The sequence below is a fragment of the Ixodes scapularis genome, unplaced genomic scaffold (genome assembly GCF_016920785.2).
Source record: "Ixodes scapularis isolate PalLabHiFi unplaced genomic scaffold, ASM1692078v2 PGA_scaffold4__175_contigs__length_147842914, whole genome shotgun sequence".
In the NCBI taxonomy this organism is placed as follows: domain Eukaryota; kingdom Metazoa; phylum Arthropoda; class Arachnida; order Ixodida; family Ixodidae; genus Ixodes; species Ixodes scapularis.
The window spans coordinates 32,133,181-32,205,269 of NW_024609879.1; the positions used below are offsets into that span (position 1 = coordinate 32,133,181).

The following is a 72,089-nucleotide window of genomic DNA, read 5'->3' on the forward strand; positions in this document are numbered from 1 at the left end:
GATGCTTCGTGTGGCAGCCCGTGACATCTGGCCGGTAGGATTGCTTTGATCGCAAAAGAAGCAGCCACAGAGGACCTTTTCATTTGGTCATCTAGCCAAAGAACTTCTTGAGCTAGCCATGCAAGCTTGATATTGATTATTTTCGGCCGAGTAACTAGAGTTCCGGCACAGCGGAAACAAATTAGAGCTAACTTTTACCTTATATCAGTCTTCTCAACGAATAGAAGGACTTTGCGTTCCAAGAATCTAGGAAATTATGTCTGGACTGGTTCTGGTGAAGCGTTATACAGGTTCTGTGCTTCGAAACCCTTGTAATCTATAAAGTGAATAGTAGTCGAATATCAGCAAGTCACAGCTCTTTTTATTATTAGAGAGTTTGGCCGGTGCTCAGAGATTTTAGCTCACTGGAGCAAATGGACTTTGCTATATTACAAGATGGATGTTTTTGCTTTTAGCATCTACACTCTTGATGCACTAATCCATTATCGCAACGAAGGGTTGATTCATGAAAAAATACACATAAAAACATTTCACGTACGCTTATAATTTGTTACGCCCGCGATTTATACCTGAATAAAAAACCCGGCTATTCCTTTCTTGAGTGACATAACTAAAGAATATAATTTTTTGTTTGTTTAAAAACTAAACTATGTTTTTTTTTTTTTTTAAGTAAAACAATTACGCAATGTCTTTTCTGAAAATATCTAGCGCCCCCACCGCCTTCTTCCAGCATTTAGACGCTCCGATGTACGGCACGCGAGATTATCTCGGATATAAGGCAAAGTTAACATTGTGCAACATTGTGTCTGTTTTTTTTTTTTTAAGAACGCATAGAAGACAAAGGAAGTCAGAGAAGGAGTTTGTGATTACCCTTTTTTATATTTGCTTTATTTTTGATTCCTTCTTTGTTTTTAACAATAACATAGGACGAATCGTGCCGCTTCCAGGATATGCAAAGCGTTTGAGTTGGAACGAGCCTACATGAAAACATTCCAAAAATGTCCCTCGACACCTCTTATAGTATTTTGAGGAAAAGTTTCTTGAACGAACGGGTTTGCAGTGCCTCTCCTTTCTTCCTAAGTTCAGCCCTAGCTGGACTACGGTACAAGCTACGCGTCCTCGATAAACCAGCCATAGGTAACTCTTTCGCCACGTGACCAGTCTCCCCCTCATACCGAAGCGGCCATGAATCGGAAAGCAGCGTCGGGTGGCAAATGGGAGGCGGTGATTGGTCTCGCTTGCGCGTAGATTCCTCCGCAGTATCTTCTTAGGGGTGAACAGAACAGCCACTTGTTAAGCATATTATTAGAAATATCAATAATTGAATGTTGTAACAAAAGAAATGAATATGATGGCTACATAATCTTAAGATTTTGAACGATTGAGCAGTTTATTGAGTGTACTACGCCAAATACGCTCACATTAATGGAATACGCTGTCACTGCTACGCCGCCTTACCGAGTTCTCTGTGTGCATAAGGGCCCGTGGGCACATTTGCGTTTCAACAGGATTGAGCGTGGACCGGCGCCCTTGCAACGGGAAACGGTTTATGAGAAACTCAGACACAATGCTTGTGAAGTATTTTTTCTTGATGTCTTAAGTTTATTAAGAGGAATCAACAAACCGGTACAGTTCCACCATCTTTTTAACTGTATAGGCACTTATGTAAGAGCTGTCTCATGATCCGCGAGATATCTGTCACTAAGAACTGGTGCAATGCATGATCCAATGCATACTTCTTTTTTTGCAGGTAGATGTCGCCACTTAACGCAACGTAAGAGATTTTATGTAAAAGGTAGGCAATTGAAAAAAAAACTGCTATGAGAAAGCTCTCCGGCATTTTGGAAGGCGATAGCACGGAAATGATCAAAGTAGCATTATATCCATTCTGAAGGCTCTTCTTGAAGCAATGCATTGTATAATTCTTCAATGTAAATTTAAAAGGCTTGAAAGTGGTAGGCGCAACGCTCTTTGAGGCCTGTGGCTTCGTCCGAGTTTTTGTAGCAAAAAAGGGACGTCCATTGTAAGACCAGTAGCTTTTTGTAAAAATAATGCTACTTGCTTGAACAAGGTAACCTTTTGCGATCGATTAGTCTTAGTAGACTGTCAAATTTGTCTGCCTTTGCGCTGAAAATTATATATAAACAAAGATATGGCTTTTCTAAATGCAGGGGAAAAGTGTTTCTTATTCTAGCGGTTTTCAAAACCTTTTTGCTTCGCGCTTTGTCTTTGCTAATAAAAGTTCGCTGTGGCGGTGTAAAACACGATTATTAGCTGTAAGAGCTTTACTTCTTAACGCATCTTTGGGTATCAATATCAAACCTCCTTTTTTTAGGGCATTGCATGTAAGGTTTTTTTTATCAAGTACATATTTACCTTCATAATAGGCAATAGTATTTGACTGTGTATATAAACAAATATGTCTACAGTTTCAGATATGCATCTATCACACTCTGCTTCGAAGGCTTGTCTTAACACTTGCCTTACGAGTAACAGTAACTCTGGCGCTGACTGTCTATCGCAAAGGAGCTGTCGAGACGAGCTCCTGGATCGGAATGGGACAGATTCACATCTAAACGTGTAGACATTCTACCGACATATAAACCTTCAAAAACGTCCTCTCCCTATTAAGAAGGTAGAGACCTACTTGACATAAAACGATTCTTATATCTAATGCAGAGCACACATAAAATAGAGTTCTCTGGTCAAACTCAAAGATTTGTTTAGAACGAAACCCTAGAAGCAGTGAACTCGTTTTTCACAGTAACAAGACATTTCATTAGCCAAGACAAATCGTGATGCAAAACGATTATGCCAAGCGCTGAACTTAAAGAGAATTTGCTCCTACATTGGAAAAAACAACCTTAGCTAAAAAAAATATTTTTTAGCTCTAAGACACACGCTGTTGACTGTGGCTTAAGATTGATCGTATCAGAACAGGGTACCTGGCAAGAGTCTGTAGCATTATTTTTACATGAAAGACTAAACTACATATCCATCTGCGGTTGATTTCTACAAAAAAGAAAAAGAAACTCAAATGAACTCACGCGTTTCTTTTAAAGAGCACTGTAACGACCAGGTTCAAGCCTTCACATTTTATATTGACGACATGCTATTCATCGCCTCAAGAAGGGCCTTTAGAATGTATCGAAGATGTAGTTATTCGTTAGGTGCTAACGCCTTCCGAAATTCCGCAAGACTTTCAAGCATTTTTCTTTTTTTGGTATTGCCTGGCGTTTACGTAAAATCTTCCTACGCCACGGGGGTTGATGACGACTGCCTTCAAAAATAGAGCATCAACTGCATCATGCACGCTGCCAGTTTTTGGTGACGCACATTATGGCAGAATCTTCAATATGTACCTAGACAGTTCAGATGTGGTGAAACTGTACCGCAACTTTGATGACTTTTATTACTCTTAGACATTAATGAAAACGACCTTTCAAACGTTCTAACGTGCTCAGCATTTTTAAAAGCTGTTCAGAGAAGTTAGAACTAACTCTCGAGTTTCCAGGGAGAGGATTTTCTAAGATTCCTTGACCAACGACTTCTGTTGGCCCACCATGTTTATTAATTATATGAGCCAAAAAGAAAGGCACCACCTCTTCAATTCAATTAGACAGATTGAAATTTATTAAAGAGGTGAAAAGTAAACCAATGCTTCAAAAACTCTCTTAAAAAGTCTTCCCTCATTTAGCCCAAGTAAGTTTTGAGGCACAAATGTCTAGCCTACAATAAGTAGGATACGCCACCCACCTATTATTTTTAATAACTAAAAACCTCCTAAGCAAAATCAAGAAGGGTGGAATTACAGCAGGCAAATAAAAAAAGACAATAGAGGCCTGCAGTTGTGGAGTACGTTCTCAACATTTCACACAGTCTCCAAAATATATAAAACTATAAACGCAAATGTAGTCTTCTCAGTCCCCAACAGACACTTTAGTTTACGAAAAAAAAAAAAACCTACTCTACCTCAATTCCCAGTGCAGGCTGCACTAAAACGCGTAACAATCCTCACATCCCACCCACAGAAAGGGTTTTGTTATATCTCCCTTTCCTGTGACAAAACAATATAAAGAAGAAATCAAAACATCTGTAGCTTAAGAGCCGCCATCAGCATCAAAAAAATCAAATTCTAGGTATTTAGGCATCTAACGCTGGGACCGCATATGCTCAGAGAACTTTAAAAAATGCAATGATTTAAGCAAGCATTTTCAACGGCTCAAGCGAAAAAGTATTGACGTTAAAACATTGTGAATTTAGACTAAAAGTGTGCTAACAAGCCTTCTCTAACCTTTTCTGAGGAAAAGTGTTTTCACCTAGTACAGAAAGAAAATATCGAAGTGCGATAGAAGTGCAAGGAGAGTAAAAGAATAACAAATACAACGCTGACTCGATAGTCAGCGATGAATGAGTGAGTTCGCTATACTGTTGTGCAGGCATCGATGTGAATTATGTTTTGTGCGCTGTAAATTATAATTCTCAATACCCTACTCGCCATATCCAGCATATTAAAAACGGTATTTTACGTCAGTAGTCCTTTAAGACAAAATTACGAGGCGCAGACATATCTACATGCTAATAAAAAAGGGCAAGTAGAGATTATGTTAAAAACAAAAACCAATTAAATTCATTTGAACATTAAAAACAAAAGAAATGTGTCAATTATTATATATCGTAACAACATCCACTAAGCAGCATTGACGGAAACTCTCTTCGATGTCTCCAGTTATAAAACTGCCTTAAAGTGTAACTGCAGAGAAAAAAAAAAGTTTTTTAAATAACCTTTTTTGGAGAAGCATATCACAAAACAAATTTTCCGCGAAAGAAACTATTCTTTAAATCAATCTTTATTAATCGGGACCGAATTTAGTTAGCGGTTATTTCGCCTGTTTTAAATCGCGCGCCACAACTTTGGTGTATACGTCACGGAGTGGCTATTATAGGTTACGGGGTGACGTGCGATAACAACTTTTCTTAATGGCTAAGAAATTGACAGCTTATATCTTGGTTGTTGAACCTTTGCGATACGTCGTAATTTCCTTTTGAGCAGCATATTTTTGCGTTTAAAGAATAACCCATGGAATGAGAGTTATTATTTGTTACAAAAGGTTTAAAAGGCGGGCACTTCCGTTAGGATTCGTACCATTACAAACGAAATCATGGCCGCCGCTGTCTCTGCTGCCACCTGTCTCGCCTACCTCGACTAGACGTTTTGCCTAAGTTATCATTGTTTCCTGTTTGCCCAAGTGCTTGCGTGAGACTTTCCGATGTGAGGTAATGTCTATTTTGTAGCTGGTCGCAGGCATTAGTGATTGGAAGCGACACGGGGTTTTGGCTTGAATCGCGCGGTTTATTACTTTTGTTTTCTTGAGTTGTTCTCTTCGCTTTCCTAGGGCATCTTGCTTTCTCAGCGTGCTATTTCTTTTCCTTTTTTGGTCGCGCATGCAACTTATGTTGTTTTTTTTTGTTGTTGTTTTTTTTTTTAGATGTGGGCTCTTCTAAAGCGGCGCAATTACTCTGTAACGTGCTGCTAGATTTGTGATTCCGACGTCGAGTCTTCCAGCAGCCAGCTTGCCCCGAAAGACGACAAGCTGAATGCTATTTTGTTGCAGGCAACCGGGCTTTCGCGTAGTGAAAAAAGTGAAAGCCGTTTACAACTTCCTGTAACGCCGAATTGGAGCGCAGCTCTTGAGGAGGAGGAGTGGAAGGTATATTCCCCCTCCTCCCTCGTGATCATGCCTGCTAGTCCTCCTCCCCTCCTGCTCCCCCTCCCTCTCCTTTACCCCTCCCCCCGAGGTCACGTGACCCCCCGGACCATACTAGACAATGAGGGGAGGAGGAGGAGGAGGGCAGAGGTCCGGGGGGTCACGTGACCTCGAGGGGACGGGATCACATCACCTTGGGCGGGCCGTCACGTGACTTCGGCGGGGGGAGGGGAGACCCCCCGGGGTCACGTGACCTTGACGGGGGAGGAGGGGGGAGGAGGAGGAGCGGAGGGGGAGGAGGAGGAGGGGGAGGGGCGACGCCAATGCCGACGCCGCACAGGCTGGAAACGGGTCATGTGACCCCTCCCCCCGAGGTCACATGACCCGCCCGACCATACTACACAATGAGGGGAGGAGGAGGAGAAGGAGGGGGAGGAGGAGGGGAAGGAGGAGGAGGGGAGGAGGAGGAGAGGGAGGGGCGCGGTTACGCCGACGGCGACGCTAACGGCGACGCCAACGGCGACGCCGACGCCGCTCAGGCTGGAAACGGGCCCCTAAGAGCTGCGCTCTAAAACGTGCCCAGGTATGTTCTCATCCTTTCGCTCCGGAGGCCTGCGAGATTCGCACCGGCCACACCAAACATCCGCAACGGAGACACGGGCGGTCCCGACGCTTTTACCACCGAGCGCGCCGAAGACTCGGGAAGCTCAAGTGGTGCGCCGTTTTTGTTCTTGGCAGCCGTCCTCCGCGGCGTATCTTAGTGCGGCCGAGGACCCAGTTTCTCTTCAATAGACCCCAAGCGCCCCGGTTCGCGCGCAAGAAATTGTGGGATAGACTGTCCCTCGCCTGGCCGCTCTGCCTTGAGATCGCATCTCCTTGTCGCTTGCCTCCTTTTAATCCTGTTTTTCGATTCCATTACCTTTTTTTATCTATTCCAGTGTATTTTCTATTGCTTCTAAGTGTTTCTATTCTCTTATGCGCGTGATATACTAGTATCTTGTATATATATAGTACTTGCGTCTTTATTTCGACTTTTTCGACGGGAGTGCCGACGGACAACACGCCGCTTCGGGCTTCGTTCCCCGGGTGAGAACTACCGTTGCTACCGATTGCTATCGCGCTGTTAACTGTTCATTCTGGTTCATTTGACCTGCGTGCAGTCGAGAGGAGCCGTTTATGAACACCCGCGCACATGTCATAGGGGTAGGCAGAGCTCTGAATCAACGATCGCGACGCGAGAGCCGAGTGCGCTGTGATTTGCCCGCACGCGCTCGCTCCGTTGACTCGTACTGTAGCGTGTGCCTTCGAGTGTCGTTTACTTGACCAAGATACAGCACGCCGTTTTGTCGCCGCTAACCATTTGTCGGAATGTTTGCGAAGCTGAGGCACACGCAACGCTGCGGCGCCTGACAACTGCGCGCTGCGGCGCGATCCTTTCGCAAACGCCGACGGCTCAATGTCGCGGCTTGAATGCGCCTCTGGCATGCCTTCGTAATCTATCTGTTATAATCGGTTGTCAGCTGCCAACGCCCTCTTTCAAGTGCAGAGATGTGTTGCCGCAAATCATTTGTCCGAATGCCGTAACCCCGTTCGTCCGGTGCCTGACAAACTGCGCGCAGCGGCGCGAGCCCTTCGCAAGCGCCGGTGGCTCAACGTCGCGCCTTGTATGCGCTTTTTGGTATGCCTTATTAATATATCTGCTACGTGGTTGTCAGTAGCAAACACCCTTTTTCAAGTTCAGAGATGTGCTGTCACTCAGGCACGCACCTTGAGACACGTAATTCCTTCGATAATTTTATATCTCAAGTCAAGATGTCAGCTGATGCTCGAGTCAAGATGTCAGAAACTGACCACCACCGAGGAGGCTGATCATGAATGCATGCCAAAGGCAGACACAAGCCGCGACGTTGAACCGCCTGCGCTTGCTAAGGGCTCGCGGTGCGTGCAGTTGTCAGGTGCCGCAGCGTTGGATATGCCGAACGGTGTTACGGTTTCGCAGGCATTCGGACAAATGATTCGCGACGGCAAAGCGGCGTGCTGTATCTTGGTCAAGTTAAGCGGCACTCGAAGGCATACGCTACAGTGCGAGCCAACGGAGCGAGCGCGGGAGGCCAAACCAAAGCGCACTCGGCTCTTGCGTCGCGATTGTTGATTCAGAGCTCTGCCTACCCCTATGACATGTGCGCGGGTGTCCACAATGGGCTCTTCTCGACTGCACAAGGGTCAAATAAACCAAAATAAACAGCTAACAGCGCGATAGGACTCGGTAACAAAGGTAGTACTCACCCGGGGAAGCGGCGTGTTGTCGTCGGTACTCCCGTCGGAAAAGCCGAAATAAAGACACAAATACTATATATATACAAGAAATATCGCGCGCAGAAGAGAATAGAAACACTTAGAAGCAATAATAAATACACTGAAATAGTTCATATAGGTAATGGAATCGAAAAACAGAGGATTAAGAGGAGGCAAGCGACAAGGCAATGCGATCCCAAGTCAGAGCGGCCAGGCGAGGGACAATCTCTCCACAATTCCTCGCGCGCGTGCCGGGGCGCTTGGGAAAATTGCAAATCGTCTATTCAGGGTTGATATTGCGCGCAGTTCGCACACAACCAGTTGCTCAAAACACTGAAGTTGCTAAGGGCTGTGGTACTCACAGAAGACGCACCGGGAGTCGAAACGCTGTGTACGTCGTTCAACTGCGCAGTCAAGTCAATCCAAGAGCAAATCCGAGAGCGATGGGCGGGGCGTACTTCTCCCCGCCGGTAGAAAAAACGGGAGTTTCAAATGGGGAGAGGTTGCGACTTTCACTAAATTACGCCCTGTGGCGTATGTATTGCTAAAACTAGTTTTTGTTTCGCGGGAAATTTGTTTTGTCGCATGCTTGCCCCAATTAGGCTCTTGATTTTCTTTTTTTTTTTTTTGCAGTTACTCGCTAACATTAACACTATTTCAACTTTTTATTTCCAGTAAAATATTTGCGTTTTTTAGAATTCGTCGCTGCTTTTTCTTTATATATATATATATATATATATATATATATATATATATATATATACCTTTGAATTACTTTCCTCTCCAATGTGCACGCGCCCTTGAGGATATTTGAAACAAATACATAAACTTGTTAAAGCAGCAGAAGAAATCGAGAAGAAACCATTTATATTAATGAAATTAGCAGGCAAGAAAAACAGGCCGAACACAATTAAGACGGCTTACGTGTAGGAATGCAAAAGCATTCCAATAGAAAGAACACGTGGCGCGCTGCTTGTTGGAATGCGCTACGTGTAGGAATGCAAAGGCATTCCTACACGTAGCGCATTCTAACAAGCAGCACGCCACGTGTTCTTTTTTTCACACGGCGCTCCGGTGGTGACATCGCGCCTCCCAATCGCGCAGGCGCGGCGCCTCCCGCGGCTCCAAAGCTTCCGCGACGAAGCATCTGCATTGCGACGCTTTTTTTGTACTTTATTTCTGAGGCGCGCCCACTATGAGCTTGAACGGCGCGTGCTTGGTGACGTATTTTTATGGCCACCTTCGGGCACACGCAGACGCCGCCTTTTCGCCTAATGGGATAATTTCGGCTTTCGCCTTTAAATTGATGAGTTCATATGCGTCGTCCCGAAAACTCCAATTAAGATACGCGATAATCATATGGCACAGGTGCAAAGCCGCCGGCGGTAATTGGATATCCTTGTCGCAGGTATCGAAAGGTTCTCCTAAATCTCCCCATTTTTTCCTTTAGAAATAATATCAGCTGTACTTGATTGATTGATTGATTGATTGGGGTTTCATAGCGCAAGGGCTACTAAGGCCAAAATGCGCCAAGAGTGGAAATATTGTATCAGCAAGGGTTTGGAGGAAGAAAGAGCTATAGTAGCTAATGATGCAATAAAACTATGTATATGAGATTGTATAAGTGTATACAGGACGAAGGTGAGTTCGGATTACTAACTAATATCATAGTCGGTGTATAAGGCCGATGTCCTTAAGAAAATTAAACACACAAGCATGCGGAATCAGTGGCTGTTCGCCAAGTAAGATAACTAAGTGCAGTGGTGTATGTTCTTGATATGTTTGCAAAAAACTTTTGAAACGATCTTGGTCATACTTCGGGCACTCAAGTAGGATGTGTGATATTCATAGAGGAATGTTGCAACGTTCACACTTCGGAGCATCCTCTCCACGCAAGAGATGCCGATGGATGAGATGCATATGACCAATCCGTAGCCGGCACAATACCACCTCACAAAAGTGTTCCCGATGCCGGGCTGTCTCCCACTCACTTAGAAAAGGTTTTACAGCATGCAGTTTGTAATGTGTTTCATTATTCCATTCGCGTGTCCACTTAGTTTGAATGCAACATTTCAATGGGATGTGGTAGTCTTTGTATGGTATATTTTGCAGGTCTGTTTGTTTCTCATTTGCGGAATTTGCAGCACTATCAGCCTTTTCATTACCTGGGATTCCGACGTGGCTTGAGACCCAGCAGAAAATTATATCAATCTGCTTGTACGAGGCAGTGATAACTTTATTTTGTAATTCTAGAGCAAGCGGATTTCTGATGCGTTTCAGTGATTTAAGTGCCCTTAATGAACTCAACGCATCCGTGTAAAAAATTGAGCGGCAAAGCCTTTTTTTCGTTGCATAATCAACATCTAACAGCAGGCCATAGAGCTCAGCTGTCAATATGGTGGCTGCATTTTGGATTCTCTTGATCTGTTTCACAGATGGCCCGATCATAGCACAGCCAACCACAGACCCTGTTTTAGTCCCTTCTCTATACAGACCTACGCACTGTTCATATTGATTTGTAGCTGAAAGAATTCCTGCCTCATGACTTCATTTGGTGTATCTTTTTTGGAATGCTTTGTCAGCGTAAGATCACAATTAACGGTATGATGATCCCACGGGGCTATAGTGGTTAAGCATTGAACTACTGGAGGCCTGGGATCTAGCTCTACAGACGCAGCATAATTCATATTCCTAATTGCAAAAGGAGGAACAATGGTTGGTTTATTTTCAAATGTTCTCTGGAACCTCATGTTTTCGAAATTGTCACGGGTAGGGTGCTGAGGGAAAGAGCGAACTCGAATGGAATACATAAACCTCAGAGCAAACGTCCTACTTTCAAGGGATGGCGCATTAGCTTCTGCGCACAGACTAAGTACTGGGGAGGTGCGAAATGCTCCAGTAGCCTATCGCAGTCCCTGGTGGTGAATGGGGTCCAACATCTTTAGGACTGATGCTCGGGCAGAGCCTTACACAATGCTCCCATAATCAAGCTTGGAGCGAACAACCGCCCGGTATATCCGTAACAGACATTGTCTATCGGAGCCCCATGATACATGTGATAAAACCTTAAGTAAATTTAGCGATTTGAGACATTTATGTTTTAAGTTCCTAATATGGGGAACAAAAGTCAATTTCGAAACAAATAAAAGACCCAAAAACTTATGTTCACTTTTTTCGCTATTGGTATTCCATACATTTGTAGAAAGGGCTCTTGCAGAACTCCACGCCGGTGAGAAAAAAACACACAGGCAGTTTTTTTCTAGCGAAAATTTAAAACCTTTTGAGTCAGCCCATTTTTCTAACTTGTTAGTCGCCAGCTGTACCCGGCGTTCACATATTGAAGGATTACAGGACGAGACAGAAATTTGAATACCATCTACATATATAGAAGATTGCATGGAAGGAGGTATAGCACGGGCAATAGATTTCATTTTTACAGTGAAAAGGGTTACGCTAAGGACACCTCCCTGGGGAACTCCATTTTCTTGAGAAAACTCCCTGGAAAGGGTTGTTCCCAATCTTACATAAAAAGTGCGACATTGCAAGTAACTTTGAATAGCACCTAGCATTCTACCTCGGACGCCAAGACCAAATAAATCTTGCAAAATTCCAAAAAGCCAGGCCGTATCATATGCCTTCCCTAAATCAAAAAAAAGACGAAAACACAGTTTTGGTTATTTACAAATGCCTCTCGCACAGTGGTCTCAAATCGAACCAGCTGGTTGAGCGTGGATCGAAACGAACGGAAGCCGCACTGATATCTGTATAGAAGGTTGCTTTTTCTAGGTAATACAAAAGTATTTTGTTTATCAGTCTCTCCAGTGTTTTTGAGAGACAACTCGTTAGTGCTATCGGTCTGTAACTGGAAGCACATGAAGCATCCTTGCCTGGCTTAAGCAAAGGAATGACAGTGGCCACCTTCCAAGACGACGGGAAATGACCCTCCGACCAAACACGGTTGAATAAGTACAAAATGAGTTCAAGCATTGAGGGATGTAGGTGGCATCGCATAGTGTAGTGAATACCATCAGGGCCAGGGGCAGTCTGCTTGGGACTATGCAGTACTGCCTTAAGTTCATGAAGTGTAAATGGTACAATATAAGGTTCTTGATTGCCTCCTAAGGTACTTATAGACATTTTCTCGGCATGGAGTTTATGCCGAAAGAAAGCTGAAGTATAATTATCAGAGCTTGAGACAGACTCAAAATGCTCTCCCAGTAGTTTAGCTTGCTCCTCAATACTTTCAGGGCAGTTTCCATGTCTAGTCGAAAGACATATAGAATATGCGCGGTAGCAGCCATTGATCTTATGTACTCGGCCCCAAACCTCTTTGCACGAAACGCTGCTGTTTATGGAAGATGTGTTTCCTTTGAACCTATCTCGCTTAGACTTCCTGCGAATAGACCGAGCGCGAGATTACATTATCCTAAAGGTGATGAGATTAGTTTGTGTAGGGTATCGGCGGAAAATTCCCCAAGCATTGTTCTGTTTCTTTTTTGCTATGCGCAGTCGTTATTCCACCATGGTTTCGGTTTCTTGGGAAGATGTGTTGATGTCATCGGTATGGCCATGATTGATGCTTCTATGATATGCTTGGTGATATGCTCAGTTATGCAATCAATGGAGAGCTCATGAAGAGAGGTAAACGCTAAAAGGGATGCTTGTTTAAAAACTGACCAGTTTGCTTCGTCAAACTTCCAAAGGGGGGTTCGCAATGAAAGTGTAACCGGTCGCCCAATGCGATTTAAAATTATAAGAAAATGGTCACTTCCAAATGGGTTAGGATTGACCCGCCATGAGAAGAGAAAGGACAATGTTAGGTCACAAAGCGACAGGTCCACGGAGGTGAATGAGCGGGTTGGAGCACTAAAATATGTAGCCTGCGAGTTGTTGAGCAGGCATAATCCCGTAGAAGATATGAATCGTTCAATCATTGATCGTCGCGTATCACATCTTCCACTACCCCATATAGGGTTATGAGCATTAAAATCTCCAAGGATTAAAACTGGTCGTGGGAGTTGGTCATACAAACACTGAAGTTCGTCCCGAGTTAGAGGATGATTAGGAGGTATGCAAATGGAGCAAACTCTCATCAAGCGGTCAGACAAAACACGAAACGCGACAGCCTCCAATGTAGTATTAAGGGGTACCTCAACACATGGAGTAGATCGCTGAACTGTTATTGCTACCCCACCTGAGGTGTGGGAAGAATGTAGACGGTCTTTTCGAAAAACATGTAGGTGCCTTAAAAATCCAGAATTGTTGTGATTCAAATGGGTTTCTTGAAGGCAAAAAATTAATGGGTGATGATGGTCTACCAAGTAGCACACATCATCATAGTTATGCCGCAATCCTCGACAGTTCCATTGGAGGAGGACTTCTTCCATCATATGTAAGGTGGTATTTTTCAGAAAGTGTCTAGCTAAACTTTCTAGTCAATTTTAATTCGAGGAGCATTTTTTTTTGAACGTATCTTTCGGCCTACATGTAGTATCACAGGTGGCCGAGCGTAAGGACTCTCAACTTGAGTGGGGCCTGTTCTCCTGGGACGGGAGCCCGCTCTCGTCCATTGGTTCATCCGGAGCCGCTGCTGGAGGACCCTTAGGGTTTTCCAGCCCAGGCGGCTGGCCAGGTATACGGGAGCCACCAGTGGCACGAGAGATACCACGGCCTTTAGGTGGCTGGGCTGCAGGGGGTGTACAAGGCACAGTCCCTTGTGATTGGGTTTTAGTGGATCCGGACGGACCGGCATCAACCTTTCGGTTCAAGGCCGGAGCTGCTAGCACCGCTCTTGCTGAGGTTGAGGGGGAAAAAAAACGGTCACACAAACCGTCCAAGGACGTCTGTGTTCCCATTGTAGCTGTTGGCCGTGCAGGTCCCCGGCGCACGGCATCAGCATAGGAGCCCAATGATTGAAACGAGTAGCGTTTCTTGGCCTCTGGGTAGCTGAGGTTTTCTTTTGTTTTGATAGTCAGGATCTCTTTCTCCTGCTTCCACAGAGGGCATGCACGTGAGTATGCTGGATGGGGTCCTTTGCAGTTTGCACAACACAGTGAGCTTTCGCACACATCAGCTACATGCTCCGTGCTCCCACCATTTTGCGCATGTGTCTCTTCCACGGCAGCATGGCGAGCCGTGCCCAAACCGCTGGTACCTGAAGCACCTTTGGGGGTTTGGGATATACGGCCGGACACGACAGTTTGTGTAGCCAGCCTTTACGGAAGCAGGGAGACAGTGACGCTCAAAGGTGACTATGATATGTTTAGTGGGAGTTTCTGATCCATCTTTCCGGAACATGACCCTCTTTACGGCAACTACTCCAGAAGAGAGGAGGCCCTCAAGGATCTCTTCTTCGCTGCTGTGCAGAAGATCGTCCTCAGAGATGACCCCACGAATGGTGTTTAGGGTGCGGTGAGGGAGACACTTTGACTTTTACATCTCCAACGGTGTTCGAGGTGAGCAAAGCAATGCTTTGTTTCTTCGAGTTTACTTCCACAAGCAGGTCTCCGGAATGCAGTTTTTTCGCATTATGATCGTCTCTAAGGCACGAGTCAAGGACTTTTGCAACAGCAGAAGGTGAGAGCTTGGACATTGGACGCTGATCATTTTCAGAATGAAGTACAAATAACTTCAAAGACATGTTTGAATTAGTCACTTTAGCTATAACAAGAGTTTCGGGGCGCAGGCGCTTGCCTAGTCTCCACGAACCGGGTTTTGGTTTGGGAGTGGCAGCCATAAAAAGGCAAAAAAAACTTCGGCACCTGTGGCGCACCACCCACCACGGAGTCCAGCAAGGGGACAGGCAACACCTCATAACAGTACGGGCTTGTCTGAGAATGCTGGCCTGCCAGTACTACCAAGACGCTATAACCAAGTGTGGTTTAGGCGAGAGTATCTATTGCCACCCAAGGTTAGCCCTTCCCGCCAAAAAAGGGAGAAAAAGGAGCAAGAGAAATGAGAAAGAAATGAAGGAAACAGGACAGGGAAAAGTGAAAGTTCGGAGGGGATAGTAGAAGAAAAGGCGACTATACTGAATCATCCTGGCCGGGCCTTACCAGGACTCCCATCTACGAGAAGCAGGGGCCCAAGTGCTGTATTGCCTCACCCGGGGGTCCCCGAAGGGTCCAAACCTACCCCGGGCTCGACTCAACCACCAGGATGCCCTTTTCCTCGGGCACGGGAAAACCACGCACAGCCAGACGTGGGCGGGCGAACCCGCATGGCTCGGGGCCCGTGGTGACGCCACTCACCAAACACCTGCTTTCACAGGTGCCCCCTGCAGGGTCAGCTGTACTTGCAGCATGCTTTAAGCAAATGTGGATGTATGATTTTACAAAAGGTAGCCATTGCAATACCCTACAAACACCGCGGATGTGCCCGTCGTGTTACGTTAAAAATATTTTCAAGCAGCCTAGAGCATAAAATTTACTTATTTTTTGCTACTGAGATTTGTTTATCCGCTTAAAGACGCTGATACACCTGGTAACAAAAAGGACAATTTAAAACTTTTTGCTGAGCGCGAATACCATGTGCATGCTCAACAATGGTACAACACAATTTATAGAGTACAGATAAAGTTAACAACGATTATATATCTCATATATTTATATGTATAATCACTTTTCAGATACACCTCCGTAATCGTTTCTGCATTCTGTCTGGGCATCAACAGTTAACCGTCTGTTTTGCGAAAGGAAGTAAATTAGGAGACGTTCTGATGCAATTAAAGATGCACTTTTTAGGAATACGGCAAGCGAGATTGGATGTAATATTTATACAAAACAAAAATACGAGAAATTATTTAATGCAATAAACAGTGGAAGCGTGGCAGGCCTGACATCTAAAAAAAATATATACAAACGAAAAAAAAAGTACAGTGCTGAACAAAACGACATGGACCAGTGGAGCGTGTATAGACTCGCGAATATGCAGTTACCTCCGAGGTTCTTGGAGTATCTTGATAGCGGAGCCATATGATAACTTCAGAGTTAAGTTGCGGTTTATAGCAGTCAATACGTTAAAGTAGATGTATATGCTCCTAGAGTTGAGCATACGCAGTTACTCTAGCGAGGTACTCATTCAGCTGGTCCACTTCATTTCGTTGAGCACTGTACACTGTGATGTTGATGAGCACCAAAATGCTCGATTAGTTGAGAGCGTTCAGACCGGCAGATGACCGTTCAACTTGGTTCAATGCACAAGGACGCATCTCAAAGTGACGTATTATAAATTTCTAAGTCACCCATAGTGTGGGGAGATTGCACAAGAGGACCGTACTTTCCTTCCTGTAACTCCTTTAGAGCCTTTTCTGCTAAATTGAAAGAGTGCGAGTAGCACATATTTTCTTATTCTTGCAATAACATTTTTCGAAACATCCTTTTTTTTAATGTCGGTGACTGGGACGAATGAGGTTATAGGGCGAGTTACTATTATAAATTGCGAACAAACTTGCACTAAATAAAACAATTTAACTTTTCATTTTTTAAGACAAAAACAACTGCAACCAGATAGCAAGGTCTAGCAAACTATCGCGATACAAGCGATAAATCTTAAATTTATTTCACTACTAAGATACAAATACATTTATCAAATTTATCTATATCCAGAGATACAGATATTTGAAAATATCTCTAAGATACTATCGCGATTCATATGTATAGCATTACTGCCCTGCCGTTTTCGGAATCCTCTTTGCGGTGACGGTGACACCTTTGAACCCGCTGCCGACGAAAGTCGTCGTACAGTCGTGTTGTACATTATATGGTTGCACTATTTGGCGCTCAGCAAAACACACGTATCTTTGCGTAGGGCGTCCGATCAGCTCGTCCTTATGATGTTCGACGTAGCAGGGCACCCAAAAGACTCGCTATAAGGACACAAACGCACAAATAAAAGAAACACTCACTCAGCGCCAACTGACAACAGTTTGTTTGCTACTTCCCCTTAGCGACATATGTAGGCTTCTTTTGTATACTCATTTCAACTCTTAGGCGAGTAAGCCGTACCATAACCTCAACTTCGCTTTAGAATAAATCACGTCACAAAGCAGGCAGCTCGAAGGACGTTAGCAAAACACGCCGCGCCGCCGCAAGCGTACACTCACAGGTGGCGGAAGGCACAATATCTAGCCTTCAGCGCATGCGTACTTTACACCGCCACACTGGCAACTAAAGTTTGGCAAGATGGGCCCATTGTGTTTTTCGAGTTTGTGTCTTGACGGGCTGGGTGTTTGCGTGAGTCTTGGTTCTAAATTATGTGTCTCTGGTTTTGATCGAATGCTTATGATTACAGTTCAAACAGGAGTTACGTGTCTTTTCAGGAATTCAGCAAGTGTGGATTCGGTGAGTAGAGAAGGTCTCACCCGTCGAGCCATCGGCCAGGTAGGTCTATTTCTCGCTAGCTACTAAGAACCGACTCGAGGAGCGCTAGCTGCGTGAGCTTGTCAACATCGTAGTCGAGGGGTGAACCTTCGTAGCTGTCGCCGTTTTGGCGGTGGTAGCAGACGGTGTCCACACGTAGACCAGCTTGGCAAACGATTCCCGTCCTCGTTTACAGGGATCCTGCACTGTGCGGGGACTCTATTTAAATCGATGGTCGTATCCGAGGGACGCCGCTGTCCGGGTGGACGGTGGCGTGTCGTCAAACTTTGTAGGGGGCGAAGGGCCATGTGGAATCCGAGATTCGAAAAAATGGCTACGGGCGCCAGCGGAGTCGCCGCTAGCCCACGGAGCACAATCTCGCCGACGCAAGCTCCGTCTCGAGTGGACCTGGCGCAGCTAACCACGGTCGGCTCCGTCGGTTACGGACACCCGCTCCGTTCCATTCCGCAGAGCAGACGAAGTTCACCGAGTGCCTCACCTTCCGGGTGTCCTCTTCATGCGCGGAAAATCTGGGCTGATGTCCAGTACGTGGCTCGGAAGGGCGTGTCGTTTCTATCCCTGATTTTAAACAGCGCACAAAAAGTCGGCGGAAGAGAAAAGGACAGTAGAACGAAAGAGCGCTGACTCCCAACTGATTTATTTAGAAAGAAGTGAAAAGAAGGAAAAAGAAGCCACGAAAATTGAACCCCACGTAAAGTGAACACAAGATAAAAGAGTCAAAGAAAAAACGAAGCAGAAAAGAAAAAAATATATACCGGTTAAAAGAAACAAAGAAAACGAAGAAGAAGAAAAGGAAGAAATTAGAAAATTAGATAACGATGCTTTCACCCTTGGCCGGCCAGAGTTGCTGCGCTTAGGCGTTGGCCAAAAAAGACACCTCCTTAGCACTCAGCGACAGGGACGGTTGACTGACGCATTGCTGTACTAGTTTTTGAATTTCAAAAGCCTCGTAGATCTCTCGAGTAATCCGGACTTGAAATCTCCCAAAAACAGTTGTTTCACCAAAAGTCGGTGTGCACTGGCAGGAGCGACAGTGTGTAGGCAAGTGTCCGCCTACCGTGGCTTGAAGTGAATAAAATTGTTCTCTAAGGCTGTCGTTGACACATCGCTCAGTCTGTCCTATATAGCATCTACCACAGGTCAGAGGGATCTTGTATACCACACCGTCCGTGCGGGTAACGAACTTGTTCTTGTGCCTCTTGTGGCATACGGCTCGTAAACGGTTGTCAAGGTTGCCAAGGGTGAAAGTACCGTAATCTAATTTTCTAATTTCTTCCTTTTTCTTCTTCTTCATTTTCTTTGTTTCTTTTAAGCTTTGCATATTTTTTTTTCCTTTTCTTCTTCGTTTTTTTGTTTCTTTTATCTTGTCTTCACTTCGCGTGGGGGTTCAATTTTCGTTTCTTCTTTTTCCTTCTTTTCACTTCTTTCTAAATAAATCAGTTGGGAGTCAGCGCTCTTTCGTTCTACTGTCCTTTTCTCTTCCGCCAACTTTTTGTGCGCTGTTTAAAATCAGTGATGTACCAACTAGCTGAAATTACCACTTTACTACAGCTTATTTCTATCCCCTGCGCTGTTTGTTTCAAAAGCTGTGGAGTTCATGTAAGTTGTTCCAAAGGTTTTACTTAAGATTATGCTGTGTGATGCCTAGATCTCGAGTTCGCCGTAGCTTCAATCTAAATTCGCCTTCAAGTTTTACTACCCTGTCACGATTATGCGCGCGAAGCGTCTTCTAAACTGATGCGGTGTTGTTTTTTTTGTTTTTTTTTTAATTTTTTATTTAGTTGTTATGTATCCTGGTTGGGACCACTTCGAAATATATATTTTTTTTGACAACGAACTTGATAAATGAAAAAAACAGTTGGGGCGAACACGGGCTGGTGTAAGTTTACCTTTTTTTTTTTAGACCACCTGAGACTGGGTGGAGCTTTTGTGTAGCTTTTGCTAGTTCAAAGTGGTTCGTTATTATTTTTTAAGATTATCGTGGCTGCGAAGTCAAGAGGTGTCCCCTTGGTGCCTTTGTTTGGAGTGTTTTTCATGGTGACGATTTTGGGTTCAGGTTGTATAAAAGGAGGAAGAACTGAATAAAGTGGTTAGCTGTGTTTGAGACGTCGTCGTGTTTCTTCCATCCAGTCTCAGGTGGTCTCAAAAATGGTGAACTTGATTGTTTTTATTTAATCCTATCTTTTTTGGTTCTTATCGTAGTTTTGAGTTGCAACAAGCATGTCAAACGTAACCTCTAAAATAAACTTTCATTTACATTCTAAACTTCATTTTCATCTAGAATTAGCACTCATTCGTTTGTCTAAAGTGTTGAACGTCTGGGCGGTTTGACGGGTTGAAAGGATTTGAAGGACTGAAAGGGTCTCATAACACATCAGGGCTGAAGTGTAATATTCATTAGGGAAGGCATACTATATCTAAGTTCAAGAAATATGTATCCAAGTAAAAAGAATTCGTAGAGGTGTCAATTATTTGAGATGATCGCTTAAGCAATCTCGCTAAATCGGGTGCAGTGCAGCGAACTCCCTTCAATAAGTGTGCTCACCACGCTTCGGCCTTTTCTACGCCCTATTTTTGCCCTTCAAAAATAATTGTTGTTCAATACCACAGCATTATATTTGTGGTGTTCAAAGCCCCAGCATCCCTGACGCGCGCGGTGTCAAGCCGCGCGCGTCTGCCACTTTGCGGAGTACGCAAATCGAGCTTCGGCGTGTTTGCCGCTTGTGACGGGACTCCACTAATGATGACGTCATGCGCAGGCCTTGTGTTCTAGTGATACTGACTTACATGGACCTCAAAAGAGACAATAATTTCTAGCCGACACTTTGGCGTACGTGAAACGTTCTAGCGTGACACACTTTAGCGTTACTCTGATTTTCTGGACGCCAGATGCCTGTGTTCACTGCGCTCTTCATCAGACAGTTCAAGGCGTACCATATGTACGCCTGATAGGTGTTCCTAAAATGAAGCGGTCCTACCACATATCGGGCAGAAAAACCTGGCGATTTCCCAGCGCCTTATATACTCGCGAGCTCTTCTGCCACAGTGAGGACAGGTGGTCGAGCTCCTCCTCGCCTACCCCTCTGGTCACATGGCCTCCCCACTAAAGCAATCAGCGTGGAGCACGTCATTCCTCCTCTGCCACCAGTTAACCAATCAGTGTCGAGCCTCCCGGCCACATTTTAGCTGGGCCTCTCAAAATTTTGAACACCTAGACAAAGAACGTCTCACGTTAACAGCACCTGAAATCGAGGCGATGTGTCGTGACGTGAGTAAAGAAAGAAAAAAAACAAAAAAAAAACGTATAACGACAAATATCATGACGGTGCGGTTTTGACGCTGCCTGGTTGACCCCATCAGCTCGCAACGTCGGCTGCAACCGGACTCAAGCCCCTTGATAAAGACGTTTGTTACAGGTACCGCCAACGATTTTTAAAAAACGAGCAAGACACGTGCCACGAACGGGTGCTGTTCCGCCATTCGCTTCTAAGGGCCGTTCACTTCAGTGGTGTAACGCCATTTGCTTCCAAGGACCGCTCGAGACGCAGACATCATGTACTGGCGCATTTGACGCTGCTTGCACGACAAACGGATACACTTCAGCGGGCTATAAATCTGGGAATATCCGGTGAGATGTTGACGTTCAGAAAACAATGACATTATATTTTCATTGCTTTTTGGAACATCATCCGCAGATTATCCGAATTTTAGTCCTCCGCCGCGCAAGCAATTCAATTTTAAAGAGATCACAACCACTCAGATTGCACTCGCAAAAAACACAGAATTTTCCTTTGCAACGGCAAAGAAGCTCTGACATGACATCATGCAAAGAGAACCACGACAGCTCTTGACGCTTGTATCGGTAAAATAACTTTGTTCTAAGAAAGACTAGATTTACTCTATTGATGGAAGCTCAATTTTTCGACGATAATGTTTGTACGCGTCGTCAAGCCAGTAAATCAAAACAGTAAATAAGTCATCTCTCACGTTTTTGACGTTACCATGCCTGATATGACGTCACGACAAGACCAGCCATGCATTCTCGCAAAATTTTGCGTGCAGTTTTGCATTAATGTTCATAATTCATTTAACAAATATTGGGCGTCCGTAAATGAAATAAATATTATATTTCAAGATATTTAGGACCTTTTTATGTGATCAGCGGAAAAACTTAGTAAGTTCCGTATGTCACCGGAAAATCCCTTAAACTGAAACGGAGCATAGAGACAAGGCCGGAACTCTCGAAGGCGTGACGTCACCAACATCCAAGGAGTAGGGAATTTCGAAACCTTAGGAATCTCTTAGGGCTTCTCTTTCTTCATGTTTCGGAGACTTCGCGATGCAGCGACGTACGCAAAATGTTTTAACAATGAATAAATAGATTTTATCTTTACCCATTTGTATAATTTTGCATTTTTATTATTCAAAAGTTTAATATATAAGCTATTTGAAATCTCGAGAGGTCCAAGGTTCAGTAACAAAGCAAACGAAACTGCCACCTATAGATCAAAGGCTGTGGCATCGGTAGGTAGTATTGCAACCGATGGCGCTGCGACGCAGCATGTTGTAAACAGTCACAAGTGGCATAAATAATAGTTTTAGTGCAAATGTGTCAGCCAACGTTTATAGGCCAGGTGCCGCGTTTTCGGGGTATAAATTTATTCAAGTTTTGAAAAGCTTTTTCTTATAGTGTTTATTTTTTTATTAGATTCATTGTTCTCCAGCGTAGATTTTCGCCGTCGAGGAAACGGTCGGTGCTTAAAGGGATTACGTTGAAGAAAGTGGAACTGGAGCATGGAATTTCCCAATCCCCAGGGAACATGCCCGTGATCTGAACACCGATAAGAGAAAAAAAAACGATATAAAGGGCATGATTCTGAACAAGCCTGATCCTTGATGTGCTTCCGAATACAGAAATCTCCTGATTGGACGTGAGACTGAAGCGCAAAATCCCAAACTTCGAGGGAAGAAAAGACTACTTACTGTTTCACTTTGTGTTAAAACGGAATTCAGCCCACATTGACGCGACTTTTTTTTTCGGAACCACACCCTTAACTTGATCCCCATTTTATCGGTTGCGGGACAGATTCGGGACAAAAGCATGTTCTCTAGATGCTAGGGAATCATATGCTCCAGTTCTTCAACACAATTTTTGATAAACGTTCACTATTAGCTTGGTACACACACAAAAAAGAGCAGAATTAGTTTGAGAAAACTAAACCCGAAGAAGCACCCCGCCCCTTTAAAGAAAAAGTAACGCCGTTGATTCGTAACCCTCATTTTAGCAAAACTCATTAGGCGCGCGAGAAATCGTATTCTTACCTGGAGGCCGCTAGTTGCATGGCCATCTGCGCGTAGCCATCGGGACTCATGTTGCAAGACTGGACGAACGTTTTGCTGTAGTCAGAAAATCGATAGAAGAGCCTTTCAGTACCGCCGGCATATCTGTGGTGTTAACCGCCATTATTATGAAATACAGCATCCGAAATCAGTAATCTCAGCCCTTTGCCGACCCCCCCCCCCCCCCACACACACACACGCACACAATTTTTTTTTTCTTTCTTTGAAGGTAGCACTTTACGCGAACTGCTGCTGAGGAACAATATGAATCTCCCTTCTGACAAAGTGAGAAAGGTCAGATCAGAACGAGTGAACATAGGAAACATAAAATTTCAATTTTAATACATCTTTACACAAACCAAATTCGATTCTTTCTGATGTCCAGAAGAGCATCGTTAATGCAGTGGAAACTCGTGTCCTTTCGATCATTATATGTTGCCGAGTGACGTCAGTGCAACATATGTGCATCTACGACCTAATGCAGACTACTGTATGGTCGCGATAAATATAGCAAGATAAATTAAATTTCGTAAGAACATTTCGGCTGAGAAATGAAATAGCCAGAGTAAAGCCAGTATCTCGTAGGTTGTAAAACAAACAAAACAAATGGCCGCCTGAATTTAGAGCACTCAACCTGTCACCAGATCTGCAGGAGGATAGTGAATTTTATCTTGTGAAGTTTTAAGACCTGGCTCTCTTTCTGTAAGAAATGGCACTAAAACACTTCCCCAAGTAAACGGCAGACGTGATCGCTAACTATAAATAACCATGATTGTAAATTATGGTGGCATCTCCTGAAAGCAGATCCTAGCAGACAACGAAGTGCGTTGTCTTTTTGATTCGCCTATCGAGAAATAACAAAAAACATTTATCAATTTGACTCAAATTTCTTAATCCCATTTCTAAAAAAAGAAGATAATTATTTTTAAAGTGTAAACACTGAAATCCACAATCCAGCCGCACATTTGGCGAAGGTTAGAGCGTTCAATGCCCAGTCGCCGATGCTTCCAGTTCACTTTACAGCTTAAGAAACATTATCGCCACTGCATAGACTATAGTGTATACATGTGTTGGGTAATCTTCTGGATCTTTAAGGATATAAAAAACCGTGTTAATGCCTCCAGTGTGCTGAGGTGTGCGATTCCATGGCCAACTTTGTTTTTGCGAGAACGGAGTTAAAGTGCTTAAAAAGTTGATGTATGTTTAAAATAATGTTTGTCTGATGCTTGATATTCCCATGAGTGTTCCTGCTTGATATATCGCAGGCCGAAAAGTGAACCGTCCGTAAATATCTTGCTCTCCACAATCTGACATTCAGTTGGTCTTGCAGCTTGTATACTGACCTTGCATGGAACGATTTTGCCTTCTCTATGTCGTGTAATGTATCGGGCCAAATAACAAACTCCAGTTTGTGAGGAGCAGCTTCCGCGCCGTCCTCAGATGCTTCAAAGCTCCCTGCCTTCTGGCTGCAATATTCGGCATTTATGTTAACGACACAATTTTAGTACATATGCATATAAAAAAATCAAACACCGAGCGCTTCATCTACAGCGGCCAGCCAACATCTCTATATATGTATATATAGATATTGATTAACAATATATTTGAAGAAATATTTTTAAAATCTCATCTTATTCAGCTATTTTATCGTAAAGACTGTGCTGGCAAAAGGTATTTTTATTTCTTTTTCTGGCCAAATACTCGCGAGTCGTAAAATAAAACCAAAACATGAGACGCGTCAGCCCAGCAAAGTCCCTGTAGCTTCTTTCACCCGCCAAACCCCCCCCCCCCCCCCCCCCCCCAAGATTGGCTCAGCAAAACGAACCAGCGAATGGAGAAAACCAAAAATGACGCGTCATGTTTGTTTTCCTTGTTAAAAACAGCAACAACAACAAAATTGTTTTCTTGCTAGTCGAAACACTTTTGGAGTCAGTATTTCGTCGAAAATCCGCGAATGAAAGGGTGCTTGACTATTTCAGTTGTCGCGTCCGCGCAAGACGCGCGGATCGCAGGAATCGGTGACGTGTTGGTCCCGTGGTAATCAATCATCGAACGAAAATCGCTATTCGGTTCGACGTATCAATCTCCATTTAGCGGAGGGAATGCCGTAGTTATGCTTCCGCTCGCGAAGTGGACCAGCTCTACATTTTTGTGGCTTGATCAAGCTTGTTCATTTGTTTCTACACGAAAAAATGCAGTTACATAATTCAAAAAACGCACTTAAAAATATAGAACAATGGCGTTCAGCCATTCCTGGCCTCCCGAGGAGTTGGTTGAAGTTTAGAAGGAACTTCTCGTTTCATTGGGAGAAAATAACGTCAGATTATCGCGATGCTACAGAAGCAAGTGAACTTGTGTCCAGTTTTAGAGGTGGTCACTTCATGTGGCAGAAATCGTAAACTGCTGCAGCGGAAGAACTACAAAAAACCAATGCTCGACATACTGCAGTTTGTGTGCATGTGCCCTCGTATTTTCTTTTGAAGAGAACGCGCATTCGCAAGTCTGTAGAATAACTTGTAGTCGGGCTAGTTTGTGACCGTTGTGAACGTCTGTAGGTCGAACAAGACCTTTGGTAAGCGATATTTAATTACTTAATATATGTTTAGCTCTTGGGTTTTAATTTTTGATAAAACTCCGTGCAAAAGTGTGAAGCGGTGCGTTGCCGATTGAGAAAAAGAAAGGAGTGATAAAAAAAAATATGAAAGCCGTTTACAACTCCCTGTAACGCCGAATTAGAGCGCAGCTCTTGTGGAGGAGGAGGAGGGAAGGGTACTGGGGGCTGGGTCAAGTGACCTCGGGGGGCGGGGGGTCACGTGACCTTTTTGGAGTCACGTGACCTTGGTGTCACGTGACGTCACTGATGACGTCATCAGTGACGATCACGATGCGGATACCGATGACGTCATCAGTGACGTCGCTGATGACGTCATCAGTGATGATGTTGATAATGACGACTGCGAGGGTCTTGCCTCAGGCTAGGGTGTATGTTGAAAGCCCCTTCTACAGTCTGAACGCCCTGGCTAAGTGAATGAAGAACCCTTTATTTGATCTGATTCTGGGGAACCTCCCTAACGTGCGCGCTCCCGGTGATCCGGAGGCCGGCTGAAATAAACCGGAGAAGTCGGAAGACGGCTCCCTCTTTGATGAGAAACAAGGCTTGGGGACTATTGCCAAAGCAGTCGCGGAGCCAAGCTCCAAGAACCAGGCGGCAAAGAAGAACGTAACGCTGCTGAAAGTGCCCGTAAATGAAGGTGTACCTGAGAAGCCTGAGGAACATGCTACGCCAGAAAAAAAAAATACAGCAGTCTCAATGAGCTCTTCGACCGTGTCGGAACGATATCCAGCTGCAGAAACTCAGAGGGTCCACTAAAGAGTGAGCGAGATGTGAAAGTCAAGGGGATCAGGAAAGGCAAAGCTACGGATGAGGTGGTGATGAAAAAACCTGCTGGACTTGCAGCGATTAAAGATAAAATCAAAGAGGGCAAGGAGGTCCAGTATTCTTCGGATGAAACAGTTGCCATGTCGACAAGTGGAAGGACCAGTGATCGTTGCCGTTTAGTAGCCAGAGTGTCAAGAAACAGAACGGGGCCTTCTAGACAAAGGGTACGAGCTGGTGACGGTTGGGAAAGTAATGGAAAGGCTGAGTTGGGGGAGGGGGGTGGCCAGTCTTGATTTTCAAGAGATGACAAGTGATAAGAGCCCAAAAGGTAGCAGAGGCTCACAAGTTGTGGTAAAAATCAAGAAACGTAGAGGGAAGAAGGTCATTAGAAGCAAACCTGCAACGAAAGCAAGTATACCGAGAAACGTGTTGAACCACAAGGTGAAGAAAAAGCTTCGAGGAAAAGGTGACTCCCAGCGTAGCCGGGGTCTGTGTAAAAGCCGAGTCTCTCACAAAGCAGCTCTTGTGAAGCGGTTTTGGCACAGGCAGAATGTTCGGCCAGCAGAGAGAACAAATGATCATAACGCCCACATGGTCCACTCCTCAGCGTTGAGAAGTGACAGATTGGCTGCTCAACGCCACAGCGAAAAGCTTGTTTGCGTCAAGAAGAACAGCGTTCGAAGACGTAGGCTGTTGAAAAAGACGCACAGAGCTTCAAGGAGCAGCGCACACAGTTCAAGAAACGAAGTGCCTTTTGCTGTTGATCTGAGAAAGCATCAGCAGGACAAGTATGCACACGACCGTGAGCCACTTAATGTGGAAACGTCTTCGATGTGCCATGTGTGTCCAGTATACCGTACAACAATTGATGCAGGTTATTCTCATTTGTTTTCTTACTGGTTCAACACATGAAAAGAATATTGCCTTGGAAAGTGGATCAGCTTTTCGTAGTATTATATTGAACGATTGTATGTGTCTGCGTTTTTTTATGAACTCTGTGTTGCTGTTTTTTTGCGTCCTTAACTTTAGCTGTGCTGTTCTGTATTTTTGGGTGTTAAAAATACTCTAGAGATTCGATTGGAAAGGAAGTAACTGAAGTCTCCCGGGGCTTGTTTTTGAGAGAGTTTGCTATTAAACTGGTTAGGCCTATCAGTGGAATGATTGAGGTTCTATCTGCTAAGGCATTAAGCCGAGTTGGAAAGTGTTATAGTAGAATATTTTTGCAGCACTCCTAAATTATTTTGGAGCGCGAAGTAATTTCGATGTTTGTGTAATGTGATCAAAGGTATAGTTTGAATGTGCATGTTTTTGCAGTCAATATTGGTGTATCACAACGTTTCCAAATGTCGGGACTGACTACATCACTCGATAGTAGAGCTATACTATAAAGAAAATAATGTACGGTGAAACATGCTAATATGCAGTAAGCAAATTGGATCGAACTAGAAATATATTTAAATATTGTATGAATAGATATTACTAATTACCTGATTTCAGGACGTTTCTGAGAAATGTCGGACGTAAAACATGAAGGTATAGTGTGCGTTGAATTCTTAAGCGTTTTTTATTTTTATTTATGCAAGAATATTTATTTATTGATTTATTTTTTTGAAAAGCGGGTAGTGTCACAGAATCGACCGTGTTTTTGTTATGTATGTTTATTTTTTTTTTTTTCATCAGTCTTGAGTGGAGTGCGCGAGCGCTTAGGACAGGAGCTCGGAGGAGAAAAGAAAAAGGAGAAGCCGCGTGCGTGTGGTGGTGGTGGAACGCGGAGCTAAGCTTCGGCGAGGTTGTTGGTAGAGCGCAAAGCAAAGCTTTGGCGGCGGGGTGGTCGAACCCCGACCAAGGCTTTCTCGGGATGGTTGGTGTGCCCCGAGCAAGTCTTTAACGATGTGAGTGTGCTTGTGAGTGAGCGCTGTCTCGGCACCGTACGCACCCTGGCCACATCGACTTTTCGTCTTCGACAGGGGGTGCAAGGGACCGGACCCCCACCGACATCTTGGGAACCTCACTAAACTCCTTTTTCTTCTTCTCCGAACCGTATGGCGTCTTTGATTTGGCTCTGGTTCAGTTTGCTACGCTTTCAAAAACTTTGTATTTTTTTCGTGTCGCAGTTACGAAGAGCGGAAAGCTCGCAAGGTGTGACCTGTTCTTTTATTTATTTTTTCCCGATTATGTGCACCTATTCTTTACTTTCGATTTCCGTTGCTTTTAAAGAGTGTTCATAACGCCAGGCACAACTTGCTATCAATTCCTTTCGCCTCTCAGGAAGTCCATCGCCAAGGTGTGGCCCTATCACCTGGACAGCGTTGCAATTCAAATTACAAATGTGTTTGGTTATGGGATCTATTCCAGCCGAACCTGTGACATACACAAAACATTTATTGTGTCCGGAAAACAATTGCCAGCCGCCTTTGAAGTTAAGTATTGAATAAAGGAAAAAAAAGAAAAGGCACATATCGATTATCTGAAAATTTAACTATAATTTCCTCAGAAACGTTTTAAATTAGTAACTCTAAACTAATGGTTCCAAAGAGAAACTTGCTAAGCATCATCTAAAACACTAAATCAATTAATTGTACAAATATAAAAGGCAAGGGCACCACTGTAGAGGGTTCCAAAGAAACGCTCCATTTGGGAGCGTTTCTAGATTTTGGTGCATTATCGCAGCGCATTTGTGTGGCTGCAGTCCTGTTCCCGAGTGAGCGAGGCGCGAAGGCACCGTCTCGCCTCCCCCGTAGGCTGCCGGTAAGTATGAGGCACGTCTGTTCCACGTCTCGTAAACCGGGGAGCAGGACGGCTGGCGCGAAGGTGCGCTCCGAGAGGGAACAAAGCACAAAACGCGCGTGAAAATTGTCAGCCATGTCGTCTGTCTTTCCTTTGTCCTTGTGTTGTCCCGCTGTTTTAAACCAAGATTCTCATAAACCAACTAGCCCGAACATACCATTTCTAAACTCAAAAGTGTACGTTTTTTTTTTTTTTTTTTTTTGGAAGATGTACTTTTTTCTTCTATACTCATAAAATTAGTCGATTTCGTGGTTTTCGAAGATCGTTAGCAAGTTTCGAATTGGAATATGTTTATTTTCCTTATTTATACATTTGACTAGTAAATTATAGCTAATTATTTACCTAATTTTCTTTTTTGCTTTTTATTGCTATTAGTAATAACCGCCGTGGCTAGCAGTTTGTTTCAGGAAGGAGATTTTTTGTTGGACCGCAGCTCTTACGCGCCCGTTTCCGGGTTGAGCGGCGTCGGCATCGGCGTAACCACGTAACTTCACACGCGCCGTGATGTGTGAAGTCCCACGAAGGACGTCACGAGGGTTAAAAATGACGTCCAAGGGTCACCAGTGACGTCACGTGTGACGCCACGAGGGCCACGAGTGACGACACGAGACCCTTGTGTCGTCACGAGCGTGGGGAGTGGCGTCGCGAGGGCCACCCGCGATGTCACGAGGGTGACGAGTGACGTCACGGGGGTCAACACTGACGTCTCGAGGGTCACCAGTGACGTCACGAGGGTCCCCAGTGACATCACGAGCGCCGCAAACGACGTCAAGGGGGTCACGCGTGACGTCACAAGGGTCACCCGTGACGTCACAAAGGTCACCAGTGACGTCACAAATGTAACCAGTGACGTCACAAAGGTGACCAGTGGCGTCATGAGGGTCACGAGTGACGTCAAGTGCGACGTCATTGGGGTCAGGAGTCAAGCCACCCTCGTGAAATCACACGGGCATACCCTCCCCTCCTCCTCAAGGGCTGCGCTCTAAATCGGCCTGAAAGAGAACTCTAAACGCCTTTCATTTTTTTCTCAACCTTAACAGCTTGACAAAGGTCAGACACCAGGGCCCGTTTGCTCGAAGCACTAACCGCGGATAAAGTTAGCCGCAGTACCTAGGAGAGGGATTTTGAGATCACGTGACTGGCTCGGTAGGGATGCGGGGAAACATGGCGGTGCCCCAGTGAGTGAGCGCCGCTCGCTTTGGAGCTGTCCTTGTGGTTGCAATATCGGGCGCGTTAGTCAGCAACGAATGGTGCAGGAGGCTTTCGCTTTGCCTTACCTCACTTAAACCGCGTTTCGATTCTGGGCATTCCTAAGCCTAAATGAGCGCGATAATTGTCGGCATAGCAACGTCTTTGGAAAGCGGATTGTTGATAGCACACAAAAGCAGATAGCGTCCCAACAGACCTTTTTTTCTAAATTATCCAAGCACTGAGGTGCATGCTACTACTGTAGTTGCACGCGTCGCACGTGCTGGCGTCTGCAGTAGTAACCGTTCTAAAGCAAAAAGTATAAAACAAATTTTGCCTTGCACGCGCGTTCGTTAAAGCCTTATTATGATTTTTTACTTCAAATGTTTTATAAGAGGAAGGCCAGCGCGCGAGAACCGTAGAATTACACTTCCAGCATTCTCCTCGCGATGCTTGGATAATTTAGGAAAAAGTCTGTCGGGACGCTGTCTGCTTTTGTGTGCTATCAAGAATCCGCTTTCCAAAGACGTTGCCATGCCGACAATTATCGCGTTTATTTAGGCTTAGGAATGCCCAGAATCAAAACACTATCTAAAAAATGCAGCGATGTCATTGCCCATTCTTTGCGGTTTAAGTGAGGTAAGGCAAAGCGAAAGCCTCTTGAACCATTCGTTGCTGAATAACGCGCCCGATATTGCAGCTACAACGACATATTAGTTCCAAAGCGACCGGCGCTTACTCACTGGGGCACCGCCATGTTTCCCCGCATCCCTACCGAGCCAGTCACGTGATCTCAAAATCCCTCTCCTAGGTACTGCGGCTAACTTTAGCCGCGGTTAGCGCTTCGAGCAAACGGGCCCTGAAAGCCATCCCAAATAGTTTAGGACATTCTACTCTGCTCACTTGCAGCAAGCTTACAGCGCAAAAATCGTTCCCAAGGGGCGGGGAGAGCCAGTGTCGAGGAGACGCGCCGCGCGCTTCTTGCTGTTCCTACTGTCGCGCTGCGCCGTGCGGTAGGGCTGCCGTTGACGCACAGACACACCGAAAGACAGAAGAGGAGGATGATTGCGCTGTCTCGACGGTTTTTCGCGGCCCTAGATGGCCGGCATCCCCGTCTTTCGATTCAAACAGGGAAACAGCGAGGCCGCACGCGTCCAGCCGTTTGATCAACGCAAAATATATCGGGTCAAAGGCATAATATTTTTGTGCTGTTAAATGTATTACCCATATTTCGTTTCAGCTTGATTTCAGAGGCAGCGTAGGCTACGATCAATTCGGACCAATCAAGCAGCATCAAAAGCGCACATGAGGGGGGGCCTTCTTCGTTTATGATTGCTTTTAGCGATGATAAAACAGATACATATAGAAAGCGAACACCATGACGGTGTGGTTTTGACGCTGTCTGGTTAGTTCCATCAGCTCGTAGCGTGCTGTGCGATTACATTATTAAGTGGAGGCGAGGGTCTCAGAAGAATATTTCTTGCGGGGAATTCGGGTGGTCAATCGGCTGCTAGAAAGATTTAGGGCCACCGGCTACCAGAAACGCGCCGGCGGCACATCACGTGATTATAATGCAATTAAATGCAAAGGTGCAAGCGAGCTGGACAAAAATTACGACAATCCCTGGAGAGGGGGAACAAAGGGGAGAAGGGACTAACACAAGTCTTCAAACACAGCTGGGTGACTGGTGCCCGACGGAGTGACCCAGCTGTGTTTGGGGACTTGTGTGTGTCCCCTTTGTTCCCCTTTTCCAAGTATAATTATCGACATCACGTGACCTTCGGCACCCGACCCTGAAACGCCAGACGGTGGCAGTTTATTTTGCCGCTTTCCCGCAATATACCACTGAAGCTTTCAACGCCGTCCCGTCAAAGGTGTCCCCGTGCTCTCCATTTTTTTCGTGGTATTGCCCCACGCCTTAGATTGTGTCGAGTATTGGCTGCTGAAATGCCCTCCAATCAGTGGAATTCTTTCGCTCATCTTTTCTCACTGACCTCATCCCCCATTTCTAAGGTGACGACACAGTCTTGCGCCTCCTCAACCGGCCGTTCGGAGCTCGGGCGAAAATAGCGCCGGAAAGTTGTCGGTGCTTGACGGAGATTCACCACAAATCGTATGGCCGGAAACTGACCATACGAAACACTATTGCCGGTTGTTCGGCGAAAATCACTTGACGATTTACCAACGGACTTTTCCGTTATGTAACAACATTTCTGCAGCATCATTGATTTCATCATTTGGGCAGTGCTCGTATCAGTTACGAAATTTAACAATTGAACCCAATGTATACAATAACTATACATGTTTCGTGTCTTCCAAAATTCAAGCGCAGCGGATAGTTAAGGCCTGTTCACACACTTGCGAGCTCTTAGAACCGGGTGCCTTGGAACCTCTTAATATTTCTTACGACAAGAGGACACACTGGCGCCATCTATTGAGTAGCAGTGTAAACTTGGCGATTCGGAATATTTTCTTTTTTTCTCGCGCATTATAATTTCATTCTTGGCTCAAAAATCTTTTGTCAACGTTATAAACCAGCCTTTTTCACACGTATTATGCACAATTGACCTCGGAAATGCCGCTAAACCTTCGATCCTGTGAAATGCAGTTCCACGGTCACCGCATAGATGGCACCAGCGTGTCAGTGTGTTCCCTCATCCTAAGAAATAATTAAAATTTCTGAACAGATCTCGCCCCTCTCGGTCGTACTTGATTGCAAGCGTGTGAACTGCCCCTTATAAGACACAAACACCCGCCCAAAACTCGGAACCCAAAATTCAGAGTCACGGCACCTGCCTTGCGCTTGGTTGGCTCAGCTCCTTAAAACATGCGTATCGAAATACGACGAGTGTCCTGACAAAGCACTTTTGTCGATGATTGATTGATTGGCTGCTTTGAATCGGAGCGTTCGTTGAGGCTGGACTCGTTGCCAAAAAGAAGTATATGTCTAGAAACATCCGTTTCCAAATATTACGACACTCTCGGTGAATCTGTGTAGTTGCTCCATCGACAGGACGTTCAAACAAATTATCAGATATTTTTATTTTAGAAGAATACCTTCCTAGCAGACGTAACTGCTACGGCAAAAAAAAAAAAAAGTGAATAAGGAGAGCAAGTCGTCCGCTTCTTGCGCAGGAGTTTCGGTGGCGTCAGAACGACGCCGAGATCTGATTGGCTTCAATTGGAAGTATAGTGGGAAGACCTCCATGCTAAATGCCTTACTGTCTACCCCCTATTTTTTCAATCAGCCAATAAGAGCTCAATTGTTTTACATCACCGCAACCCCTGTACAAGAAGCAGAGGAACTTGTGCTCCGTAATAGAATCTTTAACGAAGCATTCGATTTCCGCAGAATTCAGACTCACGCGTAGTCGTAGCAGTGATTCGTGACTCCAGCCATTGCGGTGCCGTCGAAGGCTGCGTGGTCGTAGAGAAGCGCGGACCCTCCGTCTTCCCCGACAATCACCTGGATCGAAAAACGAAGAAGAAAAAAAAAACACTCTGAGCATTGTTTCACGGAGCATGAGGTTGCTATGTGCCGTGAGCTGCATTGGCAATTACAAATGTAAATATAACACTAGAAGTAGTGAGAAGGTATATTTTTGCGTTCACCTCAAGCTTAAAGTCTCAGCAGAACAGAGGGAGGGCTCAGATATTGAGGTATGCCCCTCGCGGTGTCTTCATTATTTCATGGTGTCTGGTATTTTTGGCCTCCGACCGAGTGTCAACGACAAGGCGCGTATTAACGACCCCGCCTCCAGGACGCGCCCATTGCCTTCCGTCGTGCTTCGACTTTGCGCGAGCTCGGTATGAACGAGATGCCAAAACTTTGTCGAAGGTAGGAGGTTCGCTCTGGGGCGTGACAACTCAAGCTCCATCCCGTCGTTTTTAACTTGTCAGAGACTTTAGTAAGTGCGAAGTGGCCGTAGCTAATGTGTAACTAGCTTGGGAAAGTGTTTCGGCAGATCGGTTAGGAAGTGTGCTATTTTTGTATGATAGAGCGATTTATTTATGCATTTAAACGTCACATTTCTAGATTTCTTCTCTAATTAACTACCGCTTCCTTGTTCACTGATAATGTATGATACATTTCTAAACGATGTTCGCTCTGTTGCTTATACAAACATGTCAAACTGCTTTTTTTTTTTCTTTGCTTTAAATGGGCCTACAGCAATTGATTTTAAGTTTAGGAAAAGGAATAAACAAAATAATTATTCAGCGTCCGAATCGCAGGAAACGCGGTTAAGGCAAACAGTTTGGTAGATTAGCGAGCGTCAACTCAAAAAGGGTTAATGTCGGTACTATCGAGGACACAGCTGGTTTTAACATCGAAAAGCGCTTCGGCATCAACCGCTTTCCTCTCACAGACTGCCACGTGGTGGCGTGGTCGCCAGCTGGAGGGCCGAGTCCACCTCTCTGCCCATGCACGGCGCACTCCCAGTTCCGCGCACGCAAGGCGCTGGAAATACACAACGGCCATCGGCCGGGTGCTATAATCTGTTTGTCCGCGATGGTGCTTCGTGCAGATGAATATTCCCATGCACTCCAGCGCAGTAGCGGGCTATTCTAGAGGATGGTTTCTGACTGAATACCACCCGTCGTGGTGCTTACCTGAACCGGCTTGTCCCACCATCGATTGGCTGCATATTCGGCGTTCGGGCCGCCCTTGTATACCTGCCGGGGCCAGGCCACCTCGTAGGGATCCAAGTCTGCCAATCCGCCGTCGAGGCACACCACGAGGGCAGCCTTCTGGATCGCTTCCAGACACGCCGCGTTCCGAGAATCTGCGTCTCAATGATCGGAAACCATTCGGTGTTGTATGTACTGAATTGCGCTTTGCGATTTACTGTTTTTTTTTTTTTTTTAATTAGGAGTCGTTTGTGTTATTTTTAGCTCTCAAAAACTACAGTTGTGAGATGTGCTGCACTCTCACTACTTGGCACTGCGTTTCCATGGGCAGCTGTTTTTAATGGCAAAGCTCCTTAGGGTTTAGCCTTGCCCCTCTGTCCGGCATCTGTGCTCACATCGATTGCACTGCCTCCGGGATCGGCCCACTTAAGAAAAAAAAAAAAAACGTACGCCCGCACGGGGGTTTGAACTCAGGACCGCTTACGAGGCAGACGTCTTAACCACTACGCTACACTCCAATTTTTTTTATTGCATGGGAAACAAAAACGGAGAGTCAGAACAAACAAAAATATCGCACTACAAAAATAGGTCCCTCATTTATCACTACAGTTCTTTCATCTGTAACAATTTGTTAAACAATCGTACCCAATCTGGCTTTGTGTCGCGACCTTCGTATACGCTGGTGACTTGTGCTACCAGTTGAATGAAATAACAGTGCACAGACTTCGGCGTCTGAACGGCATTTCGCACGTCCATTCGGGATTTCCATATGTTGTATAAACTAAGGAGCATAATGAGGTGGTACGGAAGGGTGTCCCCTGGCATTACGGGCAGAAAACGAATGGAATGCGGTGTTATATCTAGGCTTTTGCGCAAAGTTCTCTGTAACACATCCCCCCAAAAAATTGCGTCCCAGCAGTTGATAAAAATGTGCTCCACAGTTTCTGGCTCCTTACACAATAAGCAGTTTACAGTCCATGGAACAAAGATACCATTTTCCTGCAACCATACCTTGGTGGGTAAAATAGAACAATGTAATTTGAAAAAGAATGTTTTGATCCTAGGAGGGATTCCGATCTTTTTTACACGACACAGCACATCGTGCCCGGGGTGATTTCTCTACAAGACTCGGTATATTGGCTTTGGGAAGAGAATATCAACAAGGTCCCGCGTTAGTTTTTTCCTCGACACAGTTGCGAGGTACTCCCGAGAAAAACGGACTGCTAGAAAATTAAAGGCCTGAACAGCCTCTTTCAGGTATCCCACCAGTCTTGGTGGGTGATATTCAATGGTTGACACAACAAAAGTGGGGATAAAGGATGCCAGCTGGTTTTAGATGACTTCGCGAATAAAAGGGACTTCTTGTTGAAGTCCACATGAAAACCGCAAAAACACGGTGAAACTTTTGTATGTTGCTCGTTGCACAGTGTAGAACTTGTAGCACATACCAAAGCTTGGCAATTAAAAAAACGTTGCACATAGTTGCTCTCGTAAAAATCGACAGATCTCGGTGGATCCAGCGCTTGGAGCGCTTGTCGATATCTGCTGCCACAGTTGACCAATAGGTTGTGCTGTTTCTGTGGCTCTCCAGTTGCACACCGAGGTAGTTGCATGGAGTGCAGCTCCATTGGATGTCCTCAAAAACTTCGGGCGTGCTCGCCCACGTTCCGTGCCAGAAGCCCCTGCACTTTTGTAAATTCACCGAGGCACCCGTGGCCTTGCAGAAAGTGTGCGTCAACCGTAAGGCGTGGCTTACACTCGTTTTATCGGTGCAGAAAAACGCAACGTCATCCGCATAAGCCAAGACTTTGGTTTCAACGCTGTGCAGGATATATCCTCGGACATTTGAACTTTGGATTATGCTCTGACACAGTGGTTCGAGGTACAAAAAAAAAAAAGTAAGGGGGACAGCGGGCACCCTTTCCTCACAGAAGAATAGACTGGTATACTTTCCGTCACGTTATTGTTAGGTACCAAACTCGTATAGCAGTCGGTGTATGACATCTTAACACCTTGTAATATTATCTTTCCAACGCCTACATGCGCCAGTATTTTAAAAAGGACATCATACTGAACGCGGTCAAACGCTTTCTCTAAATCGATTTGCAACATTGCCACTTGGTCGCCTCTTCCAGACACACAGTCTAACACACTTCGGGCCATGTGAATATTGCTCTGCATTGCTCTACCCCTTATCCCACATGTTTGATGTTCCCCGACTACTTCACAAATAATAGATTGTATTCTGTTTGCCAGTACTTTTGCGAATATCTTGTAGTCCACATTACAAATGTTATCGGGCGGTACCCTTTCACGCAGCGTCGTTGGTTGTTGTCGATTTCTTTTGGAATAAACACCGTGTGTGCCCGTAGAAACGAAGGCCGAAGCGCGTTTGCCTTGTAGGCCTCTTGAAAAACTTCATGCAGCACGAGACAAATCTCGTTCTTGTGCACTTTATAAAACTCAGCGATTATCCCATCGGATCCCGGTGTTTTTCCTTGTGGGAGAGCGTCCACAGAATTCACAATTTCTTGCACACTAATCGGTTCTTCAACGGTTTGAACACAGTCTTCACTCAGCCGCGGTAGTAACGTTATCAATTTTGCAAGACCCTCGGTATCGTCTGCGAATACGGGACAGATCAGCAGTGCTCGCTAGTGATCAAGAAAGACGCGTTCGATCTCCTCCTTATCAGTGACGATTCTGTTTCTCTGCTCTATCTCTAGTATTTCCTTACTCTGTCCGTGTCTTTTTTCGTCTTCCAACGCCTTGTTTGTGGGTTGTTCTTCCAAGAGAAACTTTTCTGCCCTCGAACGCACGACCGCGCCCGCGTACCGCTCCTTATAAAGACTGTCAAACTGAGCTTTTATGTACTCTATGTCCTTGGTTCCGTAGCCAGGATTTTTGCATTGAAGCTCGTATAAAAGATGCAAGTCACGCTGGAGTTGCTTTTCTTTTAGAGCGCAGCTCTTAGGGGCCCGTTTCCAGCCTGAGCGGCGTCGGCGTCGGCGTAACCGGGGACCGAGGGAAGGAGGAGGAGGAGGGGTCTACCCTCCTCCTCCTCCTCCTTGCGGAATAGGAAAAACAGCCCTGTGTTTTTCCTATTCCGCATTCCAGTTCAGTACCCACAACGGAGCAGACAAAAACTAAAGAGAACTCTAGATACACAAGAAATAAACTGCAGAAGTGAAGTAAGCTGGGCGAGCAGGTATGATGACATACTGAACAGGACATCGCACAAAAAGACAAGGACATAGGAAAAACACACGCGCTACGCACAAGTGTGTGAGACGGTGTTGTGTCGTGTGTGACACGGTCAGGCACTGCGTGACTTTCCGCACCTTCTCTTCTTCTTCCTTTTTTAGAGCGCAGCTCTTAGGCGCCCGTTTTCGGCTTGAGAGGCGTCGTCGTCGCCGTCGGCGTAACCAAGGTCACCCCAAGGTCACGTGACCCCTCCCAAGCTCACGTGGTCACCCCAAGGTCACGTGACCCCTCCCAAGGTCACGTGACCCCCGAATCACGTGACCCCCCGAGATCACGTGACCCCTCCCCGAGGTCACGTGACCCCTCCCCGAGGTCACGTGACCCCCCCTCGCCCCGCCCCCCCCCCCCCCAAGTCATGCGACCCCCCCCACCCCGAGGTCACGTGACCCCCTCCCCCCGATGTCAGGTGACCCCCCCGGAGCATATTAAAGACCGAGGGAAGGAGGAGGAGGAGGAGGGGTCTACCCTCCCCTCAGTACCCTTCCCTCCTCCTCCTCAAGAGCTGCGCTCCAATTCGGCGTTACACGGAGTTGTAAACGGCTTTCACTTTTTTCGTGCTTGTAATAATTAAGCGTGCTTGCTCTTTCAATTGCCAACTGTTTTGCGTCCTGCTTAAAGGTTTTCCACCTCGCAAAAATGTGTTCCCCGTTTTGACTTCCCTGTCTAGGTAATTTTCGCGTTTCGGACACGAAAAACTCGCCTTTAAGCAGCTGAGAATCTAGCTTCCAAAGTTTCCAATCGATGTGCTTATGCTTCCTCCGTTTTTGTCCAATCGTTATCGGAACCATCCAGCGATCTGTGAATAAAACAGGTTCTACAGTATAACCCTTTAAAAGTTTTATTAGTTCAATAGAACAATACAACCTTTCTAGTCTTGCATGCGACGCCCGTTGAAAGTGCGTGAACTGTATGAGTCTGGTTCCTGTTCGAAAGTTGGCTACGTCTAGCAAGCCTCCCTCTTCGACTACTTCGAGCAATAATTGTTCACTTCTACCAAGATGGGGCCTGGTCGGCGTTCGGTCATTTAAATCGCAAACACAATTGAAGTCTCCAAGAACAACTAGTCTATCACACACCCTGTATGAGCGCAAGTGATTGAAAAACTGAACTCGAGAATTCAGGTCGTTTGGTGCATACACAAAATACACCCGCCACCTGCATTCCTGCATCCGGAAATCACACATTACAAAGCGGCCCTGCAAGTCAACCGTCAGAGCTAGTCCCCTTAACTGGACTGACTTTTTTATAAACAAGAAACAACCTCCCGAAAGACCGACAGCATGGCTGACACATACCTCGTATTTTCTCAAAAAAAGTGGTAAAGCGCGGTCAACCTCTTCCTCATTCTCTATCTTTGTCTCTTGTACTGCTAGAACGTCAATCTCCCTTCCTTCGAGTAGACGGTGTAGCTGATTCTCCTTTTTCCTTGAATGAAAACCCCGTATATTTAAGCTGGCGAAGCGGAAACCGCCCATCGCTGCTTAAGCGGGTGGCTTTTCCTGGGCTTTCCGCGCAAGCGACTTCGACGTGTTTAAGCACAAGGTGTTGGTTCTGCCCTTGCCATGTTTTACACCTTCTTTGCTACAGGCAGGCCTACAATCTTGCAACAACGTTATTCAAGTGAAAAAAATTAAAAATTAGGCCCCCTTTGACCTTTGTGGCCCATTCTGATGTTTCCCATTTTGGGAAACCGTTCATCATGTCAATCACAAACTGAAGTGCTGGACTCCTAAAAATCTTTTCATCTTTAGCCCTTGTTGGCTCGGAGGCGCCTGATTTTTTTGTCTCAGTATACAGACGTGCTCGAGGCTGTTTTTTGAAAAGTGTTCCTAAGGGTTCTGCTGTTTGTTGGAAGATGGTCGATCATTTGAATAATTTACAGTAAAGTTGGGGAAATATGGTAGCACTGATCATGTCGGCGATACATAAGAATGTTTCCTCAAGTTTGGCAGCTCTGGTGGAACCCACCCTGCTTTTTCTCGCTTTTGATTACAATAAAACGAAAAAGAAATTTTATATGAAGATATGAGCATAATCTGAGCTTTCATGTAGCGAGCGAATACCATGCCTTTTAGGTAAGGGGTTTACATGCGCAAGCAGTGAGGAGGTGTACGCCACCGTCCACGGCAGCCGTGGAAACGCAGACCTCATCTGGAAATCCTTGCTCTCAATGACTGAGTCACCGTACCGCGACTGTCCATGTTTATGATTTTTCTGATTCTGGCCTTATCAAATCCGCATGGTAAGATGGAGGTTAATGGCTATACCCTTTCTTACGGGCGGTAGTTTGCGCTTCCTAGCCTGAGTCTAAAAAGTCCAACATATGATTCTTTCCGCCCTTCTAAAAACATATTCCTACCCTAACTATACCCAGGCAGTGTGGGATATCACCAGGATGACCTTCGGGAGAGCGGCAAAAAAACAACGAAAAACGTCCCCCTGCCTCTTCCCCATGGGGGGGAGTCGCCAATTTTCCTCTCGTCAAACCTCGCCGGCATTACCGCAGCACCAGACCCACTGAAAGACAGGGTTGAGATTTTGGGCCGGAACCACGGGGAAGGGACTCCCAATTTTCTTCCGTTTTGCCTGTCCCCAGCTGTGCTAGTTAGTTGTGCATCATTGAATTTTTCCTTGATAATTTCCGCCAATCCTCTAATCGTCTCTTTGTAATTGTGAACCTTTTCTCTTCCATCCTTCCAACATCGTCATCAAAGCCCAGAGTACCGGCCAACTCCGTTACCCCTTCAAGGACAGCAAGGCGCAGCCGTGTACCCTTCAAAACTAAGTGTTCTAGTGTCTCACTCTCATTCTGGCAGGCTCTATACGTCCTCGTTCTAAAAACTCCCGTCTTCGCCTCGAACAGCAAAGAACTTCCAAATAAATTTTCAAACATATTTTCCTTTCTTGTGTCCCGTTTTTGTGGCCTGTATCTTGTTACAGCTGATTCTTCCTACATTCTTCCATCCCATATTTTTTTTCTGCCTCTTTCACTCCCTTCTTTACTGAAGCAGTCTCCTCAGCTCCATTACTAGTGTGAAGGTATTGAAATGTAAGCTTTCGGTTTCGGTTTGTCCATATTGTTCTTAAACGTCTCATGCATAAATACTTGAATACCTTCCGTGCCCACCGCGTATAATACATTTTGGTCAGCCCTTGTTCAAATTTGTCTCCCTGCTCTTAAACGACGACCAGCCCATATCTCCCATGTTCTCGCTCATTTGGCGTCTTTCCATATACTGCCAGTGCCAATCTCCCCGCAGGGGGCACCTGCGAAATCAGGTGTTTGGAGAGTGGCGTCTCCACGGACCCCGAGCCCCGCAGGGGGGGCCTGCACCTTAGGTGCTAGGTGCTTGGTGAGTAGCGTCCCCACGGACCCCAGCCGCGTGGGCCACCATACCCGCACGCGGGGGGAACCTACTTTAGAGTAGGTGCTTGGTGAGTGGCGTCACTACGAACTCCGAGCCATGTGGGTTCGCCCACCAACGTCTGACTGTGCGTGGCTTAACCCGTGTCCGAGGAAAAGGGGACCCTGGCGGTTGAGCTGAACCCGGGGTTTGCTTGGACCCTTCGGGGCTCCCCGGGCAAGGCAATACACCGCTTCGACCCCTGCTTCTCGTAGAGGGGTGTCCTGGCTTGGCCCGACCAGGATGATTCAGTCAGTCGCCTCTTCTACCCTCTTCTTCCTTCTTTCACTTTTCCTTCTACCTCTTTCTCTTTTCTTCTACCCTCTCTTCCTTCTTTTTTCACCTTCTTAGGCGGCAAGGGCTAACCTTGAGTGGAAACAGGTTCTGTCCCTGCAACCACACTAGGGTATAGTGACCGGGCAGCACTGGTAGAGTAATTGTGTCTGCCAAGCCCATCTTGCTATGGCACATTACCTACCCCCTTGTTGGGCTCCGTGGTGCGCGGTGCACCCGGGCACTGAATCTTTGTCCCATCTTTATGGGTTATAGAACTAAACCAACCTGTTATCGGGCCCGGAAAGGGTCCGCACCGAAGTCCTTAAAAAAAACACGACCTCATCTATTCCTACATTCCCCAAATTTTTGGTTATTCACTGAGAAGATGATACACTCCTTTCCAAAATGTCCCCCTTTCTTGTTTCGAAAGTGCTCGAAAGTGCGGTTGCAAAGAATTTCAAAGCTAAAAAGATGCCCTCGGGAGACCTACTCGTGGAAATCCAATCCAGACAGCAGAGTACTACACTTCTTGCTTTGAACTCTGTGTCTGATCACCAAGTGACCGTTTCACCCCATCGTACACTTAATACTATTCAGGGCGTTATCTCTAAAAATAACCTGATTGAGGCCTCTGACACTGAAATACTTGAAGGGCTCTCTGAGCAAGGGGTAGCAGCTGTGAGGCGCATCTCTCTTTGTCGGGATGGTCAAGAGCGGAAAACCAAACACATAGTTTTAACCTTTGAACCTACCACACTTCCCGAGGCTCTAGGGCTGGCTATCTCCACTGCAGTGTTAGGCCCTATATGCATAATCGTCGAAGGCGCTTCAAATGCCAGAGGTTCGGCCATGGTTCTCAGCATTGCCGTGGAAAGGCCAGGTGTGCAAAATGTGCCATATATGACCACCCCACAGAGTCCTGCACCAACGACCCACACTGTACAAACTGCGGCGATCCCCACCCTCCATACTTTCGATCCTGCAGAACGTGGAAGGAAGAAAAGGAACTACTTACTCTTAAAGTCAATGAAAATCTCTCCTACCCAAAGGCACGCCGTCGTTTCGCATTCTTGCGCAAGGGCAGCTATTCGCAGGTGGTGCAGCGGGGACCTGCACCACTGATGGTAGCAGTGGCCACCCAAACGTCCTTTCTGGACTATGGGAAGCCACGGCAGTCCCCTACGTCCCAGCTGATGATTCAGCTCCCGGGGCATACATTCTCGGCTGGGCGGTCTACGGACCCTCCCAGCCAGGGTGCGAACCCTCGCACTCCAACAGGGCAACAGCCTGTGTCCTCTCAGGCTGTTTGCCAAACCCAGGATGGGCCAGTGGCTGCCGCAACCGTCTCTCCTCCGCAGTCTCCTTCCGGGGAGAAGGGTGGATGGACACTCTCGCCCACATTTCCTGGAGGGAACATCATCGAAGGAGCGGCATGGCTCTCGTGCCGCTCCTGCAGCGCCTAAGGGGCAGGAACGGGTGCACTTGGGCGATTCCCCGCCCAGCACCTCCTCCGCTCATTTGGCTGGAGCTGGTCGTGGACGGGGCATGGCGCCCCATCCTCCGAGCCTGCCCAAACCAGCAGCAAAGGCCTCGCCTCAAGAAGTAGAGGCAATGGATGAGGGCACAGAAGTCTCCACTCAAGCGTGTGAGCAAGACGACATGGAGTGGTAGACTTCTAAAGATAAGCACAAAAACAAGAAACATCTAATCCCTCCAAAGTGACGTTGATTTTTTGTTGCCATATACGGCAGATTTACAACTTTTTACATATTCTTACTTAGTATTACTCTTTAGTTTAGCAACTTTTTAACTTCTTTTTAGAGGAATGACCGACTTTCACTTTATGCAGTGGAACTGCCGTGGTCTTTTACGCAATATTGACGATGTTAATTTTTTATGGAGGAGCTATATCCTATTGCTTTCTCCTTACAAGAGACTCATCTTAGCGATCATTATAAGTCAGTGTTGTGTCGCCATCAAGTTTTTAGAAAATATCGCCCCGCATCTAATTCATCTGGTGGAGAGGCGGTGGTTGTCCAAAATGGAGTAGCCTTCTTTCAGGTTCCTCTCACTACGATTCTTGAGGCTGTGGCTGTGCGCCTTCTTTTGGACCGCCTTATCACTGTTGTGTCTATTTATATTCCACCAAACATTCCGCTGCATCTTCATGATCTCCAAAGACTTATTGCACAGCTTCCTCATTCTTTTTTACTTTTAGGAGATTTTAATGCTCACCACACTTTGTGGGGTAGCGCCCGTCAAGACTCACGTGGTGGGGTTCTTGAGCGGTTTTTATTAACATCTGGGCTGTGCCTTATGAATAAGAGAGAGCCAGCCTTTTTTAGTGCAGCTCACTATTCATTTGCATCTATTGACCTTTCTTTCTCATCTCCCTCATTGCTTTCTTTATTTACGTGGAAAGTTTTAAATAATCCCTTCGGAAGTGACCACTTTCCAGTCGTCCTGGAGAGTTTGGTTTCTGTACCAAGCCTTATGAAACGTACCCCTCGTTGGAAACTGGAAAACGCAGATTGCAGTCTTTTTAGCCTAAACTTGGACCTAAAACCTCGCATGTTACAGTCCTTAACACATGATGGAGCCACAACATACATTACAGAACAGATATTTAATGCCGCTTTTCGTTCCATCCCTCAGACTTCCTGTAAAATAACCAAAAAATGTAAGCCATGGTGGAATGATGATTGTTTTATCACCAAGAAGAAACAGGATAAGGCTTGGGGCACATTTCGCACATATCCAACATTTGTGAACTTTATAGAGTTTCAGCGAAATAGGTCTCAAGCTCGTTGGACAAGAAAGCAGGCCAAGCGGAAGTCTTGGAGGGGATATTTGTCCTCTATTAGTAGCTATGTCCCACCAAAGGAAGTGTGGGACCGACTTCACAAGGTCGAAGGCAGATACCACTATTTTACAGTTCCCCTCTTTCCATCTGCATCCTCATTCCACGACCAGGCTAATCTGTTAGGTTCACATTTTGCAGCCGTTTCAAACTCCTCGCACTACTCTTCGGCATTTTTGAAGTTAAAATTTGATGTAGAGAGACCAAGAATCAGCTTGGCAGGAGGAGCCTCCGCACCCTACATTCAACCGTTCACAATGGTGGAGCTCCAAATGACTTTGAATATTCGGAAGCACTCTTCCCCAGGGCCTGATCGTATACATTACGAGATGATTCGACATTTATGGAATGAATCACTCTCAGCTCTTCTCATTTATTTTAATGGCCTGTTGAAAGATTCATACTTCCTTACCGAATGGAAACAGGCAGAAGTGATTCTGTTACTGAAGCCTGGTAAAGACCCTTTCCTCCCGTCAAGTTACAGGCCGATAGCATTTACAAGTTGCCTGGGAAAAACGTATGAAAGGTTGATCAACAAGCGTTTTGTTTACTTCCTTGAACAAAATATTATTTTGGACGTAAATCAGTGTGGCTGTCAACCTGGACGCTCCACTACCGACCACCTAATTCGGCTGGAGACTTTTGTACGGGAGGCATTTGTGAACAGGCAGCATTGCGTATCGGTATTTTTCGACTTTGAAAAGGCTTACGATACCACTTGGCGACATGGCATCCTGCGTGACCTTTTTAAATATGGAGTACGCGGCAGATTGCTTCACTGCATCAAAAACTTCTTATGTGATCGCTCTTTTCGTGTACGGCTAGGTACAACACTTTCCGACTTGTTTGTTCAGGAGAATGGGGTTCCTCAGAGTGGAGTCTTGAGTGTCACCCTCTTTGCTGTAAAAATTAATTCTCTATGCCGTGTTATAGCTCCCTCCGTATCATACTCCCTTTATGTAGATGATATTCAAATTTCTGTAGCATCGTGTAATATGTCTAGCTGTGAAAGGCAGCTGCAGCTGACTATAAATAAAATGACTAAATGGGCAAATGAAAATGGTTTTAAGTTTTCTTCAGTGAAAACAGTCTGTGTGCCCTTCTCTCTGCAGCGTGGCCTTTGGTTATATCCAAATCTTACTTTAAATAGAAATAACATTGCAGTTAAACCAGAGCATAAGTTCCTTGGTGTGGTTTTTGACCGCAAGCTGAACTTTTTATGTCACCTCAAGTGGCTGAAGCAAAAATGTATACAGGAAATGAACATCTTGAAAGTTCTTTCACACAAGTCTTGGGGTTCCGATAGGAGGTGTCTACTTCGTTTGTACTCTTCCCTTGTGCGATCGCGCCTTGATTATGGTGCTATCGTGTATGCGTCTGCCCGGCCATCTTCCTGAAAACGCTTCACCCTGTCCATCACCTTGGGTTGCGTCTTGCAACCGGTGCTTTTAGGACATCTCCTGTCTTAATTTTGTATGCTGACTCCAATGAAATGTCTCTTGAAAAAAGGCGGCAGTATCTGAGTCTAGTTTATGCCTACAAGGTGTTATCGGAACCCAGCCATCTAACCCACAGTAGTATTCGAGAGTCAAAGTTTTGTTCCACTTTTAACCATAAACCAACTGTTATTCAACCCTTGAGTCTTCGTTTTGAGAACCTCCGCCACTCCCTTAACCTACCACGGAGGATGTTCATTTTCTAGAAAGTGCATGTCATACCGCCCCATGGGATATTAAACCTATAGCTTCTGATTGGTATTTTACAAGATTTATTAAACATAACGTCTCTCCACTTATTCTACAAGAGGAATTCCTAGCTCTGCAAGAAAAAATACAGACATTACTGCCAGTTTTACACTGACGGTGCCAAGTCCTCAATTCATGTCGGCTTCGCTGTTTATTCAAATTCGTTTACTCATGTCACTCGCCTCAACAATGTTGCCAGCATTTTTACTGCGGAACTATATGGTGTTCTAACAGCCCTTGACTATATAATCAGGAGCAAAGTGATGAAAGCCATTCTTTTTGTAGACTCTCAAAGTGTTCTTAGTGCAGTATGTTCTGTTATATCAACTACGAATAAGTTGACTCAACTCGTACAGGCCAAAGTTCAACAGGGACTCGCTGGTGGGAATGACATCATGTTTTGGTGGATCCCGAGCCATGTGGGCATTGCAGGCAACGAAGCTGCAGATAGACTAGCCGCCTCCTCACGGAACCTTTTACCATCGAATATCCGGATACCTTACCAAGACCTTAAAATGTCTGTGAAATTTTCACTTTCACAGTTATGGCAATCTGAATGGAAGTTAGCCGATAATAATAAGCTTCATGCCATTAAACCAGAACTTGGCACATGGGAAACCTCCTATAATAAAAATCGTTTCCACCAAGTTCTCCTGTGCCACTTGAGAATTGGCCACTCGGTCATTACTCATCAATACCTGCTGATAGGTGAGGAACCGCCATTATCCAAATACTGTGGAAAAACTTTATCTGTTCTACAAGTTCTCTTTCTTTGCCGTGGCCTTCTACAACAATACAAGACATTCTTTCTGAGTTTTTCTCAATAACAGCATCCCGTTTCACCCTGTCTTGGTTCTAGGAGAACAGCCTCTCAAATCATTTGAACGTCTTGTAGCTTTTCTCAAAACTACAGATATTTTACACAAACTATAGCCAGCTTCTATTCTAGTCATAGTGTACTTTTAAGAATGTATTTTTAGCTTACCTAGTTTGGCGCAGTATGGCCGTCGGAGCTCTTGCGCCATCAAACCCGCAAACAACAAACATAATAAATTTTCGGAAAAAAATAAAACACTCTAAACCAATCGGGGTGTCAGTGTCGTTATAATGTTTCTGCAAATAGTAATCGACGTTTTGGAGACCCTCGACTTTGCTGTAATGCATATTTCCTAGCGTTATACAGGCTTCCAAATAATTTTCTTTTTACATATCGTAGATTATTAGTTGATAGTAGATTCCAGGCAATAGAAATGAGACTTGGGAATGGAAACAGAATATCTAGGCAATGTAAACAGTCTACCTTAGAAAATACAGTAGACAAGTACCGGATAGCACACTCCAGGCAATAAAAAAAGACTTAGCTAACAGGTTGTAGTCATAAAAGCGGTCACAGAAAATAATTACAAGTTATATAAGATTAAAACTGCGCTTGTCTCGCTCGATAAAGTCATTGAATAACAACAACAGAGTAATCTTGAAGACACAGGCAGGTGAAACAACGTGATTTTAGTAGGTATAGCAGAAACAATGAGACAACCGCAGATTTGCAACCGAAAGAATTAGAAAATATAACAAAAAACTGTGTAGCCGTGATGTCTGTTGAAATGATCCACCGTCCTGGTTCCAAAGTGCCCGACAAAGTCAGACCTGTCATTGTCAGGTTATATAAGTACAATGAAACAAACATAGTGTTCCAGAATTATAAAAAAATGTAAGAAAAAATACCCGAGTAAACGTATTTTGATGATTGTGCAAAATAAACTTCGTCGAAGGTACGACAATTTTTGCAGTCGGCACAGCACGAAAAGCAGACTGGAGCAGCGGGCGACTTGTGCATGATACACTTTTCCTAAACGATGTCGCTTATTTATGGGGTTCTGCAACGAACACTCTAAAGCAACCAACCAGACGCGTCGTACAAACAGTTTCTCGGCATAAATGAAGAAAAAAAATGCATAAACGCAATTACAACAAACGCAAAAAAAAAAAAATTTGCAAAGAGAGCACAGGAATTGGGGTACGTGCTCATTCAGCCTGATTAACACATGATTTTTATAACTGAAACCCAAATTCATGGTAATATTGCTGACTGAGAAATATTTCCAACGAATTATGCTGTGTTAAGAAAGGACAAAGGGTGATGGGGAGTAGCGCTGTTGATAAACGATCGCTTAAATACGAGGAGCTGCCTCGCAGAGACGATCATGAAAGCATATGGTGCGAGCTGTTTTGAGATGAATTCGTGTTTCTAATTGGTGGTGTATAGAGCACCGAGAGTTGGAATTAATTTTTTCGAAACACTAGGTGACTTCTTAGCAACTTCTATGAAAAACAAGACTAAAAGTGTTGCCGCCCGCTAAAAGTTAGCGGTCGGCTTCATCCTTCCATAACTTCTCGAACATATTCTCTACTCTAGCATAATGTATCATTTAGATTGCAATAATTCCTTTTACCAACACCAACATTGTTTTCGTCGAGGCTATTCATGTGAGACACAGCTGTTCGAAGTTACGCGTGACATCCATCTCCATTTTTTATCTCGCAATTAAACTGACGGAGAAAATTTAGACTCGTTAGCGGCATTTGACTGAGTTCCACATCCCCGTTTAATTTCAAAATTTTCTCGCCTTCATTAATATTCCCATGTTTTATTGTGGATATGCAGTTTCCTTTTTTCGCAAATACACGACAGTCTTAAATGGACATGAATGTAGTTTTCCTGATGTCACCTCCAGTTTCCTCAGAGAACAGTTCTTGGTCCTCTTCTTTTGTTAATATTTATTAATCAGCTACATAATAGTGTTTCGTGTCAAACACATATATTTGCTGACGACTAGGCGCCATATTACATAATCGCTTCACCCAATGACCGAACTCTCTTTAAAACAGTCTAGTACGAGTATCACAATGGTGAAACAACTGGCTGATATTAAATAAATCCAAGTTCCAACGAACCCGCTTTTCTCGAAACAGAGACCCTTCTTCCTTTCACTTCAAGTTAGATGACAGGAATATGGAGAAAGTCGCAGAGTACAAAAATGTCCGTGCAGTTCTAACTTGTGATCTGGCATGTGTTAACCACAGTCACACCATTTCTTCGGACGCAGCAAGGTCCCTTGGCTAAATATGGCGTGGCCTGAGTGCTGCTCCTCCAAAACTTGGAGAGCTTGCCTACAAAACTTTTATTCAACGAAAATTACAACACGCTACCGCAATCTGCAATCCTCACCAAAATTACTGAACATTCAACTTGAAGCCGCTCAAAGCCGACAGGCCCGCTAAAGTTCCTCTGACCATGTGTTTACAGCTAATGTCTCTTCAATGAAAATAAGCATTACTTTCTCTGCTGCTTGGATGGAACAGCGCGGGTGAACAGTCACACTCACAGGCACACAAGAAAAGGAAACAGGCTCGCTGCGCTGACTTACAACTCAGTCCTATATTTCTTCTTCCTTAAATCTTCAACTTCGCCTTCGCCGTTAATGAGAGCAATTTAAATTTTTACACACCAGAGACCAAATAGCCAATAGACATTAATAATTTAGTAATTAAATAAATAAAATAAACTAAAGAAATAATAGTAAAAAACCTAAAATTAAATTAAAAATTAAATAAAAATAAATTTAAATTAACATTTTTTTTATGAAAACTATTCACCATATTTCTCATGGTCTTAAAAAGATAGGCAACCGCGTAAACGTTAACGTAGTATTTTCTGCTCCATGCAAGCTTTCTTGTTTACGTAAAAAAAGACAACTCATCTTCCGATGGAATCTTAGGTTCTACCAAAAAGCACCACTCCCGTTTTGTTCTATGCTCTGAAAGGGTGGTTTATGCAATTCCCCTCTCATTCAAAAAATAGTATATCGGGCAGACCGGGAGGTGTCTCAATGACCGGTTACGAGAGCATCATTATATCATAAACAGAGTAACATCAGGGAATCTAGGAATCCATTGACGGGATTGCGGGTGTTCAGCGGACCTGAGTAACTGCACTGTTATTGCCAGAAGTGGTAATCAGCTGACACTAGAGATCATCGAAGCTTAAAAAATATCCATGTTGGAAAAAACAATGTGTTAGTATATCTTCCTTAGCTTTATCAAAGAAAGAGTTGGATTATCGAGAGATATCATCAAAGCACCAATAGTGATAAGTCATTGTTGGCTTAATTTTTATTTAAAAAGATTATTTTAAATTTTGTTAATTTAATTTTGAATTTAATTTTATTTTTTTAATATTATTTTGTTAGTTGTCTTATATTTATTTAATTATTAGTTATTTATTAATGGTTATTGGTTATTTGATCTCTGGTGTGTAAAAATTAAATTGTACTCATTGACGGCGAAGGCGAAGAAGTTGAAGATTTAAGGAAGAAGAAATATAGGACTGAGTTGTAAATCAGCGCTGCGAGCCTGTTTCCTTGTTGTGTGCCTGTGAGTGGGACTGTTCATCCGCGTAGTTCAATCCAAGCATAAATTGCCAACTAGCTCAAGCATTCACATTATCAAGCTTCATTTTTCTGCTGTTGAAGCTCACCGCTAGGTAGCACGCCTTGCCTGCTTAATAAAAGTTATCAGTCATCTCTTCGTTAGAATTCCTTTCCTGCTTAATTCCACATGGACATCTCCTCGCTTCAAAGCTCCTACTATTTTCAACGCAAATCTGGTTCGACTAACGCCTTTAACAAATCATTCCTACCACCAACAATTGTGGACTGGAACGGCCTTCCAGAATCTCTCGTGTTAATCATTGTCCAATGGTTTTCAAAGCTCCATCATCTTGCATGTTTGGTCTACTGACTCGCCTTCCTGGGCTGCTACTCTTCAGCTTTTCTTCAGCTTCCGTGTGTCCAGTCTCTGAAGTGTTGCGCGCGAAGCAGTCGCTGTACTCATCAATGAGGCGTTCGAGTACCTCTCGCTGCTCCAGAGTGGCAGAGGGCCCCGTTTCGATCTCCTCGCTTGGCACAGGGCGTCGTTCAGCCGTGTTGATGCTCAGCTCTTTCCTCGGAGAGGGCTCGTCGTCTGGATAGCTGACCACCGCTCGTGCTATCCGCTCGTTCTCTTCGATGTCGAGATTGTGATCCGACACGTTCATGATTGGCAGGCGAGTTTCGTTGTTCTCATTGACGTTCAAGACACAGCGTGGTATGCAGTGTTCGCGTCCTTCTTGGCCCCTAAAGTGTGCATAGACGAACACATCCGTGTGTGGTGCGCTGCCCATTACGTGGTTTGACGAATCCCACATACTTCAAGGGAACTACCGTCGATTCCTTTGCCCAAAGGCAGACAGAACGCCGCGGCAGATCAGGGATCTCAATAGAGCGCGATGTGTCGTCGTTCTCGTGAACGTTCTCGCGCTCCTCGAAAATCCTCACCGTGTTTCGACGTCTGACAACCGTTACGTGAGGTTGCTCCGTGAAAGGCTGTCCCACGAGAAGGGGTATAGACTGCGAGCTGCTGGGCACCACAAACAGCTGAACGTCCGCCGTCGCTTGATCGATCTCGATGGTAGCACTTGTCTCGCCGCACGGTGTAAAGCGTCCAGAATCCCTACCCTCAGATGGTAAACGGCACTGACGGCTCTGAGTAGGATATCTTTAGGCGGTCCGCATCTTCCTGCCGCAGAGTAACGCACTGGCTACCCAGGTCGACATATGCCCGCACTTCATGGGCATTTAGTTTCGCAGGCATAAAGTACTTTTCATTGGCAGCGTCGGCAGCGCGGAAGTTTGCATCGACCACATTCTGGGCGACCCGCGGCCCACTTTCTCGCTTTTCTCGACAGTCCTTTGCGTCATGACCCACGCGCTTGCAAACGCCGCACCGCGCCTTCCGCTGGGGCGAAAGGCAGTTCAAGGACACGTGACCATAGTCGTCGCAGTTAAAACAGAGCGTTTCTCCCCTTTCGTTGAAGAGCGGCTTCTTCCTCGGTCTGAGCGGAGGAAGATCCACCCTCTCAAGGCGCGCCTCGGACTTCGACCCCGTCGCTCGGTCGGCTCCGTTGTCGAAGCGGCGCCTCGAAGTCAAGGGCGAACTTGATGCCCCCTTCAACACCGGGGAACCGAGGACGCCATGTTGCCCAATCGCTCTTCAAGGCGTTTTAAGCAGTGAAGTAGCTCTTCTGGGGATTCGTACGTGCGTACGCTGACTGCCCTGATAGCGCATTCGTCGTTTAGTCCGCTTATGATGTACTCGATGCACGCCTCGTCACTAAGGTTGCACCGACGAGCCTTTGAGAGCTTGTCGTAGTAGTACGATTCAATCGGCTCACCTCGCTTGCGACGCCGATCCTCCATGTCGCGATGCAGCCGTTGCACTGATGTTGCCGACGCGAACGCGCGTCTGAGTTCTTCCTTCCATTCCGTCCACGTTTTATCTACCGACGACAGGGAATCGTACCAGCTCCTCGCCGGGCCCTCAAGCTTCGTAAGTGCGTTGCAGGACGTCATCCTGTCATTCTAATGATAGATGTCGGCAAGGTCGTCGATTCGTTGGATCCACCTGTCAACCGTCCGGCAGCTTAATAACACCGGGCTGAATGACGGTACCAGCCGGGCCGTCTCCCCCATGCCGGAGACAGGCGAAGCAACCGCTTGAGTCTGGAGAATCGCCATGCCGCTGACCACTTCTCTCACCGCCGTCTGGACTGCGGCCTGGACAATCGCCGTTACGTGCAGCGCTGAATCAGGTCCCGTTGCAGACGGAGTCGGAAGTTCGTTGCCGGTCTTCTCCCCTTGGTCCTGGTTCCCGCCATCTTCTTCGTTGTTCGGGACGGTTGAAGATGCTGCGTTGCGAGTTACAGGACACATCGTTGGGGTGCGCAGGCGATCGTTTTACGTTCGGGGCTTTCGTAGTTGATCCCACTTCTGAGTTGTTAACTCCGTAGACGTTTTGGGTAAAAAAACTGAGTTTATTGTTAATATAACGGCATGTTGCACGTCCGACCTTCGCCGCTGCCCCGAGCGAGTCTCTTTTTCTCTCCCGCTGGGTTTGCGCAACGAGCGCGCTTTCGTGAATCCCGGCACAAGTACCGCCATCTCATGTCTAAGTGGCGAACCGCGGGTTAATTAGTTATCAAAACAGTGATAAACACGTTAAACTCCACCGTAACTCAAGCACGTTTGATCGCTGCGTTGTTAGTGACTTTTATGCTTTGCTTCTACGTTTCGGACGCATCGGTCAAGTGCACAATCTTGAATATAAACTAAGGCACGTGAAATAATGGTTTCACAAATTTAGACATTTCTTAGATAAACTAAAAATTGATAAAAACAAGGTACCAATAATTTTGGTCACTTTCAGCAGCTCACACTAATAACCAACATTTTATGTTTTTTGTATATTTCAGTCTTTGATATAGTCGGGTATATTCTGAAGATCTTATGCTACCGAGATCTCACCGCCTGAAGTCAGACCGCCAAACAGGTCGTTGCTGGTCCCATGCAATGCACAAGGTGCACTTGTCGGTGAATACGACGATCTTTCAATGATCCAGTGTCAATGATTAATTCTTCCGAGCAAACTCAAGACGCCGTTGATTGTGTCTAAATGTCAAGAATGGTTTCTGGCGTGCCACGCGAAAACGAAGTCCAGCTTGTTGAAGTCTTCTTTTTATGGTCTCTTCGCTCACCCGAAGTCCGAGCTCCTGCTGTCTCTCCTTAATTCTAAGTGTCGGCTTGTCAACCACCGCTGCAATCATCCACAGATCCTCACTCGGAGTTGTAGATGATGGCCGACGTGCGGGTGGTGTATCGTGAATGCGGCCTTTATCGCCGAAAAAACGGACAATCCGAGTGACGGTTTTCACATCGCAACCAACTCTCCAAGCAATGTCTTGCCTGCTTTGTCCAATTTCAGCAAGCGCGATTATTTGATGTCTTGTCTCCTGCGGAACTCGTGACATAGCACTGGAACTTTGTGGCAGCCGGAATAATGCTTTCACCTTCTATACCGCAACACACGTCTAAAATAGGCTTCTCTCATGAAACGCGAATCATGAGGAACCAATATGGTTGCACCTCTTATTTAAATTCATTGTGATAATCAGAGCCATCCGTACTCATCTGTGACAATGGCGCCAAAATAGCATGACAATATTCTGATGCGCAGAGGTGTGTAAAGTCCACCCGAAGTGTCAAATGGTATTTTGTGATTATAACAAAAAATTCAAGAAACCAAATGTTTGTTCCTATAAGGGACAAGTTGCATGTTCTAAAAAAAAATGAAAACATTTGATGCCGTGTGCACGATAACATTTTTTTATGCACATCGTGGTTACCAAATTATTTCTTATCAAGCCCAATTATTGCCGCTTTCCCCCTCTTCCCTATCAATCAGGTTGATAGGACATTCTCTACACGATGACTTTGCAGATGGCTTCCTGATCGGCCACCTATCGCTGATGAGGGATCATTGTTGTTATGCCTGATATCATATGAAACATAGGGTTTTTTACATTTGTGAGCATCGATCGAACACTCTTGCTTTACCTACACCTAAAGCAAGCTCCAGTTTATGAGCAGTTGTAACATCATCTCCGAACATTGGAGCCAACACCCAAAGGCGGCAATTCTAAGCGGCCATGCTTTTGTGCTTCACACTTCTAAAGGCTGGAATCCCGATAAAAGCTATATGCGTCCACCCTCTGATAACAGAACCGTTTGGCCCCAATAGCCCGGCTCCAAAAATGCGGCAACGCTCGACGCGCCCCGTGCCTGATTGGAAAGCTCATATGGCCGGCGACTGTAGATTCAAAGCTTTGAACAAGTGGCTTTCACAGAACCGACAAAGCTTCTACGGAAACCTGACCAACACAAATTAGTAGTGGTTGGCGTTGTACACGGCGATATAACCTACAAGACCAGCAAATTCACCACAGATGTGTATATTGTGAAGAACCTCGAATCTCTGTAGTTGTCTAGACAAGACAACGAGATGTTAAGTGTTGTCAAGAGACCCAACTAAGTTGCCAGCTCAAACTCCAAGACAGTGAATGCTAAAGCTGAGTTCCACTCGCTCTTTACGGGTCTTGAATACGTGAACATTCCATACACGATAGGATTGCTCCAAGACGCTGTTCCATTTTTTTTAGCCTCCCCAAGAAGGATCCCAATAAATCCCATGCAAGAGGTGAAGAAAGAGCTCCAGAGTATGGTTTGGCTGGCGTTATAGAACCCATGGACGAACCTACCGACTGGTGTTCCGCTATGGTAAAGGCGCGGAAACCAAATAGAAGCTTTTGAATCTGCGTATATTTCAGATCGTTGAACAAGTACTTTAAAAGAAGACGTCATACTCTCCCTACCATGGCCCACATTCGCGCTAAGTTGGGGAATGCAAGGTTATGTCACGTTTGCTCCGGGATGCAGGCAGGACTTCCAACTTGCCCAGACCCAGAAGTGCCCCGTTTATTGCCACACCCACATATATAGACACATATCAGGTCACATGACAACAACAGTGCGCAGCACTCCTACGACGAGTCATCTCGAAGCAGACAGTAGAGCGCGATAACTGATAGTCACGCGCGTCTTAGGTTCTACCGCAGGAGCGATAACACTACATCCCCCTTTTCGAAGCTGAAGCACAAATATATTTTTTTTACAAACAAATAAACGCTATGAACAATAAGATGACCATGAATCAGCTATACCACCTCAACAAGCGAGAGCCAAAATAAAGGTACGCTCAAAGCATACAATCAAATACACGGCATAAAGAACAAACAGGCTACTCAGCCTTCAGAACAAACATAAATCAAATACGCGGCATTCCGAAACTCCGTACCGCTCAGGCTTGCGTACTGTCCGACCAAATCGCGTCACATACTCCGGAGGAACCGCTGGCAACGAAACATTAGGCTTGAGTCCTTGAAGCGGACTGTTTTGGCCAATCGAACCGGGACGACTCGGGCATTCTGCACTCACGCCGCCATCAGTTTCCCCTTCCGGAAACTCGTAGCAGTCGTCACTGTTTTCAACACTTTCCCTATCCTGCTTAAGTTGGACCAGGGCTCTTCGATTCCGCTCTATTCTGCCCCCCTTATCCAACTCCACCACATACGACCGCGGCCTACTGGCCAGCTTAAGGATTACGCCCTTCCCTCTGCGGTCTTTCACCCAGACTCCCTCACCGGGCTCCAACTGCGGCAGGTGACGGGCCGCGTGGCGCCTATTGTAGAAGCGACGTTGGGCGTCCCTAAGGAGAGTGTCTTTTCGACGGACCTCCTTCAGGTTTTGCGTACTAGGCGCCAGTTTCTTTGGATGGAGCGGGAGCGTGGTCCGGTGTCGGCGACTCATGAGCAGCTCGGCTGGCGTGCTGCCTAGTTGTCCCGGGGTGTCCCTGTAGGCTAATAAAGCCAAAAAGGGATCGTTTGACTTCAATAGTAGTCCTTTAATCGTTTTTACCATCCTCTCAACTTCACCGTTTGCCTGCGGAAACCTCGGGCTAGATGTGACGCGTCTGGTCAAACTCCTGGCTTACAAATTGTTTGCCATTATCCGACACCAGCACTTCCGGAATACCATGCCTCGAAAAAACACTTTTAAGTTGTTCGACCACATGGGGACTAGTGAGGGATTCTAAGCAACACGGCTCTGGAAAACGTGAAAAATAATCTACCACCAAAAGGTAGTTGCTTCCTTTCATATGAAAAATGTCCGCGGCCACCCGTTCCCATGGCCTTGACGGAGTCCTAGTTGGAATCATAGGCTCCGCTGGCTGATCACGGTACTCAGCACAAACACGGCAGTTCGTGACAATCGAAGCAAGTTCTGAGCTTAAGCCCGGCCACCATACGGACTCAAGCGCTCTCGCCCTGCACCGGACAATTCCTTGATGCCCTTCATGAAGCTGTTTCAAGACCATGCTTTGTAATGACTGTGGAACCACGAGGCGGCTTCCTTTGAGGAGGACGCCTTTACAAACACTCAGCGTTCCACGTTCTTGCCAGTAAGCTTTAACTCTGCAGGCAACGAAGCTAGGCTGGGCCAACCTTCACGAGTGTAGCGAATTAGTCGTTGGCAAACCTCATCGCATGCCTGCTCTTCGGCAACAGATCTGAAGCTATCAGACTCGCCCAATTCTGACAACAAGCCTGCAACAAAACTGCTGACTTCTTCTACCGATAGGCATTTTGCCGTTCGCTGCTCTCGTAAAGGCGCCCGGGATAATGCATCAGCAATCACGAGATTCTTGCCGGGCACATATTCCACATCAAAGCTAAAACGCATCAAGCGCATACGAAACCTCTGAATGCGCGGTGGGAGCAAATCCAGTGGAGACTTTCCCAGTAATGTGACTAATGGTTTATGGTCAGTTTCCACTGCGAAATGCAACCCCCTCAAATAACTTTCCAGACGTTCTGCGGCCCAAGTCAAAGCCAAGGTTTCTTTTTCAATTTGCGCATAGCGCATTTCAGTAGGTGTTAGAGCCCTAGAAACGAAAACGACGGGCCTTTGCTCGTTGTTGGGCTGCAGCTGTAGCAGAACGGCACCTAATCCGTATGACGAGGCATCTGCCGATAGGATCGTCGGATACCTCGGGTCATACTTGGCCATGCAACTATCTGAACAAATGGCCTTTTTCAGGCACTCCATCGCCTTCTCCTGAGCGTCCGTCCAAATCCAGTCTGTATTCTTTTGTAGCAACTGACGCAGCGGCGCTGTCTTATCAGCCAGATTGGGAATAAACCGCGAACAGTGATTAGCGAGACCCAAGAGTCTGCGCACCTCCGCTACGCTTGTCGGCGCCTTCATATCAGCTATCGCGCGGACCTTTGCGGGATCTGGCCGTATGCCGTCCTTGCTGACCAAGAAACCAAGAAAAGACAGTTCTTTCACGCTGAATTGGCATTTTTCTTTGTTCAGGGTTATGCCGGCTTTGTGAAGACGCTCAAGAGTGCGATGTAAACGCTCGTCATGCTCTTGCTGATTCGACCCAAATACTAGCACATCGTCCATCATGTTTACTAGACCCGGCATTCCGTCAAGAATTTCGTTCATGCGCTTTTGGAAATACTCAGGAGCCGATGTTATACCAAACGGCAATCGTTCGAAGCAGTAACGACCATACGGCGTTATGAACGTAATTAACTGCTGGCATTCCTTTGCTAATCTGACTTGATGGAATCCCGAGTTAGCGTCCAGTTTCGAAAATACTGCTGCTCCACTGAGCAAGGCAATAGTCTCGTCAACCGTGGGAAGTACAAAACGTTCTCGTTTTACGTTTTTGTTTAGTTAAGTCAAGTCAACGCAAATGCGTACCTCACCCAACGGCTTTAAGACCGGCCCTATACCCGCACACCACTCGGTTGGGCCTTCAACTTTTCTAATGACCCCATTCATTTCCATATTGTCAAGTTCTTTTTTTACGGCCTCTCGCAACGGGATGGGAACACGACGAGCCGTGTGGATGGCGTAAGGCACACTGTCTGGTTTAAGACGAATGCAGTATTCGCCTTCCATGGTCCCAAGACCTTGAAACAGCGAAGGAAAGCCTTTTTCCACCGATACTTTGTCGACAAACTTAACTATTCCTAAGGCGTCAATGGCTGGTAAACCCAGGATGACGGACTTCACAGATTCTACGACAAAGACAGTTTGTCGAGTGGAACTGCGCTTCCACGAAATGTTGGCAACAAATTGTCCTTTTACCTTCAACTTATCGTTGCCTGGGCCTTTTAAGATTACATCACAACTCTCTAGCTGCCTTGGTAATCCTGGGAATGACGTCGGAATCACCGAAACTTCAGCTCCGGTATCGACTTTAGCGGTAACAAGTGTATCATTTACAGACACTTGTACCGTGCGAGCCTTCGCGCTACTGCCTGCTAAAGTACCAATAAAGGTCGCGCGCTTCGTAGTCCCTTGTCTCCCAGCCTGGTCGACGCCTACCTTAGACGGCGTGAAGCACGCTGCGGCGAAGTGTCCTCGCTTGCCGCACTTGTGGCAGACCGCTCCTCTAGCCGGGCACGAAGACCTGGAGTGCGGACCTCTTCCGCACGATGAGCACTTCGGAGCGCCGTTGCCTTTGTGTCCACCACGCCGGTTGTTCCGCGGGTGACGCCCCGTAGCTTGTTGTTCTCTGCGAACTGCGTCCACCTCTGCCGTTGACGAGGCAGTCTCGGAGTGTTCCGCCGAGCCGCAGCGAAGCTCCCTCTGTTGCCGTTGCACCGTCTCCTTCAGGCGTGCCTTGGCAAGGGCGCCGGCTAGCGTCAGCGTCGCGTCCATCTGGAGAGCCTCAGACAGCTTGGCGTCCATCAGGCCCACAACGAAGCGGTCACGCACCATGCGTTCTTTGACTTCTCCGTAGTCGCACCGGTCGGCCAGCGTGTGAAGCGCCGTAACGAACTGGTCCACAGTTTCCCCGGGTTCTTGAGAACGACGGTGGAAGCGGGCGCTATCGTAGACTAAATTGCGCGCGGCGACAAAATGGTCGTCGAACTTTTTCTTGACCAGAGAATAGTTTTTCGCTTCTTCCTCGAACAGGTTGAAGGTTTGAAATATCTTGCGTGCCTGCCTTCCCATTGTGTATACCAAGGTCCGTACCTGTGCTTCTTGTGTCCGCTCGCTCAGTCCTGAGGCGAACCTGTAGTCGTCGAAGTCCAGCACCCAAGCGGGCCATTCCGACGTTTTGTCGAAGTTAAAACTCGAGGGCGGCTGGACAGGAAAAACTCCCGGCTGCGACGGAGCTCGAATGGCCTGGTCCGCGCCGGTGCCGCTTTCGTCGCCAACCATGCTTGAACTTAAATGGCAGCCACGGCGAAGAAGGGGCGTAGGACGACGACGACGAGGGAGAGCAGTGGTGTCACCCCACTTCTGACACCATGTCGCGTTTGCTCCGGGATGCAGGCAAGACTTCCAACTTGGGGCCCAGACCCAGAAGTGCCCCGTTTATTGCCACACCCACATATATAGACACATATCAGGTCACATGACAACAACAGTGCGCAGCACTCCTACGACGAGTCATCTCGAAGCAGACAGTAGAGCGCGATAACTGATAGTCACGCGCGTCTTAGGTTCTACCGCAGGAGCGATAACACTACAGGTTATTCTCCAGGCCCGGCGCCATTTCCGGCTTGTGGCAATTTCAGCTAGGATCAGAGTCGCGGATACTGAACATTTTCATCACTTCCTTTGGGAGATACAAGTACAAAAAGCATGCTTTCGACATCACATTCGCACAAGTTTTACCAGATGAGGTTGAGTTAGCTGTTGAGCGGAATTGATAATCATGTATAACGCAACGAAAGACTGAGAAAAGTCCTTGTAAGGCTACCGCATATGTAAATGATATTAAACGTCACCAATATCGCTTTGAGGGAACCCGATTCAAGTTCCTAGGCCACATAATAGGCCAAACCGCGTTTTACCCTAATGAAGACAAGCTCGCGGAAGTCAGGACAATAAAATACCTGCCAAGTTTAGTGAGGTGAAAAGTTTTCTGGGAACGGTAAACTTTTTTGAAAATTTTTTTCTACATTTAGCCAAAAACACGCATCCTCTGACGGTGCTTTTGAGCTCCACGACCACTGAGGTTTGGAACTGTTAACAGCAGATTACTTTTGACGTCTTGAATGTAGCACTCACTCCACGATTTTGAACACTTCAACTAACGTTGAAGCTGTTCAAAATCGTGGAGTACGTTTTATCTATTCTAACTATCATCGCACCGCTAGTGTATCATCTATGAAAACCTCATTGTCCCTGCCTCTTCTTTCCTTACGGCGAAACATATCTTGTGTATGTCTTTTCTACAAAATTTATCACTTCAACGCTTCACTAAAGGATAAGTTATTCCTTAACCCCGCATAGATCTCTCCACGCATTGATCATCGTTTCAAGGTCGGCATTCCTCACTGTGAGACATCTGCATACAACGACTCCTTCATACCAAGAACGTCTTCTGAGTGGAACCACCTTGAAGCATCTTTAGCAGCTATCCCATCACTTGATTTATTTAAAGAAGCGCTTACTAATCACTTTTGTTAATATTTTGTCGAATTGTGTTTTAATCACTGCCTTTTACGTTTGTATTTTCTTTCGAGTGAATTCTTATATGCCCCACCCCCTCTGTAATGCCCTATGGGCCCTGAGGGTATTGAAATAAATAAATAAATAAATAAACCCGTGTACTCACCTTGTTTGAACCGAAGACAATATTAGTGATCTCGGCACATCCCTCATCCTATGGCATTGGCGCAGTTCTCAGTCCAGAACAGAGCGACGACACGCATCGTCCAGTCGTCTGTGCATAAAGCACGTTGAACAACACAAAAAGGCGCTTTGCGCACATCGAAGGAGAATGTTTGGCCAAATACCATGGACTACCAAAACTGGAAACTGGTGCCAAAATACATGGGGTTGTCGGGAGACACAGAAGTGCTGCCATCTCTCGGTGTGGGATGGTAAACTATGACCTCGAAATTAAAAGGATAACAGTCATTCACTGCACTATTCTTCCTCTTCACACTATCAGGAATTGTGAATATATTGCAAATCGGTGTGCCGATTCCAATTCAGCAAGAGCTGATACACGGTATTTCTAATAATGAAGTGCGGTTAATATTAGCAGTAAGTATTGAGATTATATGGATCTATATTGCAGAGTTTTGGGGTCCGAATAACTTCTAGTGTCTATGCATGACTTTTAGTTACTATTTCGAGCTATTTGATTGAGTGGGGACTGATTTGGCTTCCGATCGCCATACAGTCATATTTATTAATTATGTGGCAGTTTCAGGCTTCAAATGTCTTGTAGTGATGATCAATGACTATTAGTCACTATTTCACTTTATTTGATTATGTGGGGACTAGTTGGCTTCTAAGGGCTATTGAGTGTATGACAATGTTTTTTGATTATATGGCATGTTTGGGGTCAAATGACTACTGGTGACAATTCATGACAATCAGTTATTTTTAGTGTGCGTGGACTGAGTTGGCTTGCAATGGCTATTATTGGCTATTTGATCCTATATTTGAATTTTATGGCAGATCCAGGGTTCAAATGACTTCTTGTGGCTATCAACGACTATTGATAGCCATTGATTATCATGTTTACAAATTATATGGCAGATTAGGAGTCCAAATGAATTCTACAGGCTATAATGATCATTGGTCACAATTTTGAGGGATTTGATAGTGTGCGGGCTGAGTTGGCTTCCAACGGCTACCATTGGCTATACAATAATATTTTTGTTAATATGGCAGAATCGGTGTCCAAAGGACTTCTAGCGACTATCAATGGCTATTAGTCACTATTTGGACATACCTGATTGTGTGCAGACTGACTTGGCTTCATATGGCTATTATTGGCTCTAATATAATGTTTATGAATTTATGGCAAATTTGGGGTCCAACTGACTTCTAGTGACTATCAATGATGATCAGTCACTATTTGAACTTATTTGATTTTCTGCAGGCTGAGTTGGCTTCCAATGGCTATTATTGGCTACAGGCATCTATTATTTACCTGGTTGACTCGAATTGCCAAAAATGGCTATTAGTGCTTATTGGTCGCAATCTTCTGCTATCCTATACTTATGAATGAAAATGGCTTCAAGTGGCTATTGTTAGCAATAGCATATAATCTTAACAATATTACCTTAAATCACTTCAGAATGAACATTAGCGACAATTAGTTGCATAGTATTCATGATATTTTGCATATGAATGGGTTCAAGTGTCTAATATTATTGGCTATGATCAGTTCTCGGCCAAATCGGCTTGAAATGGCTATACATGTCTATCAGCGAATACTATTGGCAATTTATGCAGTTGGAGTATGTATAGATTTGAATGACTTCAACTGGAAATTATTGGCTAAGGCATCTATTATTGACTTGGTAGGCTTGGATTGGCTATTATTGGCTATAATCATATGTTCCTGTCCTGGGTGGCTTGAATTGGATACAAATGGCTTAAAGTGACTAGTATTTATAATTAGCAGCTATTTCTTTGTCTACAAACTGAAATAGCTTCACATGGCTAGTTTTGGCTATTACCATCTATTTTTACCAGGCTGGCTTCAAATGGCTACGAATGGCTATTCGCGAATATAGTTTACGATTCTATGCTATTTCGGTGTTTATAATTGAAAATTAATTCAAATGGCTAATATTGGATATAAGTCGCTTCTCGGCCTTTTGGCTAAGATCAAGTGTAGATCGCTTCTCGGCCTTTTGGCTAAGATCAAGTGTAGTATCATGTGACCTGCCTCCTGGACCTGCCTCCTGGACCTGCCTCCTGGACCTGCCTCCCGGACCTGCCTCCGGGACCTGCCTCCGGGACCTGCCTCCGGGACCTGCCTTCGGGATCTATCTGGTCGCCAGGAGCTGGATGGGGACCCACCCCGCCATGGCAGAGCCTTCAGCCTCCCCCGCCGGCCCTGCATGTCGAAGGAGTGGCATACCGATTCGGACGCCACCCACCGTGGCGCCGGCTGGCAGAAGCCCAGCTGTAGGACGGCAGCCGTGGAGGGAAGGAGACACCCTTGGCATCTCCTTCCCAACACCACATGTGTTTAGATGCACAGAAGAGGGGTGCTCCCCTGCCTACTCCGCGGCTGCCTGGACAAGCAGGCGACAGTCCCTGCAGCGGCACTTGGAGGGCGACCACGGCGTGCGGATACGCCGAACGACCAATCACTGCGCACTCTGCTCAGTTACGTTGGGAGCCCGGCCGTCCGCGCACCCATGTCTCGCCAACGGCAACCAGACTACTGCTCCGACCCAACAGCTTCACCAATGCCCGGAATGCCCTGCCTCCTTTCCGTCCTGGAAGGGTCTGGGCAATCACCACCAGTGGCACCGCAAACAGCGGGCCGGTCGGCAGGCCCTTGTTGACCTCGGGGTCCCTGCCACCCATGAAGACACCAGCAGCGGTGTGAGCCACGGCCGACCCACTACCGTGGCATCCTGTCGACCTACGGGCCCATGTGAGAAAGTGCGACGCACCCCGTCCAGCGCCAGCCGCACGCGGGCCAGCTACGCAAGCACGCCAGCCCCTGTGGGGTCAACTGTGGAGCCGCCGGACATGCAGCTCACACCCATGGCACTGCCGAGCCCCACCCCCCAGCTACCACCAGAGGCCGAGGTTCCACTTGGAGAAACGACCCGGGACACCACCCCAACCCAGAGCACACCAAAAGACCGGGACACCTTTGCGGCGAGACCACTACTGGGTCTCACCGCCAACGATCCCGCCAAGGACGGCAGTGACACCGAAGCTGCCGAAGCTGCTCACGAGGAGGCCCCCTCCAACACCAGGGACCAAGATCCCACGAGCACACCAATGGGTGCAACCTCCAACGACCAGACTGAGGCCGGCAGTGTGACCGTGGGGGCCGAAGCTGCCGATGAAGAAGTCCCCACCAACACCGGGGACCGAGACATCACGAGCACACCAAGAAGCTAAACCCCCAACGACCAAACTGACGCCGGAAACGTGACCGAGACCGGTGACGTCGGCCACTGTGAGGACCCTGCCGGCACCTCAGTGCCATGGGAACCAACTGACGAATCCTGCGTGCACTCTGACCACACAAAGCGGTTGCGGAGGCTACTCAGGGAACCAGTGTCTGCTGCGGGTTGGAGCAGCTTCACCACCACTCTTGAGGCCGCAATTGAGGCAGTGACGACAGCCGTGAAGCTCCCCTCCGCAACATCTGCAGGGAGGCCTCACCGTGAAGTCAATCCCAACTGCCCGCAGCAGATCCAGTCCCTGTACCGCCGCAACCGCCGCCGGGCAGTGAGACTTACCGTCGAGGGTCCCTCAACGCAGTGTCCAGTCCCACTGGACGAGCTCCAGGCCTACTTTACCACCACATGGGCCCCTAGAGAGGTCGACACGGGCCTCCTCATGGCCCGAGTGCCAGCGGCAGGCGAGGTATCCATGGCTGCCTTTACCGACAACGAGGTGGCGACCCGCCTGCGACGCTGCGAGAGTACGGCACCCGGGGGCGACCGCTTGACTTACCAACACTGGCGAACTGTCGATCCCGAGGCCTCCTTGCTTGCGGCGGCATTCAACATCTGCCTACGTCATCGCCGCGTGCCAGACACCTGGAGGGAGTCGAGAACGATCCTCATCTACAAGAAGGGAGATCGGCAAGACCCCGCCAACTGGCGCCCAATCTCCCTCGGTTGCACAGTCGCGAAGCTCTACGCCGGATGTTTTGCGGCTCGTCTGCAGCAGTGGCTGTCTGACCACCGCGTCTTGTCACGGTGCCAGAAAGGATTCATGCCACACCACGGAGTGTTTGAACACAACTTCGTGCTGCAGGAGCGCTTGGATGCGGCCCGGACGGGCGGTGGAGACCTTTGTGTGGCCTTCCTTGACTATGCCAACGCCTTCGGGTTGGTCGCCCACAATGCTCTCGTCGACGCGGTCCGGAAAGCTGGTGCCGGGGAGGCATTCGCCTCCATAGTGGAAGACCTGTACAGCGGCAACACGACATCCATCGTCGGTGATGCAGGCATCACGGAGCCCATCAACATCTCAGCCGGGATCCGACAGGGCTGCCCACTGAGCGGGCTGCTGTTCAACTTGGTTCTTGATCCTGTCATCAGGGCGGTGCAGGGAGGCGAAGGGCAGCACAACATCCTCGCCTACGCCGACGACCTCACCCCCATGGCCGACGACCCAGGGACACTGCAGCAGCGCATCAACATCGTGGTGGCCCTCTCCTCCCGGATTGGGCTCCGGCTGAACCCGGTCAAGTGGAGGACCCTTCACCTCTTCGGCCAGCACCCTGTCGGCACGAGACCCACCCGCTTCCTGATCGAGCGTGAGCCTGTCCCGGCCATCGGGGACTTCGTGGGACACGCCTTCCTGGGCAGACCCGTCGGGTACAGGGTGCTCCACGACGATGCAACAATCAGCGATGCCTTGGACCTCGGCAAGCGCCTCCTGAACTCTGTGCTCGCTCCGTAGCAGAGGCTGGATGCGGTAAAGACGTTCCTCTTTCCCGCGCTCAACTTTGCCATGAGGGCGGGCATCCTAGGAAAGGTGGAATGGCGAAGACTGGACGACGCACTGCGCCCGCTGCTCAAGCGCACGCTGTACCTGCCAAGCAACGCCTGCAACGAATACCTGTATGGGAGCGCGGCGGCAGGTGCGGCGGGCATACCTGTAGCGGCGGACACAAGCGACGCCTGCTGAGTCGACGGAGCCTTCAAGCTCCTCTCCTCCGCCGACGCCGAGATCCGCGACATGGCCCTCCGAGCCGTGACCCAGGTGGTGTCAAAACGCCAACGGCGGGTTGCGGCTGCAGAGGACGTCGAGAGGTACCTGACCGGGGAGACCGAGGGCGACTTCCGGGCCACCTCAACGCAGGTCCAGTCTGTGTGGACCGAGGCCCGGAAGGCCTCCCGCCGCCTTGAAGTGGGGTGGGAGCTGCAGCCCGACGGTGCGCGAATCACTTGCGGAGACGTCTCGGTCTCCGCCAAACATCGCCACAGGGTGATCCGGACCCTTCGGCTCATCCTGACAACAGCATGAGACACGGCCCTCCAGCAGAAGCCCAACAAGGGAAGGTGATGGAGTGTGTCGCCTCTGTCCCAACCAGTTCCCACTTCATGAGGTCAGGGCGGCACACTCGGTTCGCCGACTGGAGGTTTGTGCACCGTGCCCGGCTGAACCTGCTTCCCTTGAGCGGCGCACGCCCGTGGGCCGGAGCTCCCGACCAGCGGTGCAGAGCCTGCGGCTACCCCCGGGAGACGCTGCCACACGTCCTCTGCCACTGCATGGTGCAGAGCCGGGCCCTCACGGACAGGCATGACCAAGTGTTGAGCCTTATCAGGGCTGCAGCCGCTGGCCGCTTCACCATAACTCATGAGAACCAGCCCGTCGGCGGCACAAGCCTGCGACCTGACCTGGTGCTCGTCCGGGGTGAAGAGGCCCTCATCATCGACGTCTGCTGCCCCTTCGAGAACCGTCGCGCCGCACTGAAGGAAGCTCGCCTACAGAAGATCACCAAGTACGAGCCCGTGCGGCAGCTTCTACTGCGGCGGTTCCAGAGGGTGGCAGTGGAGGCCGTGGTGGTGGGGGCGCTCGGGTCGTGGGACCCTGCTAACGACCGAGTCATGCGTCACCTGTGTAGCAAACCACATGCACGGACCCTGAAGAGACTGATAGTCAGCGCGACTATAGCAAAATCGATAGACATGTACGTAAAACACGTCGGGAAGTGAGGACCATCAATGTCCACACAACTTCCCCCTCCCCCTTTTTTTCCTTTTTTTTCATTTATTGTTTTTGAATGTTACCGCTTATTTTATGCAGTGAACAAGTGTTAGAGATGTATTTTTTTTGTAAAAAACATCAATAAAAATCTATTTTTATTAGATTGGCTCGAAATGTCTTTACAAGGCTATCAGCAATTTTCGTTTAGAATTTATGCAATTGGAGTGCATTTAGATTTGAATGACTTCAACTGGATATTTTTGGCTATCACCTCTTCTTCACAAGGTTTGCTTGTATTGGCTATTATTGACTATAATCACCTGTTCCTGTTCTCTATGGCTTTAATTGGCTACAAATGGCTATAAGTCAGTAGTATTTATAATTAGCAGCTATTCCTTTGTCTGCAAACTGGGATCGCTTTAAGTGACTATTTTTGCTTATCATCTATTTTTACCATATTGGCTTCGAATGCATGACTATTTGTGAATATCCCTTGAATGGCTTTGAATGGCTATTTATGAATATGTACAATTATGCTGGCTATAGCCATTTTAGCCCATTGAAGCCAATCACATCAAAAATGAATGATAATAAATTACAACAGCTACTAAATGGCAGTCCGGTTAGTAAACATTAAAATTGCTTATAATTATCAAAACTAGCCACTAATTGCCACTTGTAGCCATACCAAACCTACTTAATAAAGAGTAAATGTTTATAGTTAATAATAGCCACTTGCAGCCATTTTCCTTTATAAACAGTGAAATAGCTGAGACTTGTCAATTTTTCTCGCTAATAGCCATTGCAAGCCATCTGAGGTGAATCTGGCCAGAAATAAATGCTACTAGACAACAATAGCCACTAAAAGCCATTCAAGTTAGCAAACATAAAACCTGCTTATAAATATCAACACTAGTCACCACTAGCCATTTGTAGCACTTTTAAGTCAACCTAAATGCTCATAGCCAGTTAATAGCGACTTGTAGCCAGTTTCATCCAAAAACGCTGAAGTAACACAGAATTGTCAATTATACATGCAAATAGCCATTCCAAGCCATTTGAAGCAAATCTGGCCAGAAATAAATGCTAATAGCCAACAATAGTCACTTAAAGCCATTCCAGTTGGTGAACACAAAATTGCTCAAAACTATCAACACTAGTCACTAATAAGCATTTGTAGCCAAATCGAGCCAGTGTTATAAAAGTAAATGCTTATACCCAGTAATAGCCACTTATGGCCATTTTCATCCATAAGCGCTGAAATAGCACATAATTGCCAATTATACTCACAATAGACATTGCTAGCCATTTGAAGCCAATCTGGTCAGAAATCGATGGTAATAGCCAACAATAGCCACTTAAAGCCATTTCAGTTGGAAAATACAAAAATCGCTCATAATTATCAACGCTAGTCACTAATAGCCATCTGTAGCCAAATCAAGCCATTGTAATAAAAGTGATTGCGTATAGCCAGTAATAGTCACTTCTGGCCATTTTCATAAGCACTGGAATAGCACATAGTTGCCAATTATACTCAGTAATAGAGATTTCTAGCCATATGAAGCCAATCTGGTCAGAAATAGATGATAATAACCAACAATAGCCACTTAAAGCCATTCCAGTTGGTAAACACAAAAATCGCTCATAACTGTGAACACTAGTCACCAATAGCCATTTGTAGCCAAATCAAGCCATTGCAATAAAAATAAATTCTGATAGCCGGTAATAGCCACTTGTTGGCATTTTCTTCCATAAACACTGAAATAGCACATAATTGTCAATTATACTCACTAATAGCCATTGCTTGCCATTTGAAGCCAATTTGGTCATAAATAGTTGCTAATAGCCAACAATAGCCCTTAAAGTCATTCGAGTTAGTAAACAATAAAACGCCCAAAAATATCCAGACTAGTCACTGATAGCCATTTGTAGACATTTCAATCAAATTTATCTAAAATTTGATGCATCAGCCAGTAGTAGCCGCTTGAAGCCATAGTAATTTTCAAGCACCGAAATAGCACATAATTGTTTAATGATGTCATCAATATCACATCAGCAGCCATTGCAATACAATCTGGTCAAAAATAAATACAAATAGCCAACATAATTCACTTGAGCCATTCCATTTTGTAAATATTGAAATAGCTCAAGCAATTGTTATCTACTTAAAGCAGTTTGTAGACATCTGCAGGCAATCTATTCGAAAATAGGTGCTCATAACCAATAATCGCCACGTGAAGCAATTCTCCTTCAGAAACACTCAGACAGCAGATAATTGCTATTATACTGACTAACAGGCATTAGTAGTCATTGAGTCAATCTGGTCAGAAATATATTCTAATAGCCAACCATAGCCACTTGAAATCATTCCAGTTTGTAAACAGAAATAGATCAGTTTTCATTACTCATTATTATATTTGTAGCCATATATAGCAAATATATACAAAAGTGGAGGCTGATAGCCGATAATAGCCAGTTGAAGCCATATGCACTCACCTATGTCGAAATAGATAATTGTCAATTATCTGATCAATACCCATTGGCAGCCATTTAAGGTCAATCTGGTGAAAGAAGGTGCTAATAGCCAACAAAAGCTACTTGAAGCCGTTCATAAGTGTAAACAAACAAAAAGTGACATAATTATCAACAATAATCAGTTCTAGTCACTTAGTGTCATTTGAAGTCGATCTCATTAAAAATTGATGCCTATGCCAATAATGGTCACTTGGAACCAAGGACATTTATAGACATGTTTCGGCAGGAATAAAACAAATAAATGAACAAGCTCAGAAAAGGTTAATAATTATTTAGATTGTACAAAATCGCTATACAAATCCTGACTGGTCTATACAACACACTGCATTTTGACATCAAGATACAAAGATGTCCAATATAACGAGCTTATGCTCCCTATGCTCCATCTAAAAAGGAAATATTTCATAAACTATCAATTTCTCTAGTGAGTCACATCCACTTGGTTCATTTCCGGGGAAACTGGCGAGTTGTCCACTCCATACCGCCAGGATCGCTTTCTACTTCCGTCTCCCATTTTACCCCGGAGTTTCCTGTATTATTCTCAACGGTATTTGGTTTGGCTGTGGTGTGGAGCTGTGTAAAGTTCCGCGACCTCCTTACAGGATTGGAAGCCATAATCGAATCTGACCATAAGCCTCTGCTTCTAATTTTTTCACAAAACGTTTAAAATACATCACGCTAAGACTACTAAGCAAGAGCATGATAAGGTACTCCTATGATATCAGCCATGTTCCAGACGAAGACCTCATCGCCGCTGACGTCTTGTCCAGACATCTCTCTGAAGTCCCAAGTCGTCAAACGGAAGAAGAGATTCGACGCGTACGTCCACTCTGTCAAATCTAACCTCCCCCCCCCCCTTCCCGCCACTGATAAACGAATTCAGCAAATCCACGAGGGACAAGAAAAATATTTCCCTTGCCAGCTATTGACCGCATACTGTTCTGTGGGCTGGCCTATCAAAAACAATGTAGACCCGAGGCTATATTTTTATGAATGAGGGAATTCCAATGAAAGGATCAATGATCCTTGTACCTCAGTCCATGAGACAAGACATTTTGAGCAAAATACACCACGGACATCATGGCTTCACTAAGTACCGGGCACACGCACGCTAGTCTGCGGTGGCCTGGCCTATCGACTCAAATAGAGCAATTCGTCTGGGAGCGCCACCTGTGCATCCAAGAAGGAATTGCAGCAGACGAGAGCCGTTGATGCCAACGCCTTTTCAGAAAGACCGCAGCAACTAATTAACATTAACCTGTTCACCTCTAAAAAAATGGTATCTGTCCGCCACCTACTGACTCGTTCCTGACTGCACCCATAGGCTCTCCATCACCGGTAATCGATGGTTTCCGAGCGCCGTAAAAAAATTAGAGTGCTGAGAGCAATCTTACACAGTCTCGTAGACAGTCGATAAACTCTGGTTTCGGTTTCGGTTCGGGCTTGATCACAGGCTGATGTGCTGTCAAAAGATAGACCTGGGAACGGTGGCTGTACTCCTCTAACTGGGTTAACTGATTGCACAATCTTCAGAACAAGGATGCCATTATTTGCATAATGCAACTGAATTGTAGAATATTTTCTATACGTCATAAGCTATGGCACACTTTATATGATATTATAGGCATCTCTTACCAGATGTTTGCCACTATGCATCTCTACAACGTCAATTAGAGTTGACAAACTTTAAGAAGTCATAGCCGTGGGTGTGGGGCACATCTTGCATGTTGAGGACTTTTGTATTTGTCGTTTAATTTGCCATGGCTCTAGAAGTTTCGGCGTTTATTCGCCAATAGCAAATAAAATGTATCTAAAAAGCATATTTTAATATATTTGTTTTCATATGATGCTGACATCTGTTTCTTACGAAAAAAAACCCAATTAATTGGCCACATTTTGGTGTGTCAAATTTCTGCATACGCAAAATTGTTACGAAAATAAAAGCGTTGCACGGACCTTTCAGAATTTGCTGCTTTTACCGTTGTCAGGAAAGAGTTAATATTCCAGGTTCGCAGAAGTTGAGTCACTCATGAGCCTGTCAACAACATCCGAAATTGATTACCTGAAACGTATTTTCGCCAGGCATGGCACACCAGAAATTGTATTAATTTACA

The 72,089-nt window shown here is 46.1% G+C and overlaps 1 protein-coding gene across 1 annotated transcript; it reads right to left on the minus strand.

Annotated features, from left to right (window-relative positions):
• Window positions 1–22,701: 22,701 nt before the first annotated feature.
• On the minus strand, window positions 22,702–51,476 carry LOC8032757 (choline O-acetyltransferase-like). Its single transcript, XM_040220290.1, has 5 exons — window positions 51,077–51,476; window positions 34,689–34,861; window positions 33,443–33,543; window positions 24,067–24,189; window positions 22,702–22,828 (listed from the first exon to the last, which is right to left on the minus strand). The coding sequence occupies exons 1-5, from the start codon at window positions 51,474–51,476 to the stop codon at window positions 22,702–22,704; spliced, it is 924 nt and encodes a 307-aa protein (XP_040076224.1).
• Window positions 51,477–72,089: the final 20,613 nt, after the last annotated feature.

Bases quoted from the DNA above. Each gene is read 5' to 3' on its own strand.
- LOC8032757 (XM_040220290.1), bottom strand. From the start codon at position 51,476: ATGGGCAGCGCACCACACACGGATGTGTTCGTCTATGCACACTTTAGG. The intron at 34,862-51,076 runs GTAGCAGCCCAG...ATTGAGACGCAG, and splicing joins AGCTGAAGAAAAGCTGAAGA to ATTCTCGGAACGCGGCGTGT. The intron at 24,190-33,442 runs GTGAGTCTGAAT...CGAATATTGCAG, and splicing joins AATCACTGCTACGACTACGC to CCAGAAGGCAGGGAGCTTTG.